Here is a 56,297-nt window from a genome sequence, read left to right on the forward strand (position 1 = left end):
GAAAAACTTGGGTTAGGAGGCCAGAAAAGGACACGACTGAATTACACACAACTGGAGTAAGAATAGGTGCACATATTAGGACAGTAAACACAAACACAAATTGTTCACCACTTATCTGACTGTCTTTTGTTAGTCCTTAGGCCTCTCTCAGTCCTTGTAGGAACAAGAATAATCCTGAAAAAATAGATAAATCCCAAGGCTGAAGGAAAAATACAAAAAAAAAATAATCCAATTGTCTCTTGAAATTTAGCAGCCATGAAATCCACCATTATTTCAACGAAGAGACCTTTTCCTGGAAAAAGGGATTCCAAAAACCTCAGGACATTCTCCTGAAAAAGACTCGTAGGGGAGAACAGCATGCACAACTTCCAACCCTTGCCTACTTTATTCTCTAGGCCTTCATTCCTCTCAGGTGTACTCCTTCAAAATAAAAGTCCCTTCACTCACCAATAATAGGGTTTCAACCTAAAAGTCCCCAAAATTAACAACATAAATAAAGCATGTTGATATAAGGCATACACACTCAAAACCAGCTCAAAACAAACAATTAACTTAAATTAAGGCCTGAAACACAAATAAAATCATATATATATGCATTAACAAAACTGTGCCTCTTTTTAACAACCAAAAAGCAAGTATATGCATAATATTTTATTTTTGTGGGCCTTAATAATGTAGCAAGGCTACAAAGTAATAAAACACACTGTGATGCGATTATAGTGAAATTCTGATTGGTGTGATGGAGTAGGGTTTCGGTTAGCATCCTGAAATATATATATTTATTTCTGTAACACGTCCTGAGGTGTTTGAGTCAACTTATACCACAGCAATTTAACAACAACAGACTATATCTGTTTTAATCACATTTAATCAAACTCAAATCAATCAAAATATTCGAAACAGACCCTTTCATCACATATTCCAGAGATGGGGGACTCGAGTCATATGACTTGACTCGAGTCAGACTTAAGTCGCAAATTTGAGACTTCAGACTTGCTTGACAAATATTAAAAAAAGACTCGACTTGACTTTGACTTGACATTCATAATTTAAGACTTACTTGTGACTTGCACATGTGTGACTTACTCCCACCTCTGATATATTCATCACTTATTTATATATAGCAGCGATAAACAGATGTTCCTTCATGCAGCTTTACAGAGAAACTATACAGCGTAAACTCAACAAAGCATTGACACTGGAGACTCCTTACAGAAAGCTATGCTGTGTAGCTGTGTTACAAAACATAAGACTTCTCATTAGGTTAGTACGAGTTAGTACAATAACATGAACTATAATCTGATGTGTTGAGTTAATTAACTAGTAAAAAAAAATCTAAGTATTTAATTAATTTCCTTCTTTTGTTTTTAACAGAGATAAATCACTAGCAAGTGCAGTACAGTGATACCTCGAGATACGAGTGCTTTGAGATACGAGCTGTGATTTGACCAAATTTTTGCCTTGAGATACGAGCAAATTTTTGAGATACGAGCATCCGAGCTGCCGCCGCCGAAACAAAGATCCCCAACAACCACATGTGCTCTGTTTCCCCCGCCTCAGCTTCCCGCGTCTCAGCTTCCCGATTGTAATTGTAATTTTTGGATCCGTTATGAGCATTGGATCCGTTAAAGATTTTTTACTTGTGCGACTACACCGCATCCGATATGCCGACCGGACAGGTTTTTATTAAAACGACCGGCAGATGTTAGTGATGAAAGAGTGACAAAAAAGGCAAAAACAAGTGAAGAGAAAAGTGATGAAGAAAATTAAGCAAAATTAATGTAAAAAAAAAAAAAAAACAGAAATTGTAACAATTAAGTTCAGTTAAGAGAATTTCGGTTCTGTCAGGACCACTATGTCAAAAGAGAATTTATTATAGATGATATGCATACAGTTAGTGTTGGCGGTATGGTTCTGTTCTGGGCAAAAATCCATGAGAGCAGCGACTAGAAAATAGAATAGACCCCCGTATAACAGAACCACTAATCATGCATAGTATTAAATATGCTCGCTTACGCGTTTTTGGAAAGTAATAAATGAATGAATGGATAAATAAATAATTAAATAATTAGAGATAGAGGGAGAGAGAGAGAAAAATATGTGGAGATTTATGACGTAAACTGGTACAACGAACACGGGTTCCCGCATGGTGGAGTCGGGGTTGGAGGAGGGAGTTTAGATCACGGCAGCAGCGAAGCGCTAGAAAGCGGGTCTATGAATGGGAATTTAAATTGTCGAGTAATATGGATGTCGTAACCGGATTGGTGCACGTAGTGGACAGCTGATTAACAGCTGATGCACGCTTGACGACATGGCCTGCCAGAACTAACACGATGCTTGATTTAAGTTTGTTAATTTTAGTGAAGTTTAGTTGAGTTCCATTTAAGTGTAAAGTAGCATTAAGAGTGTACAGTAGCGAGTAAGTGAACGAAAGTGAAAGTGTAATTCCTCCTAACTCCTCCGCCTGTTTACTCCTCCCTCAACCTCCGCGCGCATCTTCCGTAATGTAAAATCAGTTTATTTTTTTAACATTCTCTTTTACTACTGTATGTTTTTATACAATATTTGTCATTTATAAATACATTTTTCATATTTAAAACACATAAACAACTGGAGTGGAATTTTGCGAGCTGGAACGGATTAATGGGATTTCAATTAATTTAAATGGGGAAATTGCTTTGAGATACGAGCAATTTGAGATACGAGCAAGGTCACGGAACGAATTCAACTTGTATCTCAAGGTATTACTGTATATTTATTTGAGCCCAGTTTTAATATATAAACACTATAAACTCCTTCGATGTCATCTCATTACTGACACTGGAGGCTCCTTCCGTTATATAAATATTACAGAAAACCTCATCATAGCAACAATAACCTATTTTAAATATGTTAACGTCTGTTAATCTTTATTAAGTGTTGTTTAGTCTAAAAAAAATGAATAAATAAAGGTTAAAACTGTATTGATATTAATATTGTATCATATCAGAGCTCTTAATAGTTCATCAGATTTTATTTTATAATTAATATTATTGTGAAATAGGCTTTATAAATTTAAACAAGGTTTAAAGTGTGGTATTGTTATAGTAATCAATAAATCTGGATTTAATTTAGGTTAAAGTTTAATCTTTATTGGTGTAACCTAAAGTGATGATAGTCTAAACGCTATAAAGAAAAATCTGTTTATTTATTTATATATTATACGGTGTTTAGTGCATTTGATATCAATTCGAGTGGTTTCTTTTCACTGCGATGATATTTGAGAACTTTCTCGTACTTTCTCTCCTCAGGGAAATAAATACTGGAGCTGAAGCTCACACTCAGCTAAACATTACATAAAAGAAAGAAGAGCTTAAGTTGGTATTTAAACTTTACTGAATACCGGAGGACTCTTTTAGGAAGCTAAAAGCTCACAGGAAAGCTAAGCTACATTAGCGTGCTATCTGAGAAGGAAGCTAAGCTACGTTAGCGTGCTAGCTGAGAGAGAATCTAAGCTACGTTAGCGTGCTAGCTGAGAGAGAATCTAAGCTACGTTAGCGTGCTAGCTGAGAGAGAAGCTAAGCTACGTTATCGTGCTGGCTGAGAGGCTAATTGCGGAGGGAAGTAGTGAGTCATGGCGAAGTGGGGACAAGGAGATCCGCGCTGGATTGTGGAGGAAAGAGCGGACGCTACGAATGTTAACAACTGGCACTGGTGGGGTTTAATATCGGTGTGTTAGCATGAATACATTTACTAAACACTATAAACACAGCATATCTGTGTGGTTTGTCACGGAACTGTGTGTGTGTGTGTGTGTGTAAACACAGTATGCTGTAAAGTTTTACTAACTAATAAGCACTATGCATGCTTTATTATTATTGTTGTTGTTGTTGTTATTCAAATAAAATTATTCTCTTAATCACATTAAATTAATTACTTAATGAATTAATTAAAACAAAATCAACTTTAGATTTATTTACACCCCCAAAAATGACACTTTATTACACTCGGATTAAGTCTGTGTTTATTAAAGCTCCACACATTAAACCTTTAATCCTTATTTCAAAATAATTACAAAATTAGATCTAAGATTTCAGGTGTGAAATCATGGCCCGTTTATACATATGGAAATTAAATATGCTAATTACTGGTTTATCAAAGGATTGTGGGAATAAATAGTACAATAAAAACACAAAATGAACTGAAATTTTATTAATTGTTATTTATTTAACAATTCTTAAATTGTTAAATTGGGAATCTTGTCACTCCCATAGTTTCATTTTCACACTTAATTTAAAATGAACTTAATCCTGTTGCTTCATGACCATATATTCAGGTTTACTGTATATACTGTATATGACCATAATGTTATTAACCTGAGGTGATTGTTTTTTATAATATATAAAAAACTATATTATAGAATTATATATAAATATATTTTAAACAGACAAAATCTAAAATCTTAATAAAAGATTAAAGTGAAAAACTAAGAAAATCCACATTAATGTAATTCGGTCTATTGATACTGTTTCTATGATTTAGTTAACATATGTAAAGCACACAAAATGAGACAGAGAGAAAGACATTATGGTGGACAAACAGAATTATTCTTCAGGATGTAAATCAGATGTTGAGGTTTGTTTAGTCACACTTACGCACGACATGAAATAAATCAGAGTATTTTATTTTATCTGTCACTGACTCTGACTTCTCATTGATCTCATATTAATATATTAATGCTCTATAATTATTCTCCTAATAAAAAAAAAACAGAAATCTATCTAAATCTCCTTTGCTGAACTCTTCCCCTTCTGTAAACTCAGTGTTCCTGTGTGAGCGAGAAGCCTCTGGAATTTTGTTCCTCTGTTCCCGAAGGCCATTAATAGAAACATGTCATGTGGAGACAGAAGCAGCAGATGGTCAGAGAGTCAAGTCCAGAGTATGAGAGAAGGAGAACTCAGTGTAGTCCAGGGGCTCTGTCCATTCACATAAAGATTTATTGTGAACAAGTTGTTTATTGGGGGGCACTGTGGCTTAGTGGTTAGCACGGTTGCCTCACACCTCCAGGGTTGGGGTTTCGATTCCCGCCTCCGCCTTGTGTGTGTGGAGTTTGCATGTTCTCCCCGTGCCTCGGGGGTTTCCTCCGGGTACTCCGGTTTCCTCCCCCGGTCCAAAGACATGCATGGTAGGTTGATTGGCATCTCTGGAAAATTGTCCGTAGTGTGTGTGCCCTGCGATTGGTTGGCACTCCGTCCAGGGTGTATCCTGCCTTGATGCTAGATGACGCCTGAGATAGGCACAGGCTCCCCGTGACCCGAGAAGTTTGGATAAGCGGTAGAAAATGAATGAAAAGTTGTTTATTGTTAATTATACTGTGAGAATTAGTCCCTGTGAATAATCTTTTACTAAAGAAATGAGAATATAATCAACGGAGTGCATTACTATAAACCTGCGGATCTGCAGAACTGTCAGAGCTGCTGCTGCAAATTAACGAACACCATCTGATCAGAGTCTTCAGAAAGAAAATCACGTATTATTAGCGTATTTGTTTTCTGCTCGGTTTTATTCCAATATTTCTGCAGTTGATTTCAGATTTCATGGTTAATCTTCCTTACAGGACTGAGCGTGATGTCAGTGCCTGGTCACAGGATGTCCTGAACGAGCTTCTTCTCAGAGTCCGTGTGGAAAACGAAGATGGCGTCTGCCAAATTACAGACGTGAGCGAAATCGAGGGTGAAGCTTCAATTAACAACCGCAAAGGGAAACTTATCTTCTTCTACGAATGGATCATTAAAGCTTCATGGACCGGTACATTCACGCCGCTTCACTCAGGTGAAGGATTTTGTTATTTGACAGCAATATGAACCTTCTAAATTTCATGTTTTTTTCTTTTTTAGGAACCTCAAAAAATGGGCTAAAATATAAAGGGAACGTTGAGGTGATGAACCTATCGGATGAGAATGACATAGATGACCTGGATGTGAGTTAATAATGTTTACTAAATTAATGAAGTCAAATGTATTTGACTTAAATCAACTCTGACTCTGAGTGGACATTTTGTGACAGGAATCAGAGTCTGAGTGAAAACTTTTGTTTTGGTGCAGAATCTAAATGAAAGTGTTGGAGTCGGAGTAAAAAACGTGATTTGACTCAGATTTATTAAAATAACCTGTTAAATGAGTCTGTTATTCAGAAGCACACACGGGAAGGCAGTTTAAATGGTTTATTCTCCTTTGTACAGATCTGCATTATAGCATGTAAAGACCAGCCCACTACACCTCTAACTGCCCTCATGAAGAAGGATGGAGAGAAGGAGGTCAAACTGGCTCTACAGGGCTATGTGTCACACCTGAAAAAAGGTGAAATACATGTTTAAAATGTAAACATTCACTTTTTAGACTTCAACTTCTTGTAAATGTAATGTTGTGTTTTTGTAGAGTTCTCTCAGGGTATGATCCTGCCTACAGCTGAAGGGGTCAGTAAACAGCAGCAAACTCACATCAAGCTGGAGAAGAACCCGGTACAGTCTTAGTTCATGATGATGATGATGATGATAGATTTTTAATTCTGTGAAAATAAATGTAAATTAAGTAGCATCTTTATCCACAGAGCGGCTCCCCGGCCATCTCTAAATCTCCCAGCTCTGGAGTCAAAATCCCAACAGTCTCGTTTCATCTAAAGGAGACATTCCTCACCTCGTCTGAGGAGCTCTACAAGGTTTTCCTCAACCAAGAGGTCAGATTTCTTAGGAAGACTGCACAGCCTGGCATTATGCTTTACAACATATTAGCATTAGCATATCCTTTACTATATATTATGAAATTTATGTTAATTAAAAAAGATTTGGGGGCACGGTGGCTTAGTGGTTAGCACGTTCGCCTCACACCTCCAGGGTTGGGGTTCGATTCCCGCCTCCACCTTGTGTGTGTGGAGTTTGCATGTTCTCCCCGTGCCTCGGGGGTTTCCTCCAGGTACTCCGGTTTCCTCCCCCGGTCCAAAGACATGCATGGTAGGTTGATTGGCATCTCTGGAAAATTGTCCGTAGTGTGTGATTGCGTGAGTGAATGAGAGTGTGTGTGTGCCCTGCGATGGGTTGGCACTCCGTCCAGGGTGTATCCTGCCTTGATGCCCGATGACGCCTGAGATAGGCACAGGCTCCCCGTGACCCGAGGTAGTTCGGATAAGCGGTAGAAGATGAGTGAGTGAGTGAGTGAGTAAAAAAGATTTAAGAGCATGAATATATTTATAATATATTTAAAAAAAATAGACTTTAATTTAATCAAGTTTTCGGCTTTGCATTGAAATATCTGGATAAACAATTGATCTGCAGTTAGATTGGAACCTCATGGCAGAAGAAAGAAGGTCCTTGGGTTTAGATTTTGGTACATGACTAAATCTGTGACGCAATCAGAACAAGATGTGGACTGTATCACTGATCGACTGCCACGTTGTACAGTGGGATGTGTTATGTCACTCCTTCACTCGGTAAATGATTTTTTTAATGTGTGTAGATGGTTCAAGCGTTCACACACCTCACTGCCCATGTGGATGGAGTAAGAGGAGGACGGTTCTGCCTGCTGGAGGGAAATGTGCATGGAGAGTTCGCGGAATTGGTGAGGATGGAAAAGACGTGATTGCTAACACCCTAATGACACACTTTTACCTCAGACCTTTTACCTCCAACTTTTACATTAAGCTTTTATCCGAGACATTTTCCCAGACTTTTACCTCACATGTTTATCTCAGACATTTACCTCACCTTTGCCTCACACTTTTAACTTATAATTTTACCTCACAATTTTACAGCAGAGTTTAACTTTTCATTTTACCTCACACAATTACCTTACACTTTTACCTCACAGGTCCCAGACCAAAGGATCGTCATGAGGTGGAGGTTTTCATCTTGGCCAGCAGGTGTGTGTCCTTGAGGAAAAGCCTCATTAGTGTGAAAATCAACTGAGTGGAAATGTTTCTACAATGATGACACAGATCTAAAAGGAAAAAGTTTTTCACAGTTTTTAACCAGCAGTGTCTTTGTGGTCATGTTTTTCAGGACACTTTTCGACAGTCACGCTGGACTTTACAGACCGAGACAGTGAGACAGAAATGTCTCTGGAGGCTAAAGGTGTCCCCAGCAGTGAGGAGGAGAGGATGAAGGAGGGATGGCAGAGATATTACTTTGACGCCATTAAACAGACATTCGGTTACGAAGCTCGGATCTGCTGAGTCACGTCTTTCTAATTTATTTAATATAATGATCCGCATGAAAACAGCTTTAACACAAGTGTTTGTGAAATAAATAAGGGGTTACACACTCTGTATGTGGTGCTGTTATTGTAAAGTAATCAGTGATGAAGTAAAACCTGAAATAAAATATCTTCCTGTAATAGCAAGTGTTTTATTCTCCTGACATCACGGAAACCCGCCAACAAAAAACAAAGTTACTGCTTTACCTTGTGCTGACACTGACATTCCTCCCATTACAATAAATAAAGTTTCAACTTTTTTACCTGTGAATAAATCTCCGACGTCTCTAGAACACAGTAAGGTCTTTGTGAAGAAAGAAAAAGTACAGAAAGAAGAAATAAAAAGGTGCATATGAACTGCTTTAATCGCACTGTTATGAGCTGTTTTAATTTTCATCAGATTATAATCCATATACATACAGTTGTGAAAAAATTAGGACACCCCATCAAAGCCTGTGTTTTTGAATAGTTAAACATATGGACATTTGATCTTCATTTTAATAATATTGGAAGATTAAAGTAACATAACTTCTTTTTCTTTCGACTTTTCCCTTCAGGGGTCGCCACAGCGAATCATCTCTCTCCACCTATCCCTATCTTCTGCATCCTCAACACTTGCACCCTCTAGCATCATATCCTCATTAATTACATCCATATACCTCGTCTTTGGCCTTCCTCTTTGCCTCCTGCCTGGCAGCTCCATGTCCAACATTCTCCTACCAATATACTCACTCTCCCTCCTCTGAACATGTCAAACCATCTTAATCTGGCCTCCCTAACTTTGTCCCCCAAACGTCCAACATGAGCTGTCCCTCTGATGTACTCGTTCCTAATCCTGTCCAATCTTGTCACTCCCAAAGAGAACCTCAACATCTTCAGCTTGGCTACCTCTAGCTCAGACTCCTGTTTCTTCTACAGTGACACTGTCTCTAAACCATACAGCATGGCCGGTCTCACCACTGTCCTGTACACCTTCCCCTTGATTCTCACTGATATTTTCCTATCACACAGAACTCCTGACACCTTTCTCCACCCATTCCAACCTGCCTGCACTCGCTTCCTTACCTCTTCACCACTCTCTCCATTACTCTGGACTGTTGACCCCAAATACTTAAACTCCTGTACCTTCTTCACCTCTTCTCCCTGTAACCTTACTGTTCCACTTCCCTCCCTTTCATTCACACACATGTACTCAGTCTTACTACGACCGACTTTCATTCCTCTTCTCTCCAGCGCAAACCTCCACCTCTGCAGGTTTTCCTCCATCTGCTCCCTGCTCTCACTACAGATCACAATGTCATCTGCAAACATCATCATCCAAGGAGACTCCTGTCTGACCTCCAAACACACAGTGCAACTCCATCTGACCATCCCTATACTTCTCCATCAACATTCTCAGAGCAAAAATTGCATCTGTTGTGCTCTTTCTGGGCATGAAGCCATACTGCTGCTCACAAATTTCCACTACCTTCCTTAACCTAGCTTCCACTACTCTTTCCCACAGCTTCATTGTATGGCTCATCAACTTTATCCCCCTATAGTTGCTGCAACTCTGCACGTCACCCTTATTCTTAAATAGTGTTAATTTCGTCAACTATTTTTAATTTAGTCTTAGTCTTAGTCTTATGCCAAATGTCCTTGTTAGTTTTAGTCATATTTAGTCATTCACATATCTTTTTTGTTAGTCTTAGTTTTAGTCGACTAAAAGTCTCATAATTTTAGTCTAGTTTTAGTCAAAAGAAAACTCAAGGTATCTTAGTCAAGTTTTAGTCGACTAAAAGTCTTTTAATTTTAGTCTAGTTTTAGTCAAAAAATTGTAGCTTGACCACATCTGGAATCTATTGTAAGAATAAATACAACAAGGCCTCATTAAATGCAATAATATCAGGAACACAAGTGTTATAGTGGAAATAAATAACTTAATGAAAAGCCTTAGTGGTTAGCACGTTCGCCTCACACCTCCAGGGTCGGGGTTCGATTCCCGCCTCCACCTTGTGTGTGTGGAGTTTGCATGTTCTCCCCGTGCCTCGGGGGTTTCCTCCGGGTACTCCGGTTTCCTCCCCCGGTCCAAAGACATGCATGGTAGGTTGATTGGCATCTCTGGAAAATTGTCCCTAGTGTGTGATTGCGTGAGTGAATGAGAGTGTGTGTGTGTGCCCTGCGATGGGTTGGCACTCCGTCCAGGGTGTATCCTGCCTTGATGCCCAATGACGCCTGAGATAGGCACAGGCTCCCCGTGACCCGAGGTAGTTCGGATAAGCGGTAGAAGATGAATGAATGAATGAATGAAAAGCCTAAGATCAAAACTGTAGGTGTGTGTATATATATATATATTACCGACTTAATGCAAGTTATACATGGTATTGCACACACCATTATTGATATTTGGAGCAATATTACATGTAATTGTTAAACTTGATTCCCTTACATATATACATTTGTTTTTAAGCCTAATTATTCATTTTGATTATGATGTGATTGTGACAGGGGTGTGGGAAGAGGTTTCAGGTTGGGGGTGCTGAGTTTTTTCTGTCATCACTTTTGAATAAGAAACAATATCAAGGCTATAAAACTTGTCAAAACTCTGCGAATCACAAAAGTGTCTGTGAGAAGTTTAGAACACTCGTTTAAACAGTGCATACACTCGAACTTGACTGCACATCACATTTTTTACTTTATTGATACTGCTTTTAATCGTAATGCAAAGACCGGTCATCGGGACATAAGTTGTCATGTACAATAAAAGAGCCTGCGCAGCGACAGGAAATATAATTGAACACAAAAAGCTGCCTAGAACTAGGGTGGACTTGCACTCAGAATTTTTTCATTTATTTTCTACCGCTTATCCGAACTACCTCGGGTCATGGGGAGCCTGTGCCTATCTCAGGCGTCATTGGGCATCAAGGCAGGATACACCCTGGACGGAGTTCCAACCCATCACAGGGCACACACACACTCTCATTCACTCACGCAATCACACACTACGGACAATTTTCCAGAGATGCCAATCAACCTACCATGCATGTCTTTGGACCGGGGGAGGAAACCGGAGTACTCGGAGGAAACCCCCGAGGCACGGGGAGAACATGCAAACTCCACACACGCAAGGTGGAGGCGGGAATCGAACCCCGAACCTGGAGGTGTGAGGTGAACGTGCTAATCACTAAGCCACCGTGCCCCCTCAGAATTTTTTTATTTATTTCAATTTTTTTTTTTTTTGAGCGGCGTGTGGGCGAATTCTTTCTACACACACACTATTTTATTTCTTGCTAACAGACCGCTGCGAACTATAACACACCGTTGCCATGAAAAACAGAGCGTTGCCATGGACACACAGGATTCTAACCGTAGAGATGAAGCGCACTATTTTCTTTAGTGGAATCAATATAATTGTTTTTAAATCAATAAACTCCCTTTTAAATCGTCATTTTGAGTCAAATTATTGATTTATATGGTAGGTAGCAATGTAATAAGCGGGATCCGTTTCACGGACCTGTAACTTGAGCAACAGCGCGAAGCTGCGAACTCGTTGTGAATATTTTAAAGGCGTAACAGCTGATGAAAAAGCAGAGACAATTGTAGACGAAAATGAAGAGAGATTTTATCTTAGTTTTTATTTTATACAAAACATTTTCGTCTCGTCTTTTTTCGTCAACAATAATGCATGTTAATTTAGTCTTAGTCAGCGTTTTTGGACAGTGGTGCAGTCTTGTCATCGTCTCGTCTTAGTCATGAAAAAAAAGCTTGTTGACGAACATATTTCGTCTCGTCTCGTCTGACGAAATTAACACTATTCTTAAAGATCGGCACTAACACACGTCTTCTCCATTCCTCAGTCATCCTCTCACTCTCTAAAACCCTGTTCAACAAACTAGTCAAAAATTCCACTGCTGCCTCTCCTAGACACTTCCAGACCTCTACAGGGATGTCGTCAGGACCAACTGCCTTTCCACTTTTCATCCTCGTCAAAGCCTTCCTGACTTCATCCTTTGTAATCTTATCTACTTTCTGTTCCACAGATTTCACCCCTTCTACTCTTTTTTCCCTCTCATTTTCCTCATTCATCAGCTCCTCAAAGTATTCCATCTCCTCTGTACACTCTCCTCACTTCTACCTCTATCTCTTCCCTTCCATCTCTATCCTTAATAATTCTAACTTGCTGCACATCCTTTCCATCTCGATCCCTCTGCCTAGCTAACCTGTACAAGTCCTTCTCTGCTTCTCTAGTGTCTAACCTAGTGTACAACTCGTCATATGCCTTCTGCTTGGCCTTAGACACCTCCCTCTTGTATTCCTGTCTATTCTCTTCAGTCCTGTCCATGTCCCACTTCTTCTTGGCTAATCTCTTCCTCTGGATACTATCCTGAACTTCCTCATTAAACCACCAAGTCTCCTTATCTCCTTTCCTCCTTCCAGATGACACACCCAGCACCTTACTCCCTGTCTCCCTGATCACTTCTGCTGTAGTTTCCCAGTCATCTGGCAGCACTACCTGACCACCCAGAGCCTGCCTCAACTTCTGTCTAAATTCCTCACAACATTCCTCCTTTTTCAGCTTCCACCACTTGGTTTTCTTCTCTATCTTTGACCTCTTCGTCTTACAGACCATCAAAGTCATCCCACACACCACCATCCTATGCTGTCTGGCTACACTCTCTCCCAATACCACTTTACAGTCACTAATCTTTCAGATTGCCTCTTCTACATAGGATGTAGTCTACCTGTGTTCTCCTACCTCCACTCTTGTAAGTCACTCTGTGTTCCTCCCTCTTCTGAAAATAAGTGTTAACCACAGCCATGTCCATCCTCTTAGCAAAGTCCACTACCATCTGTCATTCAAGGTTCCTTTCCTTAACTCCAAACTTGCCCATCACCTCCTCATCACCTGTGTTTCCCTCACCAACATGTCCATTAAAATCCGCTCCTATCACCACTCTCTCACCCGTGGGAATACTCTCCATCACCTCATCTAATTCACTCCAGAATCTCTCTTTCTCCTCTAACTCACAACCTACCTGCGGTGCATAACCACTAACAACATTCAACATCACCCCTTCAATCTCTAACTTCAGACTCATCACCCTGTCTGACACTCTCTTCACCTCCAGAACATTCCTCGCAATCTCCTCCTTCAGGACCACATCTACCCCATTTCTCTTACTAGGGACACCATAATAAAACAGCTTGAATCCTGCTCCTATAGTACTAGCCTTGCTATCCTTCCACTTGGTCTCCTGTACACACAGTATATCCACCTTCCTTCTATCCATCATATCAGCCAGCTCTCTACCTTTCCCTGTCATAGTAGAAACATTCAGAGTTCCTATTCTCAGTCCTACACTCTTACCTTTCCTCTTCTCTCTCTGTCTGTGCACTCTCCTCAGTCCTCTACTTCTTCGACCAACAGTAGCCGAATTTCCACCGGCGCCCTGTCGGTCAACGGTGCCGATGGCGGTCATTGTTAACCCGGGCCTCGACCGATCCGGTATGAAATTCGTACTGACGATTCGCATGGTTAAATTTGCCAATGTTTTATGCTGGATGCCGTTCCTGATGCAACCCTCTCTATTTATCCGGGCTTGGGACCGGCACAGAAGTCGCTGGACTGTGACCCCCATGGCTAGATTATTAAAGTAACATAACTAAACAAATAAAACCAAATGTCTTGTTTAAATGATCTAAGAAATTACATTTTATAGATCATTTAAACAAGACATTTGGTTTTATTTGTTTAGTTATGTTAAACATAACACACACACACACATATATATATATATATATATATATATATATATATATATAACCAGCAGTGTATATGTGTGTGATATGTGCATACGTGCGTGTGTGTGTGTGATATGTGCAATAAATACCATTTCTCTATGACACACACATATATGTAAGTATGTGTGTGTGTGTGTGTGTGTGTGTGTGTGTGTGTGTGTGTGTGTGTGTGTGTGTGTGTGTGTGTGAGATATGTGCAATAAATACCATTTCTCTATGACTCCTATCATCTCATGTTTTCCTGTTCAAATACAGGGGAGACAGGTCACAATATCTCACATACTGGTTTGAGCGTGTGTACTTGGTGCATGTCTGTTGCTGTCTGTTTGTCATCAGTAAATCAGTATATTAGTACAGTGTATTTTCCGTATGTCTATAACATATTTAGCCTTGTTGAGCTAACAGAGCTGCATTTACAAAGCAGCAGGTGAAGCAGCAGTACCTCTGCCTCACTGAGGGGGCGATCGAGAGCGATCGAGAGCGATCGAGAGTTTTATACGTTTTATACTGACAAAATCTGTATCAAAGCTTAAAACTTTCTCAAAAAAAAATTCCAATAAAAACAGGAGGTAATAAATAAGCATTAATGACGATCAGTGAGCAAGCAATGCATAAAGCTTATAATAGTCTTATTATAATTACATATATTTATATATAAATATGACTAAAATAATTAGCCGGTCATTAAACTACATAAACTTTGGCATTAGATCCTTATATTTAATATAAAGCTCATATCAGTTTAATCATATCAAGTGAGCCGGTTTATTTATAAATAACAATTAAAAAAAACCCTACAAATAAATACGTGTTATTACATCATCTATTAAACAGAACAGTTTCTAACACAAACTCATCCGCAGGATTTGTTTACAGCAGCTGTCATGTACATCAGCCGTATGTGTGTGTGAGCATCCGATTGGACAACAACGCCTTCGTGATCGCTTCCTATTGGCTGCCTTTTTGTCGTTGCACTTTCCGATTGGTCGAGCAGGAAAGCCAGGAAACGATTTTTCCGAGCCTTTTTTTCTACCCGTATTCGTACAGATCCCGCCTTTTACGTTTGGATTTGTTCGTTCTGTTGATAGAACGTTGTCTAATTGGTCAAACATCCGGCTATGTTTCTGACTAGCCAATAGTACGTCGGTGTTTCACTGAATACGGGTGGAGGGAAAGCTGACGGTTCGATACTCGAGCTGTACACAAATGAGCAGTTTTGAACGTTAAGCTGATTCGAGCTAAATTCCGCTACGTTTGTAAAGTGCGTGAGGGAAAATAATAATAATAACAACAACAATAATAATAACAATAACGGCGCGTTTAATGCAAGGCTTTTGGAGATAAATACAGAGATTTCTTTGCGATAGCTTTATGCTAATGTTTAGTTAGCATGCTAATGTTGCTAACTAGCTGTAGTAACGCTTGCTAGCTGCTCAGAATGGATTTACACCTGGATTACAGTCTTATTAGCTATCTAGCTATGTGTGTGTTAGTTAGTTAGTATTCTAGTTATTTACTTCTCTGGTTATTTACACTAAAACTTATTGTCCATAAAAAAAGCAGGATGTATTTTATACAAAACAGCTGCTTTCTCCTGCTGCTGTGTTCAGTCTTCAGCCTTAAAGTGACAGCTGGTGAGTCAGAGCACGTTTGTATCCTGCTGTCAGGTAAAGTGTGTGGATTATGTCAGACATTATATGAGTAATAATATCAACGTGGAATTGTGTTTTGCAGACGTGGAACCGGAAGTGGGTGATGTCCAGGAGACCAGTCCATCTCAGGTACATCATCATGTGTGAAAACAAAACTCATACACGTTACGTGTGTGTGTCGTTGTATTTCTGACACGTGGGACGTTTTATAGTGATCATTCTTTGGTTTATGCCGTGGCCCCTGTGTGAAGCTGAAATAACAGATACTTTTGTGTGATTGTGAGGTCAGACGTTCTCGCCGCTTTTGTCAGGTTCGTCTCGAGTTCTCCTGTGCAGAAGGTTGCGCTGTTATAAGTGAATAACGCTTCCCACGACTACAGGAAGGAGACCATTGCTCTGTAAAGACAGCCGGTGCCTAAAGACGCACTTGTTTTGTTACTGATCACGGGATCTGTCACAGAGCTGGATCATCTACAGGGTTCAGCGGTTGTCATGTTGCGTGTCAGACAGAAACACGGTGCTCCATGGCCTTGGTGTTTTAGCTCTGTTTGAAAGCATAAGGACACTCGTGGGTTTGCAGCTGCAGCAGGAAATAAGTGTTTTGTGTGTGTTGGTGTGTTCTGTCTTTTTTATCCACACACACACAGACACAAGTTTATGCCTCATTTCTCCTCTGTTCAGTATTCACCTGATGAGAAGAGTGACAATGATGAGATTGTCGTGACTGGACACTTGGTTTCTCCCGAGGAAGCGGCTGAGATGGAGGCTGAGCTTCGGCGTGAGGAGAGAGAACGAGGAGAGGAGGGCGAACATGAGGAGATCCAGAAGGAGGACCTTCCAAACCAACCTGCTCCTGTGGTCACAAAGCCCAGGGAGGGTGAGCTAGGAACAAATATTACAACTTTATTTTATTTTATTTTATTTTATTTTATTTATTTATTTGTTTGTTTGTATGTTTGTTTGTTTGTTTGTTTATTTATTTAAGTAGTGACAGTGTGTTTGTGTTGCCTTAAAGTGGGTGGCACAATTTTTTGCACTCAAGCCAAAGTCATTATTCCCTGGAGAAACACTTGTGAAAGTGAGACTTGTTCATGTTTGTGAGAAAGAGAGAGAGAGAGAGAGATTGGTTATTCTGCAGGCTTTTGCAGTAACGTGTATGACTCTGATTGGTGTGTGTGTGTGGATACAGTTCCTGTGGTGATAGGTGGCACAGCCTCCGGGGAGCCGTGCCTGTTTCCCTTCCTGTTCATGGGTAAGGAGTACTCGGACTGTACCACTGAGGGCAGAGGGGACGGCCGTCTGTGGTGCGCCACCACCTACGACTACGACCATGACAAGAAATGGGGCTTCTGTGAAAGTGAGGTTTGACTTCTTTTATAACAGATTGTCGGCAGAGCTTGTTTTTTATTCTCCTTATCTTGTTTGTGTGAGTGTATATGAGTGTGTGTCAGTGTGTGTGTCAGTGTGTGTGTGTTTGTATGTATGTGGTGGTCTGGGGGCGTGCACGCGTGTGTGTATGTCTGTGTGTATGTGTGTGGGGGTGCGTGTGTGAGAGAGTAACCTCTGTTTCCGTGTGTGTGCGTGTGTGTGTTTGTGTATGTGAGAGAGAGAATAACCTCTGCTTCCACGTGTACGTGTGTGTATGTGTGTGTGTGTTTGTGTGTGTTTGAATGTGTGTGTGTGTTTGTGTGTGTGTGTGAGAGAGTAACTTCTGCTTCCACGTGTGTGTGTGTGTGTGTGAGAGAGTAACCTCTGCTTCCACACATGTGTGTGTGTGTGTGTGTGTATGAGAGAGAGAGTAACCTCTGCTTCCACGTGTACATGTGTGTATGTGTGTGTGTGTGTGTTTGTGTGCGAGAGAGTAGCTTCTGCTTCCGTGTGTGTGTATGTGTGTGTGTGTGTGTGAGTAACCTCTGCTTCCACATGTGTGGGTGTGGGTGTGTGTGTGTGTGAGAGAGAGCAACCTCTGCTTCCACGTGGGTGTGTGTGTGTGTGAGAGAGAGAGAGAGAGTAACCTCTGCTTCCACGTGTCTTCCCCATCAGCGGAGGAGCAGGCGGAGCAGCGCAGGCTGGCGGAGGAGGCGGAGGAACAGTACCAACACACACTCAGACTCCTGAACACCACCAGCAGAAGGAGTCAGAAGAGAGAGTGAGTGAACCAGCTGTTGCTATAGAAATGATTAGAAACACTAGTGTGTGCAGTCAGAGCTGCTGCTAGAGTAAATTAATCATCCTGCATCTTGCTTATGTCCCACTTCCTTTATTAAATGTCTTTAATCTAAAGGTGTGTGCTTTGTGTTGTGAGGTTGTATGAGAAGCTGGTGAAGGTGGCAGCGATGGGTCACACCAAGGCCATGGAGAAGGTGGGCTACGCCCTGCTGTTTGGGGATTATCTGCCTCAGAACATTCAGGAAGCCAGGGAGATCTTCGAGAAGCTGGCGCTCGAAGGCTCGCCCAAATCTCAGACGGTAACCAGCTCTGCTCACGTCCCCAAACACACACACACACAAACACACACAAACAGACACACACACATACAAACACACACACAAACACATACACACACACACTCTCTCACCTGTTTCTACTTAATAATGTAATAACATGCTGAACACACACACACACACACACACTCTCACCTGTTTCTCCTTAATAATGTAATAACATACTGAACACACACACACACACTCACCTGTCTCTCCTTAATAATGTAATAACATATTGAACACACACACACTCACCTGTTTCTCCTTAATAATGTAATAACATACTGAACACACACACTCTCACCTGCTTCTCCTTAATAATGTAATAACATACTGAACACACACACACCCACACGCACACACACACACATACAGTTGTGTTCAAAATTATTCAACCCCCAATGCTGTAAATGGTTTTAGGGAATTTAGTGTACATTTGTAATTGTATTCAGAATGAAATCCTACAAGGACTTCTTAAAGAACCATATGCAACTAAAATGACATCAATTAGTTTTGTAATACAGTAGTAAATGTTTCTTTTGTGAATTCTTCATTGACATAATTATTCAACCCCTTAAAGACTACCACTCTGAAGAACAGAGGTTCAATGAAGTGTTTTCAGTCAGGTATTGAAAACACCTGTGGATATCAGGGAGCAGCAATAAAGCCTAATAAGCACCAATTAGGCAGCTTTAAAATGACTGTGATACTCAGCTCCTTCTAGACATTTACTGGTGTGGTTACAAACATGGTGAGGTCAAGAGAATGGTCCAGGAAGACAAGAGAACAGGTGATTACTCTTCACAGGAAGGGCAATGGCTATAAGAAGATTGCAAAGATGTTAAACATACCAAGAGACACCATAGGAAGCATCATTCGCAAATTCAAGGCAAAGGGCACTGTTGAAACGCTACCTGGTCGTGGCAGAAAGAAGATGCTGACTTCGACTGCTGTGCGCTACCTGAAGCGTAGAGTGGAGAAAAGTCCCCGTGTGACTGCTGAGGAACTGAGAAAAGATTTGTCAGATGTGGGTACTGAAGTTTCTGCTCAGACAATACGGCGCACCCTGCGTAATGAAGGCCTCCATGCCAGAACTCCCAGGCGCACCCCCTTGCTGTCCCCAAAGAATAAGAAGAGTCGACTGCAGTATGCCAAAAGTCATGTGGACAAACCACAGAAGTTTTGGGATAGTGTTCTGTGGACTGATGAAACAAAATTAGAACTGTTTGGGCCCATGGATCAACGCTATGTTTGGAGGAGGAAGAACAAGAAAAGAACACCTTGCCTACTGTGAAGCATGGCGGGGGGTCAATCATGCTTTGGGGCTGTTTTGCTTCTGCAGGTACTGGGAAGCTTCAGCGTGTGCAAGGTACCATGAATTCTCTTCAGTACCAGAAGATATTGGATGACAATGTGATGCAGTCCGTCACAAACCTGAGGCTTGGAAGACGTTGGACCTTTCAACAGGACAATGATCCCAAGCATACCTCCAAGTCCACTAGAGCATGGTTGCAGATTAAAGGCTGGAACATTTTGAAGTGGCCATCGCAGTCACCAGACTTAAATCCGATTGAGAACCTCTGGTGGGACTTAAAGAAAGCAGTTGCAGTGCGCAAGCCTAAGAATGTGACTGAACTGGAGGCTTTTGCCCATGATGAATGGGCGAAAATACCCGTAGATCGCTGCAAGACACTTGTGTCAAGCTATGCTTCACGTTTAAAAGCTGTTATAACTGTAAAAGGATGTTGTACTAAGTACTAAGATTGAATGTCACTTGGGGGTTGAATAAAACTGATAATGATGTGAGCTCAGAAAAGACATTTGTGGTTATTTCATTATAAATGTTATGTTATATTTGTCTGACCTACATGTGCCTCTTTGATTTAATTGTAAGCAGGATGACTGAATGATCATAATCAATGTCAAACCGACCAAAACAATCAATTTCAGTGGGGGTTGAATAATTTTGAACACAACTGTACACACACACAAACACATACAAACACACACACACACTCTCTCACCTGTTTCTCCTTAATAATTTAATAACATACTGAACACACACACACATACAAACACACACACATACACGTGGAAACAGAGGTCTCTCACACACGTGCACCCCCCCCCCCACACACACCCCTGTTTCTCTTTAATAATGTAATAACATACTGAATACACACACTCACCTGTTTCTCCTTAATAATGTAATAACATACTGAACACACACACACACTCTCTCACCTGTTTCTCCTTAATAATGTAATAACATACTGAACACACACACATACAAACACACACATACACGTGGAAACAGAGGTCTCTCACACACGTGCACCCCCCCCCCCCCGTTTCTCCTTAATAATGTAATAACATACTGAACACACACAGACACACACACACCTGTTTCTTTTTAATAATGTAATCACATACTGAACACACCCACACCCACTCACACCTGTTTCTTTTTAATAATGTAATAACATACTGAACACACACACACCTGTTTCTGTTTAATAATGTAATAACATACTGAACACACACACCCACGCGCACACACACCTGTTTCTTTTTAATAATGTAATGACATACTGAACACACACACACACACACACACACCTGTTTCTTTTTAATAATGTAATAACATACTGAACACACACACAAACACACACACACCCATGCACACACACCTGTTTCTTTTTAATAATGTAATAACATACTGAACACACACACACTCACCTGTTTCTCCTTAATTATGTAATAACATACTGAACACACACACACCCATGCACACACACACACACCTGTTTCTTTTTAATAATGTAATAACATACTGAACACGCGCACACACACACCCACGCGCACACACGTTTTTTTGATTTTTTTTATTTTTTTTATTTTAATTTTTTTATTATTGGTCAGTTACTCAGATGTACATAAACATAGCGATACAGTCTCAAGTATACAATAAAAAACAATTAAAAGTGGACGATCAGGTGAAAAAGATAGCACATTCAGGCCAATAACAAAATGTACACTGTAACACAGAGGATCAAGAGAGGTTGTTAATGTGGCACCAGGGAGGTCATTAGACTTTTGGTGTATGTCATAAGTGAGCTTCTCAAGTGGAAGTAATATGGACATTTGAGACAACCACATTTTAACAGAAGGTACCTGAGGAGAAGACCACAATAACAATATACATTTCTTTGCCAGGTAAACCAAATTTAAAAACAGTTGTCTTGTGTGGAAGTCAAACACAGTCTCAATTCCACTATACAGCAGATACAATTCCAACGAGAAACAAAATTTCAACTTAAGGAGCCTTTGTAAAAAATGATGTTCTTTAGTCCAAAAAGAAAATATTTTGTCACAATACCAGAAGCAGTGAAGGAATGTTCCTTTGTGTTTCTTGCAATTAAAACAGAGATCAGAGGAGTCTTTGTAAATCTTTCTTAGATGAGAAGGTGTAAGGTAAACGCTGTTAAAAAATCTGTAGTTGAGTTCGTGAATCCCCAAAGATGTACATTTAGGGAACAAATTGTTACATATGGTGGACCAGTCCATATCGGTAATTCCGTGACCCAGGTCTTTTTCCCACACTTTTTTCAAGCTCTCTAAGGAGGAAGTACACGAATCAACCAAGGCATTATATATTTTAGATATTAACCCCTTAGAGAGATTGTTTTTTATTATAACTTGTTCTATGTCAGTAAGATCACGTCTCAGCTTACCATTATCAGACAGAGGTTTTATGAAATGACGCAGCTGAAGGTATTTGAAGAAATGGGACTGTGGTATACTATATTGGTGCGATATTTCTTGTAAGGATTTTAATGCCTCGCCTGAAAAGAGACAAGATAATTGCGAGATCCCTAAGTTAGACCAGACTGAAAGGCCGATATTTTGCAGAGATATAGGGAAGTCAGGATTAAGATACAGTTTAATGTCTCTCCATATCTGAAGGGTGTTCGAAATGGTGAAACTTGTTGAGGCACATTTAAGCTTTTTGGTATTTGCAATAAAAGGCAGAAATTTTATTGGGAGAGGAGCACAAGCCCTTGCTTCCAGATTAAGCCATCTAGAGTCAGTCCTTTCATTGTACCAACTAACCATATGCTTCACCTGTGCTGACCAGTAGTATAGACGAAAGTTCGGTAAGGCGACTCCTCCCTTATCCTTTGGTTTCATTAATTTGTTAAAACTAATTCGAGGCATTTTGTGGTTCCAGATGAATTTAGAAAAGTGCTTATTGATGTCTTTAAAGAAAACATTAGGTAAATGACAAGGTAGGGATTGAAACAAATATAGAAACTTGGGTAGAATATTCATTCTGATCACGTTAATCCTGCCCAGAAAAGAAATAGGGAGTGTCCGCCAGGTGTTAAGGTCTTTTTAATGGAATCCAGAAGAGGGGCATAATTTGTTCTAAATAAATCTGTAAATAGTGGTGTGATGAATATGCTGAAATATTTAAAACCGACAGTAGTTATTTTGAAGGGTGAGAGAGATGAAAGATCATTTGGAGCAGAAATTTTAAGAGAAAGCCATGGAATTTGACTAATTAATTTTATATCCAGATAAGCTACTATATTCTGAAATACACTTTAATATTGCTGGAACGGACTTCTCTGGTTCAGAAATATACAGCAGTACGTCATCTGCATATAAAGAAATCCGATGTTCCTCATCTCCCACCGTTATACCAGAAAGTTGTTGGCACTGCCTTATAGATTCAGCCAGTGGTTCGATTACGAGGGCTAAAAGCGGGTGAAAGAGGAACCCCTGCCTCGTACCTCTTTCTATGAGAAAGGGTTTTGAGATCAAACCATTCGTAGTGACTGTAGCTCGTGGATTAGTATAAAGCAATTTTATCAAATCGATGAATTTAGGACCTAAATTAAATTTCTTGAGAGTGGCAAAAAGAAATTCCCATTCGACTCTATCGAAGGCTTTTTCCGCATCCAGGGAGATAATAAGGGCTGGGAGTTTACGTGCTTGTATTGAATCTATGATGTTCAAGAGTCGGCGAATATTATCTGTGCCAAAACGTGATTTTATGAATCCTGTCTGGTTCGGCTTAATGATATGTGGCAATACTGTTTCGAGCCTGCGAGCAAGGACCTTAGCAAGTATTTTATAATCGGTATTCAGGAGACTTATTGGCCTGTAAGAGGCGCATTCTTGAAGGTCTTTTCCTTTTTTTGGAATTAAACAAATTGATGCCGTTTTCCACGACTCGGGGGCCACTCCATGGTCTAGTAAATCTTGGAGAGCGGGCGTTAAGATAGGAGAGAGTTCAGGCCAAAACTTTTTGTAAAACTCACAGGGGAATCCGTCAGGACCTGGAGATTTGTTGGCGGGCATAGATTGGATTGCACTGAAGATTTCTGGTGACGGGTGAATCCAAAAATACTCTTATCATCTTCGGAAATAGTCATAAGAGGGATTCCGTCTAAAAATTTGGTAATATCAAATTGTTTAGCCATGACTTGCGATTTATACAACGTTTTGTACAAATCTCTGAATAAATCGTTAATCGAAGTAGCATTGTATGTGGTTCAGCCATCCGGGGACTTCATTGACTTAATTGTTCTTTCACTTTGTGTTTTTTTATTTGGTGGGCCAGTAATCTTTTAGGTTTATTTGCATATTCATAATATTTTTGTTTAGAAAGGAATATGAGCTTTTTAATATGATTTGTGTGATCCAGATTAAGTTCAGCTCTGACTCGACATAGTTGGGCACAATTTGTCTGAGTAGGGACTGTACTGTGTAGACACTCCAAACTTTTTACTTCTCTTTCAAGGTTCTGTCTTTTTTTGGACCAAGCCTGTCTGCGTGCTGAATTATAAGATATAATATGCCCTCTAATTGTAGCCTTCGCAGCGTCCCAAATAGTTGCAGATGATACAGGTGAATTCTCATTGTCTGTTCAATAGTTTTTTAATCCATCCCGAACCAATTCACAAAATGCCAAATCGTTCAACGTGGAGGAATTTAATCTCCAGACCTTTGTAGTCCTGTGTTCACATAGCATCATATCCAGCTGGACTGGAGCATGATCGGACAGAATGATTGGACCAATTTGGCAAGCAGACACTGCGTGAAGATATTGGGTATGAATCAGAATGTAGTCTAATCTTAAATGGGATCCGTGAGGGTTAGAGTAAAAAGTGTATTCTTTACTCCCCCTGTTAAATTCTCGCCAGACATCGATAATGCCAGACTCATTTCAAAGTTCTCTAAGGACCAGGGATGATCTAAGATTACTGGCTGAGTCTAAGGTAGACTTATCCATTTTTTGGACCATAACACAGTTAAAATCACCGGCGCAGACTCCCAAGCCCTTACAGTACTGATTAAACAAAAGTATGGTTTTAGACATGAATTCAGGTGAGTCTTCATTCGGAGCGTAAACATTCAGTATGACAATAGGTTGACCATACGCTGTACATGTAATTAAAACATATCTTCCATCCGGGTCGTTAATCTGTTGATCTAAAATAAAGGGGAAGTGTTTACTAATTAAAATAATTGTGCCCCTCTTCCTGGTATTTGCTTTACAGGATGAAAAAAATATCTGTCCTACCCAATCTTGTTTTAGTTTTAAATGTTCTGAATCAGATAAATGTGTCTCTTGAAGCATGGCAATTGTAGTTTTCTGCTTTTTAAGATAGGTTAGTATCTTTCTCCTCTTAATCACATGTCCTAACCCTTTAACATTCCATGTGACAAACCTGGCTGTATTGTCCGTAGTCATAGAATAACCAAAAGTAATAAAAACTGAACACTTAAGACTGTATTAAATCTGAAACATGTGTAGAACCGACCAAGGAAGTTTTTGCATTTATATACACAAAACAAAACATACAGAACCCAGAACCCCCTCCCCCCGCCCTCCAGCCTCGTCCCCAAACGACGAGGCACAGCTATAGAAATGAAACTGTACCCGACTGGTACCGAGCATAGGATAATGATACCCCATACTCAGTATTGATGCAGAGTGGTGCCCATAGGGGGCGTGCGGGCGCTAAAGACTGGTTCCCATCTCCAAAGTACAACGTCCCAGGCGTGAGTGTTTAACTAATAGTGCGTGACCTCACCAAAAGCGATTTTCTGGTGGTTATTATAAAATAAAGATGTCAGTAAGATAAAGAAAATAACTTATAAGATAACTTCAAAATAAGTGATCTCTGGGTTAATAAAAGTCAATACAATAAGATACTCGAGTGTGCTGAGAAAGAAGTTTCAGCTTAATAAACTTATGCCTATGTTGCAGTATCCGTACATTACTTATCCTCTGAAGCCTTCAGAAACTCCGTGATGTCCGCTGGGGAGGAAAAAAGATGCATCTGTGTTCTGTGAAGGCAGCGAAGTTTAGCAGGATAAGCGAAGCCTCTGAACATATCACGGGCGGACAACTTTCTCCTAACATTGTCGAACTCCTGACATTACCTCAGCAGATACATCCTGAAAGAAACGCAGCTGCGACCCTTCATGGCTGATGTTGCGTTTTTTCCGCGCTGCTTACAGTATTATCTCCTTATCCGCGTAACGTAAGAAGTGAACCAGAACACTTCGTGGAGCGCGATCTCAAAATGTGGATCGGCTGTGAGGTCTAGCCACTTCAGCAACATCCTGGTAAGAAACTGCGCGATAGGTTCAGAGCCCTCAGCCTTCTCAGGGAGGCCGACGACTCTCAAGTTTTTGCGCCTGCCTTGGTTCTCCAGGTCGTCTACTTTAGCTCGGAGTAATGATAATTGTTTGTCTTGAGATGTGATTTTTCTCTCATGTGTTAGCATACTCTCCTCAGCGGTGGAGATTCTTGCTTCAGCCTCGGTCAAAAGCGACTCGTTTGACGCCATCCTGACGGATAAGTTAGAAAGGGCTTCCTGTATTGAGGTAACTGTGGTAGAGATATTGTCCAAACGGTTGTCAATTGTACTTAGTCTACCGTCAATATTGCCCAGACTGGTTCCCAGTGAGCGAATTTCGGCCAACATGGCATCCATTGGGTCTGACGAGGCCTCCTCCGGCTCAGCTGGTTTTTTCTTAACGCTTCTGGAGGGCCGGAAGGACGTGAAAAGTGGAAAATTTCTTCGTTCTTCGACATTAATGTTCGATGTTGGTACAACACACTTCGAGCATAAAATGGATTAACCAAAGATAAATAAAAAAAGAAAAGGGAACCAGCACAGAGCTACCGAATTAAGCGGCCATCTTCAGCGAGGTCCCACTAAGCCCCCCCCCCCCCGTTTCTTTTTAATAATGTAATCACATACTGAACACACACACCCATGCACACATCTGTTTCTCCTTAATAATGTAATAACATACTGAACATACACACACACACACACACATACACACACACCTGTTTAACGTCTGCAATTAGATTTTTCATCTTGAAGAAAACTGAAGAGTCCTTCACTGGTGTCATTGATATTAATAATAAAAAGTATAATAATACGACATATAATATATACAGTGATATTATAATAATAATAATAATAATAATAATAATAATAATAATAATAATAATAATAGTACAAAACACAATCTGTATATTGATATAAATTAAACTTTATTACATAATTCTATATGCACAAAATACTTACATTTAAACTTTAATATGAATATGTTCAATAATATGAAATAATATTTAATAGTTATTCTTTATATTATTCAGTAAATCAGCAGTAAATTAAAGTATTGTATAAAAAATATTTTATATTTATATTGCTATTCAATTTAGGGATGGGCGATATGGCCGAAAACTGTATCACGATAATTATCGATAAATTAACGATAAATCGATCATTATTGAACTTTTTATGGCCCATTTAAAATAAGGACCAGGATAAAAATATATTACATTTAAACATTTTTATTTTAAACTTAACCTGCCTCTGGTTATAATCCCTTCAGTTATTAAGACAGAAATGTCAACAACCAGGTAAACTCAAATAATTATAATGTAAACATAAGTCTAAAGTCACAATGAACACTTAACAATTATTTCTTAACATTTAAGGTGCAAAATGAAAGAAAATGTAAGAAATGCTTAATAAAGTGTAATAAAATAGTGCAAAGTGTTAAATATAAACATAGAGAAACCTGAGAATTTAGTGCAAGTTTAGTGTTAGGAAGTTTACTAGCTGTTCACCTTCTGGTGAATAAAGTGTTTTAAAATTTGTGCAGTGTTTTTAAACATAAATAAAACTGAGGTAGACTGAGATACATCTGTAATATAAAAAACAAACCCGATACCATACAGTACAGTAACATTGTTTGAAATATAAAACCTGCAGAAATATGAAAAAGTAACTCAAGTTATTCTTACTCTAATCATACTTGAAGTTGAACTATTCAAGTATATTTTTGTAGACTTATAATTAGGGCTGTAGCTATTGAATATTTTAGTAATTGAGTATTCTACCAAAAATTTCATCGAATAATCGAGTAATCTGATAAAATGTATTTTTGCTTAATTAAAGAGCAATATTAAATATACAAGAGAAAATAAGACGGGTCTCTTAAAATGAATAATTAATTGGTTTCCTTTTTTAGAAAAATGAACTTTTATTTTTTTAAATGCATAGTATGCAATGCATTCAACAATATTTTCTATCAAAAATAAACATTTAGATATTACCCATTGTTTCTCTGTCTGTACTTGTGCTGTGAACAATGACAAAGTTGACTGAGAAGAATTAAGTACATTTAAGTGCCAAACATTCTGGGTTTTAAATGAACCCTTTTCTGAGATGCAAAAACAAAAAATAAATTATAAAACATATCAAAACTAAGGCGCTTTAAGCATATATATATGTATAAATCAGAATATAAAAGTCTCTCTCTCTCAACGTGTATGCTTTAAAAGTCTTTAAAAGAGCATGTGAATGCAACTAAAAAAGGTAACAACATGCTCAGAACTGAGGCTTGCCCTGTGCTTTGAGGCAATGTATCCTGCTGCTGAAAACAGATGCTCTGATAGTGTTGGACATTTTCTGTCATTTTCTCCTGTTTGTTTCTTCTCTTTGCTCACTGACATTGTTATCGCGCCCTTACATTTTGCAGCCCGCACGCACCCACACCCTCAAATTAAAAGACCGCTAACTCCTCGCGTCTCCTTCCGCTTTGAAGTAAGCGCGTTGTCTCACACACACACACACACACACACACACAAAATAACTGCACAAGAACGTGACATGAGCTTTAAAATGAATTAAAAGACGCTTCGAGGCAGAGGAATTTGCGGAAGCTGAAGGTTTCTGTTTGGGTTTCGGTCGTCTTTCTCAGGTGAACATCTTCAGATTCTCTGTGTGAGGACTGAACCTCTGATCACTGTGTTTCTTCTGTCCATCAGGCTCTGGGGTTCCTCTACGCAGCTGGATTAGGAGTGAACTCCAGTCAAGCTAAAGTATGCCATCTTCAGTGACTTCCATGTGATTGTATTATTGTTGTTAATGTAAATTGTGTTGTTATTGCATTATGCTGTTAGTGTGTGATTGTTACCAACCGAGTGTGTGATTAAACACAGGCGTTGGTGTATTATACATTTGGAGCTCTAGGAGGAAACCTGCTGGCACACATGATCCTGGTGAGATTACAGAGTCTACATTTATTTATCCTTAGTCAATGTTGCATGTTAAATGTGTGTGTGTGTGTGTGTGTGTAGGGTTACAGGTACTGGGGAGGTGTGGGGGTTCCTCAGAGCTGTGAATCTGCCCTCACTCACTACAGACTGGTAGCCAATCATGGTAAAGCTCCTGTGCTCGATAAATTCCTCATACTGAATGAGATCAGCTCACTATGTGTGTGTGATGATGATGATGATGATGATGATGATGATGATGTTTGCCAGTGGCCAGTGATGTGTCACTGACTGGGGGCAGTGCCGTGCAGAGGATCAGGCTGCTGGATGAGTTGGAGAACCCTGGTTCTCCCAGTGGTATGCTGGAGGAGGATCTGATCCAATACTACCAGTTTCTGGCTGAAAAGGGGGACGTCCAGGCGCAGGTACCAACTGACACTCGTGGTGGTGGTGTGTGTGTGTAGGGGTGGGGGGACGTGTGTGTGTGTTACATGTCGAATGAATATACAGTAATGTATGTTTCTCTCCTGCAGGTGGGTTTGGGGCAGTTACACTTACACGGAGGTCGAGGAGTGGAGCAGAATCATCAGGTATCACTTCAATACTTTATTAGTTTCTCCTCATCAGTGTTAGATAATAACATGAAACCAAACACAATCAAACCCCTTGTTGTTGTTGTTTTTTTACAGAGAGCTTATGAGTACTTTAATCAGGCTGCTAATGCAGGAAACACACATGCTATGGCTTTCCTTGGAAAGGTAAACAAACTTTCAACAAACTTGGCTGTCTCCCTGTGTCTTTGTGTGTGCCTGTCCCGCTGTGCGTCGATGTGCGCCTCTGTGCATTGCTGTGCGTCTCTGACTCTCTCTGTTTGTCTCTGAGCGTCTCTGAGCGTCTCTGTCTGCGTCTCTGTGCGCCTCTCTGCGTCTCTCTGCGCCTCTCTTTGTCACTCTGTGCGTCTCTGCGTTTCTCTCTGCCTCTCTTTGTCTCTGAGAGTCTCTCTCCGCCTCTCTGTGTCTGCATCTCTGTGTGTCTTTCTGTGTCTGCGTCTCAGTGCACCTCCCTGTGCGTCTCCCTGCGCCTCCCTGTGCGTCTCCCTGCGCCTCCCTGTGCGTCTCCCTGCGCCTCCCTGTGCGTCTCCCTGTGCCTCTCTGTGCGTCTCTCTGCGCCTCTCTGTTTGTCTCTGAGAGTCTCTCTCCGCCTCTCTGTGTCTGCGTCTCTGTGTGTCTCTCTGCGTCTGCGTCTCTCTGCGCCTCCCTGTGCGCCTCTCTGCGCTTCTCTGTGTGTCTCTCTGCGCCTCTCTGTTTGTCTCTGAGCGTCTCTCTGTGTCTGCTTCTTTGTGTGTCTCTCTGCATCTGCGTCTCTCTGCGTCTCTCTGTGCGCCTCTCTATGTGTCTCTCTGCGCCTCTGTATGTGTGACAGAGTGAGAGATGCTGATAATGCTTCATTTTAGAAGTGTGTGTGTGTGTGTGTTGCAGATGTATTCAGAGGGCAGTGAGTTTTTACCTCAGAACAATGAGACAGCGCTGCATTATTTTAAGAAGGCCTCAGAGCAGGTGGGTTCTAACAGGAACTGATTTATTTACTGCTCCTGTAAACAGCAGTTCAGATTCATTACACTTTATATGGTGTTGATGATTTCAGGGGAACCCAGTGGGTCAGAGTGGACTTGGTATGGCCTACCTGTACGGTAGAGGTGTTCCTGTGGTGAGTCAGTGCTGCTTTTTAATGACATCATTTAGCTTTAACGTTGTTGTTGTTATTATTATTATTATTATTATTATTATTATTATTGACAGTAGTGTTAGAACACATGACTATATTGGGGAAGCATTTCTTCTCTCTCTTATTATTATTATTAGTAGAATTATTTGAGTTAATTACATGTGTCTTTTAAAATTTAGAAAAATAAATCATTTAAAGCCACATAATTGGAATTACTTGAAGTAAAAATGTGAGATATTTTTGTACTGAATGTTTAGTCAGTGTTATTGTTGATGGACTCAGCTGTAATTAAAATACTGTAAATAGCTGCAATATTACAGAAATGTCACAGCTCTCTATTCAGTAGAAATATGTGTAGAATTATTTACTCTAACTGTTTAAATACGTTTTGCTACATGTTTGTTGCAGAACTATGAGCTGGCACTCAAGTACTTCCAGAAAGCTGCGGAGCAAGGCTGGGTAGATGGACAACTACAACTGGGAACTATGTACTACAGTGAGTGTGTGTGTGGGTGTCGGTGTGTATGTTTCAGTGTGGGTGAGTATATGTGTGTGGGTGAGCGTGTCAGGGTCGGGGGGTGTGTGTCGGGGTGGGTGTGTCGGGGTGGGTGTGTATGTCGGTGTCTCTCTGTGAGGGTGTGTATGTGGGTGAGTGTATATCGTCGCTGTCGGGCTGAAACCTCATATGTCCAAATTTTGTCAATTTCATATTTTTTCACATATCGATGCTATTGGTCAGTCCCCACGTGGGTCTGTTATTTTTACAAGTTATTAACCAATCTAAAGTCTTGAAAATAGCTTGAGCGCAAATCTCCTAACTCCATTGTACACTTCAGCTGTCCACCTCTTCCTCACTCTGCGGGAGAGCTTCGCGGCATATTTCTCCTCAAGAAGAGTCGCAACGAATTCTGAGGTAAATGTCTTCAAAACACTGGGCTCAAAGAAAAAAAAATCTTGACCCCCGCTAGTTCTGGTGCTCGTCTGAGGACAGGAATTTAGCGCAAGACAATCCACTGCAACACGGACTAAACCCTGTGCATTGCAGATAAGGTACGGCATTTTTTTAATTTCCTGAAAAATAATGGTTTTGGAGATACGAGGATTCCGCCTGACAGCGACGATATGTTTGTTGGTGGGCGCGTTGGGGTCAGTGTGTGTGTCAGTGTCTGGGTCAGGGTGTGTGTTAGTGTGTGTGTGTCAGTGTGTCTATGTCAGTGTGTCGATGCTTCGATGTCGGTGTCGGTGTGTGTGTCTGTGTCGGTTTCAAACTCTTCAGTATTATCTATGACACATGGTGGAAGCTCCGCCTCTCCTCATCTCACACTTATAGACTTAATCTCTGATCTTGACACAACTGATGAAGTGGATGTGAAAGTGTGGAATTCTGTGTGTGTGTGTGTGTGTGTGTGTGTGTGTGTGTGTGTGTGTGTGTGTGTGTGTGTGTGTTTTCCTCTAAGATGGTATCGGAGTGAAGCGTGACTATAAACAGGCTCTGAAGTTCTTTAACCTGGCGTCTCAGGCAGGTCACATCCTGGCCTTCTATAACCTGGCTCAGATGCACGCTACAGGAACCGGAGTGATGCGTTCCTGTCACACGGCCGTGGAGGTGACGTCCATACGCTTCGTTTATAATTCATACACCGGTGTGTTGTCTCATATTCTCATACCTGTGTGTGTGTGTGTAGCTGTTTAAGAACGTGTGTGAGCGCGGCCGTTGGTCAGAGAGGCTGATGAGTGCTTATGGAAGCTTTAAGGAGGGAGACATCGACTCTGCTCTGGTTCAGTATCTGCTCCTGGCTGAACAGGGCTACGAGGTGGCACAGAGTAACGTGGCCTTCATCCTCGACCAGAGTGAGTCATATAGCTGACACCAGGAGGCGCCAGAACCTTCTGATTTCAGTTTTTTTCCTTACCGCGTATATACACACACACATCCTGTATGTATATAACAATTTACTAATAAATTTTAACATTTCCTAAATAAAATGAATTTCTTATTACATTATTTATGTATACATTAGTTGTAGATTATTGATTATTTTTGAGAATCTGACACTTACACAAATATACGTATTTACGGATTATTATGGTTTTAAACAGCACTTCACTTGTATTGTGTGTGTGTGCGTTTTACAGAGCAGTCCCAGATCTTCAGTGAAAATGAAACCTACCCTCGAGCTCTCCTTCACTGGACCAGAGCAGCAGCACAAGGTTAGATACTTCACCTCAATCCACACTGCATCATCAACATCATCATATACAGAATGCAGAAGAATTACAGGTCCCATATAATTTACATGTTTTAGTATTTAACTTTATTTTAGCTGAATGGAGACAATCCGTGTGATGGTTGTTCCTAGAAGAACCCAGAGTTTGTTAGAGAACTCAAATTCAAATTCTGTTTTCTAGGATTAAAGAAATATCAGTCAGGATTTAGAACATGGAGCAATATTTAAATCTGTGAAAGATGTAACTGATATTAACTGTGAAGGAGATGGAGATGTCCACAGCTCAGATAGGAGAAACTGTTCTTAGGCCTGGTTAGAAGAAAGATATCATGCTGAGAACATCATCCCTGGTTCAGGATGAGACTGACCAGCCGATGTACTATAATTGGAGAACATGCTGGATTTAGGTGTAAAGGCGTTAAAGGTGTGTGTTTGTGTGTGTGCAGGTTACACAGTGGCCAGGATCAAGCTGGGTGATTATCATTTCTATGGTTACGGCACCGACGTGGACTACGAGACAGCGGTGATCCACTACAGACTGGCGTCGGAGCAGCAGCACAGCGCACAGGCCATGTTCAACCTGGGATACATGCATGAGAAAGGCCTTGGCATTAAACAGGTACACAAACATCACACCTCACACTCCACAAACCTCCTAACGTGTATGTGTGTGTGTGTGTGTGAAAACACACTGATCTTTATTAGCAGAGAAGATACTTTCTTATTGCAGTAAATACGTCACACCTACTTTTTTTATAATTTGCTTGGTTCCCGTTTTCTTCCTTCTTTATTTGTGTGTCTCTTCCTAGTTTTCTACCTTCTTTTCTTTGTTAAGTCCTTGTGTTTCCTTCGTTCCTGGTTTTAATGTTAGAACCGTGGTTCTTGTTGTGTTCACTGCTGTCTCCTGCTACAGGACATCCATCTGGCTAAACGTTTCTATGACATGGCTGCAGAGGCGAGTCCTGATGCCCAGGTGCCCGTGTTCCTCGCCTTGTGTAAACTGGGACTCCTTTACACTCTGCAGTACCTCCAAGAGCTGAACGTAAGACACACACACATACATACACACACACACAGACACACACACACGCATACGCATACACACACACACACACGCATACAAACACACACACATGCATACATACATACACACACACGCATACACACACATGCACACACACGCATACATACACGCACGCACACACACACACATTCACACACATACATACACACACGCATACACACACATTCACACACATACATACACACACACTAGTGTTAATTTCGTCACCTATTTTTAATTTAGTCTTAGTCTTAGTCTTGTGCCAAATGTCCTTGTTAGTTTTAGTCATATTTAGTCATTCACATATCTTTTTTGTTAGTCAAGTTTTAGTCGACTAAAAGTCCCGTCATTTTAGTCTAGTTTTAGTCAAAAGAAAACTCAAGGTATCTTAGTCAAGTTTTAGTCGACTAAAAGTCTTTTAATTTTAGTCTAGTTTTAGTCAAAAAATTGTAGCTTGACCACATCTGGAATCTATTGTAAGAATAAATACAACCAGGCCTCATTAAATGCAATAATATCAGGAACACAAGTGTTATAGTGGAAATAAATAACTTAATGAAAAGCCTAAGATCAAAACTGTAGGTGTGTGTGTGTGTATATATGTATACATATATATATATATATATATATGTATACATATATATATATATATTTATTTATATATTCATTCATTCATTCATTCATTCATCTTCTACCGCTTATCCGAACTACCTCGGGTCACGGGGAGCCTGTGCCTATCTCAGGCGTCATCGGGCATCAAGGCAGGATACACCCTGGACGGAGTGCCAACCCATCGCAGGGCACACACACACACTCATTCACTCACGCAATCACACACTAGGGACAATTTTCCAGAGATGCCAATCAACCTACCATGCATGTCTTTGGACCGGGGGAGGAAACCGGAGTACCCGGAGGAAACCCCCGAGGCACGGGGAGAACATGCAAACTCCACACACACAAGGTGGAGGCGGGAATCGAACCCCGACCCTGGAGGTGTGAGGCGAATGTGCTAACCACTAAGCCACCGTGCCCCCCATATATATATATTTATATATAAATTACCAACTTAATGCAAGTTATACATGGTATTGCACACACCATTATTGATGATATTTGGAGCAATATTACATGTAATTGTTAAACTTAATTCCCTTACATATACATTTGCTTTTAAGCCTAATTATTCATTTTGATTATAATGTGATTGTGACAGGGGCGTGGGAAGAGGTTTCAGGTTGGGGGTGCTGTTTTTTCTGTCACCACTTTTGAATAAGAAAGACCGGTCATCGGGACATAAGCTGTCATGTACAATAAAAGAGCCTGCGCATCAACAGGAAATATAATTTAAACAAAAAGCCTAGACCAGGGGTGGACTCAGTATTATTTATTTATTTATTTATTATTGAGCGGCGTGTGGACAAATTCTTTCTACGCACACACTATTTTAGTTCTCAAATTATTGATTTATTTGGTAGGTAGCAATATAATAAGCGGGATCCGTTTCACGGACCTGTAACTTGAGCAACACCGCAAAGCCGCGAACTTGTTCTGAATATTTTAAAGGCGTAACAGCTGATGAAAAAGCAGAGACAATTGTAGACTCGTCTTTTATCGTCAACAATAATGCATGTTAATTTAGTCTTAGTCAGCGTTTTTGGACAGTGGTGCAGTCTTGTCATCGTCTCGTCTTAGTCATGAAAAAAAAGGTTGTTGACGAACATATTTCGTCTCGTCTCGTCTGACGAAATTAACACTAACACACACACGCATACACACACTCATACACACGCATACGCACATACACACTCATACACACGCATATATACACACACACACATGCATACATACACGCATACATACACACACACACACTCATACATACACACACGCATACACACACAAACACACGCATACATACATACACACACATGCATACATACACGCATACATACACACACACACACTCATACATACACACACGCATACACACACACACAAACACACGCATACATACATACACACACGCATACATACATACACACACGCATACATACACACACATGCATACATACACACACACGCATACATACACACACATGCATACATACACGCACACACACACGCATACATACACACACGCATACATACACACACACATATACATACGCACACACTCACATACATATACACACACCTACACACACACACACACACACACACACAGAATAACTGAGAGAGGGTTTATCAGTTATAATGTATATCAGTAAACTGAATATAGAGATTATTTTCAGGAGGTTGTAGAAACATCTCTACACCTCTGTCTTTATTAGGGGACACATTATATATCTGAAGCTATTTAATGATATTAAGTATCAATGTCTGTGTGGTTGTTGTCATGGTAATGATATAATTAGCCTGCTGTTTTATTAACAGGTTAGATAGCTAGTTAAGTTACATGACAGGAATATTTCAAGACCATATTTAGTCGTCGTTGTTGTTTAAACGTCGTCTCTGCTCTTCCTCCAGCTGAAGGAACTTCTCTCTCAGATGGATCTGGACCAGTTGCTGGGTCCAGAGTGGGATCTTTACCTCATGACCGTGATCGCTCTGCTCTTGGGTACAGTCATTGCGTACAGACAGAGACAGCACCAACCCGTACCGAGAGCTCCGCCCGCCGCACCGAGACCCGCCCCCCAGCCAGAGCAGGGTGGCCCCGCCCCTGAAGCCGACCGCGATTAAAGTTCTACAGAGAACGCAATGAATAAACACTCGTGTGAAACCTGAGACTGGGAGGAGGGCAGGGCCTGAGCCGCTCGCTCCAACCACACCAGTATTAGATAAAGGGACAGACCACTCCCATGATGTTCATCGGGGGTGACACGCGTGCACACACACACACACACCATGCGCTTATAAGTTGGACTTGGCTTTAATGCGCACGGCTCAGGGTTTAATAAACTGAGGTGAACTCAGCTGGGTGTGTGCAGAATAGTGCGCACTCTTCAGGGGTAAAATATGGTACTTTTGGGCCCCAAGGACCTGCTGTGTTCTCCTCTTTAACATGGTTCTGATAAAAGTACCCTGTCCCACTTTTTCTAAGGTTAAATAAGAAGTGTAACACACTGGAAATCATTAAAAACAACAATAAATCACAACATTAGCATGCTTTGCTGTCGTGTGTGTCCTAGCCCGAGTGGAGGTCATTTATAACGGTAATTTATTACAAAGATATTTCTTCAGCTCAAAATGTACGTAAAGTAGAATCATTAAAGTCCCGCTGAAGTCCACAGCATCCTGTTTCACCTCAGTATAATGAGAGTTTTTGTGATGTCACTATGTGCTATGGACCAATCACAAATGATATGCAAATGATTAGAGTGAGAACTCGTGCTGTAGAAGGTGAATGTTCAGGAGGACGTGAGGATCGTCACAGATACCAGATTCTTCTCTTATGGGCTTTATTTCACCAATGTTTTATTATTTCTGTCCTTTGCCTAGTTTTGTTGTTAAAAAGGCAGTGTGTCTTATACCACACACACACAGACACACTGCAGTGCACCTTCACTCAGTCATTACTCCTTTTTATTGTTCTTCATTTCCACTTTATTCTGTCACTCTATTTTTCTTTCTTAATGTTCTCTTATTTATTTATTTGTGTCTTTGTGTGTGTCTCTGTGTGTGTGTGTGTGTGTACAGTAACCTTTAAACTATAATGAGATCACATTCTGTCTGTTAGTTTTATTCTCATTGTTTTTCATAACAGCTTAAAGATCTGTGTCTTTATATTTACCTTGAATAGGTAAATATAAAGACACACGCACACACACATGCATACACACACTGCAGAAAGTCAGATTTACACTGTGGGATACTAAAGGCTGGTAAATGAGTGTGTATTTATTAAAGTGAGCAGAAACGTCATGATTTTATTTGTGGACTTAATTAGCTCTTCCTTTCCTCTCATTTCTCGTGTGTGTCGTCTCACATGTTCTCTGTGTGGGTTCCGTCTGGTGTGACGTTCCCTTTGTAGTCCCACAGCTTCCCAGGATGGACTCTGTGTCCAGCACCACACTGATCACGATAAATCTCTCACTGAACCTCAATCAACTGCCTTAACTTTATTCACTTCTACATAATGATTGTTTATTTAGTTTAAAAGTATTTCAGACATCTTTAATGTTGTTGACTGATGTAGCTGAGACATTAATGCGGATCCGAATAATCACAATTTTGTGACTCTGTGTGTGTGTGTCTGTGTGTGTGTGTGTGTCTGTCTGTCTGTGTGTGTGTGTGTGTGTCTGTCTGTGTGTGTGTGTCTGTCTGTGTGTGTGTGTCTGTCTGTGTGTGTGTCTCTGTGTGTGTGTGTCTGTGTGTGTGTCTGTCTCTGTGTGTGTGTGTCTGTGTGTCTTTCTGTGTGTCTGTCTGTGTGTGTGTGTCTGTCTGTGTGTGTGTGTCTGTCTGTGTGTGTCTGTGTGTGTGACTGTCTGTGTGTGTCCGTCTGTGTGTGTCTGTGTCCCTCTTTGTGTGTGTGTTTGTCTGTCTGTCTGTCTGTGTCCCTCTGTGTGTGTCCCTCTGTGTGTGTCCCTCTGTGTGTGTCAGTCTGTGTGTGTCTGTCTGTGTGTCTGTCTGTGTGTCCCTCTGTATGTGTGTGTCCCTGTGTGTCTGTGTGTCTGACTGTCTGTCTGTCTGTGTGTGTCCCTCTATGTGTGTGTCCCTCTATGTGTGTGTCTGTCTGTGTGTGTGTCCCTCTGTGTGTGTGTCCGTGTTTCTGACTGTCTGTGTGTGAGTGTCTGTCTGTCTGTGTGTCTGTCTGTGTGTATGTCCGTGTGTCTGACTGTCTGTGTGTGTGTGTCTGACTGACTGTCTGTCTGTCGGTGTGTGTCTGTGTGTGTGTCTGTCTGTCTGTCTGTCTGTGTGTGTGTGTGTGTGTGACTGTCTATGTGTCTGTCTGTCTGTCTGTGTGTGTGTATCAGTGTTCAATACTCACATAACCGCATCCCTACATTTATGTCAGTTGACCCCCTCTGTGCTGTGTGACTGCCCCAACGGCTCTGTGTGTGTGAGAGATTTGTCATTCAGCTGTTTTGTGTGTATTGTGAACTGAGCTAAAAGGGGCCCTGATATAATGACCCACTCTGACCATGTGCTTTAGTCATTGTCCAAACCACACACACACACAAACACACCATCATGGAGGTGCTTTGGATCGCCGTGGCAGCGTGTCTGCTCGTCTCCCTTCCTGGCAGAGGTACAGTAAGTGCTAGAAGCAGCCAGAGCAGGGAAAGTGTGCAAGATGCACCATCAGGCCAGACCTCCTGAGGAAGTTTGTGTGTGTGTGTGTGTGTGTGTGTGTGTTTACTACTAATAGTATCGGGGTCAAAGGTCACAGGTTCTGATTGATGGTTATGGTGAAAGGTGACAGGCTTTTTATTGATTTTCATGAAGGTGATGAATGGAGGAGGGAATATGACGAAGGACTTCACTATTACAGTGAGGAAGATCTGATGAAGGTCTGTTTCATAAATAAATCACTTTTATATTCCCTAAATGAATAAACATCGTGTGTTGTGCAGTTACAGTAACTAATCAGTGGTTTGAAGAAGCTCCTGTAACAACACAAGCTATACACCTTCCTGTGCACCAGCTGTTGCTATGGAAACAGATCAGAACCAGCACATTCATATAAACCTGTGTTACAGTCATCAGAATTCATCGACACTTTGTGTTACAGAAACATCCTGAGAAGAGCAGACCTGTGAGTTTTAAACATCCTCCGTTCTTCTGTCCTGACATGATGCCTTCAGCCTCCACACCTGCGTCAGGTAACACAGTGACGTCCAGCTCTTCAGCTCAACCCAGAGTTCTTGCTCCAGAATAAATAACAGAGCAGCAGAGTGAGATCACCTGACCTTCAGGAACCTGAGTGTTAATAAAGTGTTAATAAGCAGCAGGTCGGAGCTTGTTTACTGAACACTGAAGCTGCAGCTGTTTATTCTCAGTGTTTCTCTGCTTGCCGATGGAGGAAGATGAACAGACGTACGAGAAGAAGGACATTGTGTCTCTAATGTTAGTTCTTGTACATGTAAGAAGATCTGAGCTCATAGTGCAACTTTACATCGACAAGTTAAAAATAAATGCGGAAGGACACAAATATACTGAGATTTTGGATTTGATGATAATATCCCAGGGCATAAAGATTAGTCTGTGATCTCTAAAGACACAAAACTGTTCTAGATTAAACAATGTAAGGAATGCTTAAGAGCAGAGCCACACACACATACACACATACAAACACACACATATACACATACACACACATATATACACATACACACACATACACATACTCACACACATACACACACATATACACATATACACACAAACACACATACATATACACACATACACACACAGGTACACACATACATATATACGCACACACATACATACACGCACAGTGACATGTCTCGCCCAATCAGCGGTTTCCATTTGCAAATGTTTTCGTGCTTTATTTATTTGTTTGTTTGTTTGTGTTTAGCACTTGTAAACATTATTTTGCAATCTTGTTGATAATTGTGTGTGTTGTAGTTGAAGTGGTGAAAGCAGCAGATATTAAGGTGATCGCAGCTCTTGGAGATTCTCTGACGGTGAGTGAAAAAACAGAAAGTGAGACGTGGGCGTGGCCTGTCCCCCTATTAACAATAAACACTATTAGAGTAACAATTCTGACCAAACAGAATACAGAGCTGTGTGTGTGTGTGTGAGTGACAGACGGCTATTGGGGCGAACTCCACCACGGTGTTGGGAATCCCCATCGAATACCGTCACGTCTCATGGAGGTCAGAGTTTAAACTAATTACACCCAGTTTATATTGTGGTGCGAAAGTTTGTGATTTGAGATTTTAGGCAGATCTTAAAAAAAAATTAAATAAAAAAAAAATAACTGAATTGTGAGTTGATTTAAGATCTTTCTGTAACAAAGTAGAAAACGAATACTAACTAATACTAAATGAACACACGGTTTTTATAAAGAAAATATTTTAAAAGTTTGAATAATTAATTGTGAAACAATCCTGAGATATAGACACAAAATCACAGGAAAGAAAAGAAGAAGAAAAATCATAACAAACTTCAAAAAGAAAGTAATATTTTCAGGTTCAGATCAACAGTTTATCTGCAAAACCTTAACGACAGTAAAGCTGAGGGTGTACAAACTTCTGCACTCTATACACACTGGACACTGTATATATATATATATATATATATAAATAAAATTAATCAATATAATTCTACATATAAACAGAAACAGTTGCACTGTGGATCTCTAACGTCTTTTATCTTTAATTATATTAATAACTTTTACAGCATCGGAGGATATGGAACCTTCCAGAATGTTATCACACTCGCAAGTACGTTCTACTGAACCTTTATTCAGCATTTATTACACATACACACACAAATACTCTCAGTACCTGTACCGTGTGTGTGTGTGTGTGTGTCAGACATCCTCAGACTCTTTAACCCAGATCTAGTGGGTCCAGCTCAGAGCAGAACCGTCCATGGAACCCGAGCTCCTCTGACTGATACGGGTTTCAATCTGGCCGTGACGGGACACAACACCTTGTAGGTTTCTGTTCTAGAGTATTACACACCACCTACACTGGTTTCACACGTGTAAAGGTAAATAACACGTGTGTGTGTGTGTGTGTGTGTGTGTGTGTGTGTATGTGTGTGTGTGTGTGTGTGTGTAAGTAATCTTCCTGGACAAACTCGCCATTTGATCGACACCATGAAGATGTTTGAGGTGAGAAACCTCGGCCTGTAGAGACCTGTGTGTATGTCTTTGTAAATGTGTGTGTGTGTGTGTGTGTGTGTGTACACAGATATTTGTGTGCATATATAATTTTGTGTGTATGCTTGTATAAATGTCTTTGTGTATTTTGTATATTTGTATGTGTGTGTATACAGTGACTTGCAAAAGTAAATTAAGTATATAAAACAAGGCACTGTATATTTGTGTGTGTGTGCAAATGTGTGTGTTTGTTTGGGTGTATATTTGTATGTCTGTGTGTGTGTATTTGTGTGTGTGTGTATTTGTATTTGTGTGTGTCTCTGTGTGCATGTGTCTGTTTGTGTGAATATTTGTGTGTGTGTAACTTTGTGTGTCTCTGTGTGTGTGTGTGTGTGTGTGTGTGTATGTGTAAGTAATCTTCCTGGAGAAACTCGGCATTTGATCGACACCATGAAGATGTTTGAGGTGAGAAACCTCAGCCTGTAGAGACCTGTGTGTATGTCTTTGTAAAAAGTACGTGTGTGTGTGTGCACAGATATTTGTGTGCATATATAATTTTGTGTGTATGCTTGTATAAATGTCTTTGTGGATTTTGTATATTTGTATGTGTGTGTATACAGTGCCTTGCAAAAGTAAATTAAGTATAAAAAACAAGGCACTGTATATTTGTGTGTGTGTGTGTGTGTGTATTTGTGTGTGTGTGTATTTGTATTTGTGTGTGTCTGTGCGCGTGTATCTGTTTGTGTTTGTGTGAATATTTGTGTGTGTGTGTGTCTTTGTGTGTCTGTTTGTGTGTCTGTTTGTGTGTGTGTCTGTGTGTGTGTATTTGTACCTGTGTGTTCCTGATGATCGTCTCTTTGACGATCGTGTCTTCACTGCTGAATGAACTTTACGGTTGTATTTCTAACTGCAGGACATTAACTTTGATGAAGACTGGAAACTGCTGACGATTCTCATCGGCATGAACGATATCTGTGACTACTGCAAGGACAAGGTGGAGTGTTCAGCTGCTCCATGTGTGAATGGTGTTGAGTGTAAATGCTGTATCAGCTCATCTGTCTCTGTAACCTCACTCTGTGTCTCTTCATTCTTCTCTTCATCTGTTTATCCACAGTCTCTGTTTTCAGTGGAGAACTTCATCCACTACATGTCCACATCCATGGAGATGCTGATGAACGAGGTAGAAAAGAATTATTTTAACAGATTTTGTAGTGATGAAACACTACAAAGTCCTGAGTGTCTACATAATTTCCAGCCTCTTTCTTTTTTTGTGTTCAGGTTCCTCGAATGATCGTGAATGTGGTTCAGATTTTACCCATGGAGGCTCTGAGGGAGGTGCAGAAGCCCACACCAGGGTGTCTACTGCAGAGGTTCTTTCCAATTCATCTAAATATTAGACAAATTAGATTTCAAATAATTTGATTCTTCAGTTGCAATTTAATCCATTAACACTAACTACAGCCTCCTGCAAAAACAATTACATAATTGTGTGGGTTTTTTATGAATTCTAGCTAATTTAAATGTCTAGGTTTTACTGAAGTGTCATTCATTGTCTCCTGAAGCTTCTGTTCTCGGTTCCTGTTCTTCATGTGCACATTTGTTCTTTATACAAAAACCCGGTCCAATCGCTTCAGGTCCTTCTGCTCATGTCTGGTGAAGCCAACCTCAGACTCTGAAGATCTCAAAGAGCTGATTGAAGTCAACCTTCAGTACCAGGTGTGAAGACCATGTATCTTGGAGTAAAAGCTCCACAGATCAGTGGAGATCAGTCTCCGTGGTGGAGGTGTACATAATTATGTGATACTGAAGAGTCTGAGTTTCTCTGAGTGTGTAAAACGTGTGTAAATGTGTTGTGTACTTGTCTAGTGCATTATGGAGTCCCACAGGGTTCAGTTATAGGTTATTCTATATTCTTTGCCATTTAGCCACACCCACAAAACACCATAAAAGGTAAAGAGAAAAATGGATGGCTGTGAAGCATCACATACCACAAACTTGTCCTTCGTCTATAGGGTGCCGTTACTTTTGTTCTGTTTGAACAATTAGTCTTTCAATTAAATTTCTGGATGTGTGATGACCCTGTGACTCTCTGTCACCACTGACAACGCTGACACTTGACCTTCACTAAAAATCGCCTTGTTGCCTAGAAAACCATCGCAGCTGAAAAAAGCTCATTAAACTTTTCCCTGCTCTCCATATTTAGTATAGTGCATAAGGTTGTTTTGTGGGGGTTTGGGGGTGGGGTACCTGGAACAATATTGGCTGTTGATGTTTCAGAAGGAAAAACATAATCAAATGGAATCTAATCCCAACATCCGAGACTTTTCATGAGGATTTAAAGCATGAATGGAATCTCAGCTCAAGCTGGCTTTACTATATTAATGATTATATATAATTTATGTGACACATTTATTTTTTCTGTTTTCCCAGAAAGCCCTGGAGCAGCTTCTCCATACAGATCGGTTCTTTAAACGTGACTTCGCTGTGGTACTTCAGCCGTTTCTGAAGCACGCAGACCCACCACGACTTCCTGTAAGAGTTCATCATGATCTCGTTGTTACAGCAAACAGCTTTGTGTTTTCAGCCTGAGAAGAGAAAACACTGTTACCAAGTAACGCGGAAAGATGGAAGTCAAGCTGAAAGTAGTTCATGTCTGATGCTAGGAGTTTATCTAAAGTGACGTGACGTGACATATGGCTAAGTACGGTGACCCATACTCAGAATTCGTTCTTTGCATTTAACCCAGCCAAAGTGCACACACACAGCAGTGAACACACACACACCATGGACACACACCTGGAGCAGTGGGCAGCCATTTATGCTGCGGTGCCCGGGGAGCAGTTGGGGGGTTTGGTGCCTTGCTCAAGGGCACCTCAGTCGTGGTATTGCTGGCCCGAGATTCGAACCCACAACCTTAGGGTTAGGAGTCAAACTCTCTAACCATTAGGCCACGACTTATCTAGCTGAGATTTAGATTCAATTGTAATAAGAAGAACTTCTGAAAAGTTATGAAGTAAAATTCCTGAAAAGTCACTTGTGTGATGTAACATTGTCTCTCTTCTTCTGATGAGAACGGGAAGGTTGACATGAGCTTCTTCACACCGGACTGTTTCCACTTCACCATAAAGGGACATGAAGAGTTGGCCAAAGGTCTGTGGAACAACATGGTGAGTTTAACATGAGAAAGAGGTTTGAACCATGTTTTCTCTGAACAGAGAAGAACCAAAAAATCAGCACCAGAATCATGTTAACATACAGAGAAATATTATAGGATAAAGATTTCCAGTATTAAAAGATCAGAAATAAATCTGCATTAATACTGTTCAAGAAGTTAGATGCTGTTCACACAAAAGAGTCAACTCTTTGAAGCGGCTCATTCATGTCAATCAATTGAACTGAGTCAACTAATTTGATTAACTGAAAAGAGCTGAAATTCCCATCTGATAACTTGGTGGTGAAACACGGCAAGAGTTGCTTCTACTCTATAATATCAGCAACAGCTTCAGGTCTAGATTGTGTAAACTGAACAACATCTTATCCACAGAAAAACCTAATCCCATCCAAACAGGGCTGTAGGCACAACCTATAAGGAGTAATGAGATGTTCTGAAAGATTTCTTTCTCTTTATCACATCTCAGTTCCAGCCTGAAGGAGAGAAGTTTATGGTGGAGAGTTTTTCAAACCCGATTCAGCTCATGTGTCCTCCTGTGGTAAAACATCTTCTGTTTAATAACACTGCTCTTCATTCTTCATCCAACCTTCATCCATTTCATACCCATGCTCTTCTCTGTGTTCTCGTGCGCTAAACCCAGGACCATCCGTACATCTACACGAGGCCAAGTGCTGCGAGGAGTGACACCGGTGCACCAGCAGGAGCTTGGCTCATTGCGCTGCTCTTCCACTCCACACTCATGTTTTTCCTTGTCTTCTGGTAGACCTGGACTCTGACTCTCACCTGCACTCAGAGCAGCCTTACTTACCTCCACTTACTGTAACTGTACATGTGTCTGATAAAATGTTAGATTAGATTCTAAGACTGGTAGATCTGATTTGTTTGGTAAGTAGAAAAGCAATGTGGGAATCATTTTAAAATCAGATGGAGATTCGAGTATGGAGACGGACAGAGTGTTCTACAGTCTCAAGGCTGTGAGGAATATATACATCATCTGTGATGATCTGAGAGGATTTGAGGAGAGCAGAAGATCAGAAAGAGAACACTCGGGTATACAGGAAGGAGTCTAGAGAAGTGGGCAGAGCCAAAAACTTTCATCACGTTCGTCTGTTTTTCTTTTTCTTTGGCTAACGATGTCCACTGTTACCCACAATGCCGTTTGACACCCTTCTTATAGTGATGCAGTGGGATGTAGCTCTGTACCTAGAGAGAGATGCGCCATCGCTTTAGTGCTTTCGTGCTAATTTCACCTTCAGCACCATCTCGTACGTCACTTTAACTACTCGAGCTTATGACTCAGAGCTGTAACTCAGCGTCACAGAGTTGCATTGCATTCTGGGACTTTGAGCAAAGCTCCAACAGTTAAACCTCAGTGTTAGCAATAATATTAATATTGTTAATAATATTAACAATATCTGTGCCATTACAGAAGAACCAACAGATCGGCACCAGAATCATGTAACCTTCACTGAAATATTTTAGTATAAAGATTTCCAGGGGTTGGAGTTTAACTAAGACAATCGAAGCATCTTTCAGACTAAGTGTGGGTGCTGAGCTGAAGAGAGACGTGTGAGAGATGCAAGTGAGAGAAGAGAAAACGACTGACACTAGAATTCACTGTATGAGGAAAAAGCATCATGAGAACATCTCTGAGCTGGTGACCTGATCCACCTGAGCATCTGAAGACAGCAGCAGCACCAGGTGTTTGACCCACACTAAGGCTCCAATAGTGATTTATCTACTGAAGGTAATTGTGTGAGCCGAGCGGCGAGCTCACGTGGACACGGACGGCCCGAGGTGAGCTGAAACCTGGTTACTGTTCAGTGCTCAGAGGAGTGAAGTGTTCAGACTGAAGTAATGTGATTAGTGAAATGTCACAGCCTGAGATGTGATTTTTATTTGTTTTCTCTTTCAATAAATCAGTTTGAACGCAGCTCTGCTATTCTTCCTCAACTCAATGCTATCTAAAGCTAACACCACAAAAACAGATCACATGACCTAGTGTAACCATGGTAACATGTCTATTTCACTGTTGAATCCAACAAATAATCCCACGCAGGTGTCGTGTGTAATAATCCGCGTCTTTGTGTCACACAGTCATGTGACGCAGAGTAAACACCGAGTTCACGCTGATGCCGTCACGCTTTATTGTCTACTGATTAACATCTCAGCAGCTTCCAGAGGCGGAAATTTGATTGTGGAAAAAACAACAAACATCTTGTGTGTGTGTGCGTCTGTGTGTGCATCTGTGTGTGTGTGCGTCTGTGTGTGCATCTGTGTGTGTGCATCTGTGTGTGTGTGTCTGTGTGTGTGTCTGTGTGTGTTTGTGTCTGTATGTGCGTGTGTGTCTGTGTGTTTGTGTCTTTGTGTGTGTTTTCTGTCTTTATGTGTGTCTGTGTGTGCATGTGTGTGTGCATGTGTGTCTGTGTGTGTGTTCCTGTGTGTTTTCTGTCTGTGTGTGTCTGTGTGAGTGTGTGTGTGTGTGTGCGTGTGTTTGTCTGTGTGTGCGTGTGTCTGTGTGTGCATGTATGTGTCTGTGTGCCTGTGTGTACGTGTGCATGTGTGTGTGTATGTGTGCATGTGTTTGTGTGTGTATGTGTGTTTGTGTGTGTGTTTGTGTGTGCATGTGCGCGTTTGTATGTGTGTGTATGTGAGAGAGAAGTTTCACTGAAACTGTAATCTTGTATTTTTATTGTTGGTGTTATACTGTATCACTGATCCTGACTCCAGGTGTGTTATTGTTACCTGCTGCTTTTTTTTCTACCTGAAGCCGTGTGTGTGACTGCGTTAGTGTCGTCCTGAGAGAGAACGGAGTGAACACGAGCACTGGAGCTGCCTAACAACCCGTCATGGGAAATCAGAATGATGAGGAATAAAACTCTAGAGGGCGGTGAGCAGGTCAACTGAGAGCTTTCCATCACCTGACAAAGTGCAGCGTGGAGGAAATCTACCTGTGCTGTGATTGCAGGTTTATCACGAGCGAGTGTTAAGCCTTAACATCAGTCTGAAGAGTTGTGTATGTGAAATATATTTTTACATCATAATTACAGCACTGGAGCTTTTCCTGTAACATCTAACCATCTTCTTACTCCACATTCACAAATCCAGACACTTCTGTGCTGTTATGGGTGTGACACGGTTTGGACCTAAAAAAGTGGGCGTGGCTCATTGGAGCCTCAGCTTACATCACCTGACGTGAGAGATCAGATGTAACACGAGCTGTTACTATGGCAACCAGTAGAGGATGCCCAGTAACCAGTGCTAGTGTCTATAACATCTGTAGGTGTGAATGTAGCATTTGATAAATAAAAAAGTGGTATCAACTGAGGAGGTGAAGGAGTGAAGGGGGCGTGGCCAAGACAGACAGAACATGTGTTAATTACCAGGTAAAAATAAAGCTATTAAATGCATATGATGATATAAACTTTGGTTACCGGTTTGTGTATAATGAAGTCAAGCCGATAAACAAAACATTAAAACATTCAGAAGTATTCAGTCATCTATAAGATCCATCAGATTGGAACAGAAACAGAGCTGTTATCAGTGGAGATGGTTATGTGTGTGTGTATGTGTGTGTGTGTATGTATGAGTGTGTGTGTGTATTAATGTTCCTGTCTGTGTTTGTGTGTATGTGTGTTAATGTTCCTGTCTGTGTGTGTGTGTAGGTGTGTGTGTGTATTAATGTTCCTGTCTGTGTGTGTGTGTGTATGTGTATTAATGTTCCTGCCTGTGTGTGTGTATGTGTGTATTAATGTTCCTGTCCTTGTGTGTGTTAATGTTCCTGTGTGTGTGTGTGTGTGCGTGCGTGCGTGTGTTAATGTTCCTGTCTGTGTGTGTGTTTGTGTGTGTACAGTATGTGTGTGTGTGTTAATGTCCCTGTTTGTGTGTGTTAATGTTCCTGTGTGTGTGTGTGTGTGTGTATTAATGTTCCTGTCTGTGTGTGTGTGTTAATGTTCCTCTGTGTGTGTGTGTGTGTGTGTGTGTGTGTGTGTGTGTGTGTGTGTGTATTAATGTTCCTGTCTGTGTGTGCACGTGTGTGTGTATTAATGTTCCTGTCTGTTTGTGTGTGCATGTGTGTGTATTAATGTTCCTGTCTGTGTGTGTGTATTTGTGTGTATTAATGTTCCTGTCTGTGTGTGTGTTAATGTTCCTGTGTGTTTGTGTGCATGTGTGTGTTAATGTTCCTGTCTGTGTGTGTGTGCATGTGTGTGTATTAATGTTCCTGTCTGTGTGTGTGTGTGTGTGTGTGTGTGTGTGTGTGTGTGTGTGTGTATTAATGTTCCTGTCTGTGTGTGCGTGTATGTGTGTGTGTGTGTATTAATGTTCCTGTCTGTGTGTGTGTATGTGTGTGTATTAATGTTCCTGTCTGTGTTTGTGTCTGTGTGTGTATTAATGTTCCTGTCCTTGTGTGTGTTAATGTTCCTGTGTGTATGTGTGTGTATTAATGTTCCTGTCTGTGTGTGTGTGCATGTGTGTATTAATGTTCCTGTCTGTGTGTGTGTGTGTATTAATGTTCCTGTCTATGTGTGCGTGTATGTGTGTGTGTATTAATGTTCCTGTCTGTGTGTGTGTATATGTGTGTATTAATGTTCCTGTCTGTGTGTGTGTCTATATGTGTGTATTAATGTTCCTGTCCTTGTGTGTGTTAATGTTCCTGTCTGTGTGTGTGTTTGTGTGTGTATGTGTGTGTTAATGTTCCTGTTTGTGTGTGTTAATGTTCCTGTGTATGTGTATGTGTGTGTATTAATGTTCCTGTCTGTGTGTGTTAATGTTCCTCTGTGTGTGTGTGTGTGCGTGTGTGTATTAATGTTCCTGTCTGTGTGTGTGTTAATGTTCCTGTGTGTGTGTATGTGTGTGTGTGTATTAATGTTCCTGTCTGTGTGTGTGTTAATGTTCCTGTGTGTGTGTGTTAATGTTCCTGTCTGTGTGTGTGTGTGTGTGTGTTTGTGTGTATTAATGTTCCTGTGTGTGTGTGTATGTGTGTGTGTATGTGTGTGTGTGTGTGTGTGTGTGTGTGTGAGTGTCTTAATGTTCCTAAGTGGGTTTGTTTTTCTTCTTCTAATCCTGAACTCTGTTTGATTTTGATTATATAACAGATGAAGGTCATCTCATCTCCAAACACACAGGAAATTAAATATCGTGTGTGTGTGTTTGTGTGTGTGTGTGTGTGTGTATGTGTGTGTTATTGACAATGTCGTATCTGGATGGTTTTAGCATCGTATCATGTTCTGTATGGAAAAGTATAGGGTGTATAGACTTGTATAGGGTGAGTGATGTTTCAGTGGATCTACTAAAAATAAAACACACACATTTTCCCATTTATTATTTATTTATTTATCCAGATTAAACCTGTTATTAAAACTTATTAACACAGTTAGAGACAAATTTTAGTCTAATAGCAGAAAAAAGTCAGACTTCAGTAAACAAACGAGGGGTAAATAAAAACAGTTATTTTTTTTGCTAGATTTCTTTGTTCTTGAAGGATTTTTGTTCACTGTGTGTGTGTGTTTGCGTGTGTGTGTGCGAGATCACGTTCAGCTCTCTGGAGATCAATCCATCTCTCACATCTGCCAACTTTTGACGTCTTGGAGTGGCGTCTTAATGAAATGAAACTATGAAGCTCTCTGAGTGGAATATAAAATACTGTGTGTGTGTGTGCGTCTGTGTGTGTGTGTGAGTGTGTGTGTTGTGAGATTATCCCCAAAAGGTAATAGGATGAGAATAGGAGAAAATAGAGTTGTAGGATTCATGGAACCTCCTCGACCTCGACTTAAAACTAAGATACAGCCTAAATACACTCTAGGAGAAATTCCTATTTAAAACCAAAGTGAACAAAAATGGTTAAGAAAGGAAAAGAGGAACAGAAGCAGCTTCTGTCTGCCAATAAACTTCTGAAAATAGGAAATCTGGTTACAGAAATGAAACAATTGAATATGAATTAAATACAATTATAATTCTAATTGCAATAAATGTTACTGCAAGACTGCAGAGGATCAGACGCTGTACCTAGACAGCTGGAAGAAGACTCCAACTGAGTAAGAAGATTTATGTGATAATAAGTTTTATTTATCAGATGTTCAAGAGAACTCTGATCGTTTTTATTTTGATTTATATCTTTTTACTATAATGAAATGCACAATGTTTTGAAACTATGTGTATGTGTGTGTATGTGTGTATATGTGTGTGTGTGTATGTGTGTGTATGTGTGTGTATGTGTGTGTATATGTATGTGTATATATATATATGTGTGTATATATGTGTGTGTATGTGTGTGTCAGGTACCGTATAAATAAATACTGCTATATAATTATATTTATATTAAACAGCACGACTAAAGGTGAAATACTTTGATCTGTAATTATTAACATATATTCATAAACAACTTTATAACATAAATTTTAAATAATAATAATACGATTTGTAAACATACTACAGTTGGACTGAATTCTGCTGTAGAGATGAAATGAACTTCGCCTGTAAATAATAATGAAACTAATAGAGGTATTTGGCGAGCGGGGCGGGTGACGTCACTTCCGGCTCTTTTGACCGGTATAAAGCGCGCTCCTCTGCAGTGTCTTGAGGTGTGTGTGTGTGAGTGAGAGAGAGAGAGAGAGAGAGAGAGAGAGAGCGCGTGTGTTAGTGCATGTGTGTGCGCGTGCTCGGTGTGTGAGTGGTGCTGATGCTGATGTTTAGCTCCAGCATGCAGCCGTAATTCATCATAGACAGACAGACAGAGAACGACTTACAGCTCGGTTCTGGGTTCTTTTTGTGTTCCGGAGGTTCTGTGCTGAATAAATCTCACATCAGGAGTCATGAGAGCTGCGAGATGCGCTTTACTTCTGCTCCTGCTGCTCCAGTGCGGTGAGTCTCACACACAAACTCGAACACATACACACACACACACACGTATACATACACACACACATATACATACATACACAAACACACACACATATACATATATACATGCACACATACACACACATATATACAGTACATACATACACACACATATACATACACACTTTTACATACACACACGCACACAGACACACACACATCATGACCCCGTGTCTTTTCTTCCTCTTGTAACACAACAGTCTGTGCTCAGGTACATTACGGTTATTTAAAAAAATAATGATGTATTTTTATCCATTTATTGTTACACTTTATGTTCCTGTTGTACATCTGTTATAAACTCACATTCATGTTAATAAGTGTTTATTTTCCCTCTTGTTTTGAAAGCACATCTCTAAACTTGTATTACACACATAATAATTAATAACGACCTTTGTAATTTGAGGAAGAAATTTTTAATCTTTTTAATCTTTTAATGTTTTCATTCTTTCTTTCAGCAAGTAAACAAAAATACCTAAGGCATAAAACTCTAAAATAAAGAGAAATGTATAAAAGCAGTCAGGAAAAGTAAAATACACACAATTTATAAAGCAGCTTTCATCCTCGTGCTCGTCTATGTTAGGTTCATCTTTGATGTTTTTGCGCTGAAGAGAACGTCTCTGTTTGTGAACGGACACTAAATGAATCAATCGATGTTGGGATGATTCGTTCGTGATGTGACTCACTGAATCATCCTCATTCCTCCTGCAGTTTCGTCTCTGCCTGTGACACACTCTCACCTGGAGCACGAGGATGTGAAGGTAAAAATCTCCACCACACGCTGCAGCATTCAGGCGATGGTGCCTGAAGGTTCTCTGGAGAACCCTGTACCACAGCGACTCTCCGTCTGAGTGACTTCAGAAGGATTTTTTTTGAGAGTGTGGTAAAGGATTCAGGTTTTCATATTTATTGATGTGGTTAAATCTGCTCTCAGTAGAGTTCTCGAAGTTCTCCCAAGTTACCACACAGAACCCGCCTGAACAGGAAACACAGACACAGAACCCTTAATGGATGTGGAATTCTTCTTCCTTTCAGCAGTGTATAATGTTGTGTATCTGTTTTTTCAGACATTCAAGGTTTCATGTTTTGAAATGTTCCTTTTTTAATGATGCAGCAAATGACCTTCAGATACAAGCATGAAAAGTGTTCGTGCAGAGCTGCTATTCAATCAGTTTCAGGTGTGAGTGTGTGTGTGTAGGTAGGTGTGTGTGAGTGTGTGTGAGTAGGTGTGTGTGTGTGTGAGTGTGTGTGTGTGTGTGTGTGCTACACATGTTTGCCACGGGTTGTGACTCAACATGGTGTCAGTTGGTCTCAGGAGTTAGTAACAGTTAGGAGCGATGATGAAGGCAGCCTGATGGTGCTGAATAATAAATCCTCCAGGAGCAGATGGTGATGGTTTTTTTGTTGAATAACAGAGATATGAGGTGTAGATTCTCAGCTCTTCATCCTGCTGTATTTTACTTTTACAGCATTTGGCAGACGCGCTTATCCAGAGCGACTTACCTTATCTAATTTTTTTTATACAGCTGAGCAATTGAGGGTTAAGGGCCTTGCTCAGGGGCCCAACAGTGGCAGCTTGGTGGACCTGGGATCGAACTCACAACCTTCCGATTGGTCGCCCAACACCTTAACCACTAGGCTACCACATCTCTCTCACCTCTCTCTCTCTCTCTCTCTCTCTCTCTCTCTCTCTCTCTCTGAGCTCACGCTTCTGATCAGTGCAGAGTCAGTAGAGTGATTAGTGAGAGTAACGAGAGGACTGGGGTGTGTTTAGGAGACACAGGAGTGCGGAGGACGGTGTGACTGAAACAAACACAGAGACGAGACGTGGAGTTTTAATTGAATGGAGGTGACCTCAGGCATATTGTCATATTCAGATAGCAGACAGGTGAGAAGGTATCTGTGTAAACTGAGATGCTGCTAATCATCTTCAGCAGAAAGGAAATAAAAACTCTGCGTGTCCGTGTTGATGACTTCCTCATGTCTCACTCCACAGTGGTGTTAATATGAAGCTCATATGAAAGTAAACAGGACTTTAAGAATGTGTAGAGTTTCATCACTATTTCTGTTTTTCTCTACAATACTAGAGGTGATTTTCCATAGAAAAGATTCGGTTCATTTTTCTCCACACAGATGTTTGTATCTTCAGAGTAAATGTTGATATCAAACCCATTTCTGCTCTCTGAGATGCTCCAAGTGTTTGTTCATCTAAAAAGCAGCTCAGATTTCTCTTCAACACTAAAATTCAGTGTAAGATTATCAACAGAGGAACAAACACACGTCTAAAACACACTGAAATAACGAGTCCTGACTCACTTTAGATCAGACTCACACACACAACATCAGACGACTGTTTATACTACGAGAAAATGTCTCGTACGTCCGTCTCTATTCTGATGGTGGAACTGGACACTAAAATGCAGGAAAGGTTTCAAAGCAGTTATTTTTTTTTTTACATGTGTAGGATTCAGTGAAGGAAAACATGAATCAGTACATTAAAGGGATTTAAAAAACAATTGTTTACCAAGGCTGAGAACAACAAGAGGAACATGTCTTGAATACTTCAGGTGTTTTGAGATGTGTTTGGATTGTTACTAGGGCTGGGCGATAAAACGATAACGATATGTATCGCGATAGACGCGTTTGATATCAATAAAAATGTGTTTGATAAAACCTTCAATAATTTTTATTCTTCGTCGGAAGAAAACGGAAGTTGCGAAGCAAGTTTGGTTGCATTAACAAAGGCACTCGCTCTCTGGTAACCTAGCAACAGGCAATCATGTAACAGTATCATGTTTGGTTGCGCCATATCGTCATCTCGTGCTGGTCTGCTGGATTCCTCTTCAGTAACCGGCGACTGATAAGCAGAAAATGAGCCACAGTGAGCGAGGAAATTGTAAATAAAAGAGGAAAAGTCAGCGTGCCAGTATGGCAGTTTTTTGGATATTATAAGTCTGACTGTAGTCACACCAATGTCGTCTGCAAATTATGCAAGACAGTTTCTCTATGTTTATATTTAATAGAGATGACCCGGATACTCGGCTGAAATGAGTATCCGGTACGGATAAAGCACTTCTGCCGAGTACGAGTATTATACGAGTAATACGAGTCAATATCTGTGCTCGGATTGAATGAAAATCAATATTGGGTAGCTGATTGTGTCAGCGTTCTGTGATAGGCTAGTCACAGCGCCCCTCCCCTACACACATACAGATGTATTGTGTTGCTGTGTCTCGCTCTGCTCACTCACAGTCACACACACAACATCTCTCTGTCTCTCCCTCAGTCACTCGGGGTCTTTTCTGTTAACGTTTAGGGTTTCTTCAGCTTTTTACTTCGGGTTGTAACGTTAATTATACGTACTTACTAACCAGTAGAGTTCTGGTAAACGTGGGTTCGTTCAGACGTGGTGTTTGCTTGGTAGAATGCGACTCGCATTGCGTCTCTGCCTGTTGGAGATTTTTTTTCTTTTTTAAACCTTCAGCTGTCTCTAACCAGTAACCAGACACTGAGTGTCTGACACGTTTTTGCTGTATTACATAAAAACATAAAGTTAGTAAGCTAGTGTTATAAATATTACAAATTAATTATTAAGCTACACATACACACACACACTCTCACACACACACACCTGGTGTGGAAATAAAAAAATAAAAAAGAACCAAAAAAATAAAAAAATCACACTGATCATTCATTCATTCATTCATTTCCTACCGCTTATCTGAACTACCTCGAGTCACGGGGAGCCTGTGCCTATCTCAGGCGTCATCGGGCATCAAGGCAGGATACACCCTGGATGGAGTGCCAACCCATCGCAGGGCACACACACACACACACACTACGGACAATTTTCCAGAGATGCCAATCAACCTACCATGCATGTCTTTGGACCGGGGGAGGAAACCCCCGAGGCACGGGGAGAACATGCAAACTCCACACACACAAGGTGGAGGCGGGAATTGAACCCCGACCCTGGAGGTGTGAGGCGAACGTGCTAACCACTAAGCCACCGTGCCCCCCCACACTGATCATAAAAAAATTAAAAGTTAAAAAAGAAAGTTATGTTGTTCATTACATTTTACTTCATAATTGCACTGCATTGTTTTGTTTTCATTGTTGAAAAACTATCGTGATCAAAACCATTGATCTGAAGCTCAATCCTGATGCTGTCCTGTAAATATTTTTCTAATCAGCAATAAATATAACAATTTCTGATCAACCCATATCAATTGCATGCTTAAAATAACATACCGGTTAAAGCCCCGCCCATTTCAAGACAAGGCCCCACCCACTCCAAGTACAGATACAGATACAGATAATTCATATGGTTAACAGATACAGATACAGATAATGCTGTACTCACTCATCCCTAATATTTAACACTTTGCACTATTTTATTACACTTTATTAAGTATTTCTTACATTTTCTTTCATTTTGCACCTTAAATGCAAAATGTGTGTGTGTTCTCATCTCACAGGTGATTAAGTGTATTGTGGAGGTTCTGGCTGACGTTCTGACCAAACCTCACTCCCTCCCCGTGTCTCAGCCATGTCTGGAAACCCTCAGGACCGGTGAGATGGATTTTTTTTCTACGCATTTCTTAGTAACGTGGCTTGTTGCTTGTTTCTTGTCTACCATTAAACATTATTATAAACAAAGACAAAAGTAT

General features: G+C 40.6%; 4 protein-coding genes across 6 annotated transcripts in view; all 4 read left to right on the forward strand.

Annotated features, from left to right (window-relative positions):
• Nucleotides 1-3,361: 3,361 nt before the first annotated feature.
• ahsa1a (AHA1, activator of heat shock protein ATPase homolog 1a) lies at nucleotides 3,362-8,366 on the forward strand. The gene is made up of 9 exons (XM_060864938.1): nucleotides 3,362-3,693; nucleotides 5,597-5,787; nucleotides 5,877-5,959; nucleotides 6,221-6,338; nucleotides 6,417-6,499; nucleotides 6,589-6,714; nucleotides 7,491-7,592; nucleotides 7,842-7,893; nucleotides 8,033-8,366. The coding sequence occupies exons 1-9, from the start codon at nucleotides 3,614-3,616 to the stop codon at nucleotides 8,203-8,205; spliced, it is 1,008 nt and encodes a 335-aa protein (XP_060720921.1). The 5' UTR covers nucleotides 3,362-3,613; the 3' UTR covers nucleotides 8,206-8,366.
• Nucleotides 8,367-15,161: 6,795 nt separating this feature from the next.
• Nucleotides 15,162-36,918, forward strand: sel1l (SEL1L adaptor subunit of SYVN1 ubiquitin ligase). Its single transcript, XM_060866059.1, has 21 exons — nucleotides 15,162-15,640; nucleotides 15,741-15,787; nucleotides 16,340-16,535; nucleotides 16,848-17,015; nucleotides 17,702-17,807; nucleotides 17,964-18,126; nucleotides 28,517-28,570; nucleotides 28,691-28,750; nucleotides 28,829-28,910; nucleotides 29,015-29,169; nucleotides 29,278-29,334; nucleotides 29,434-29,502; nucleotides 30,223-30,300; nucleotides 30,389-30,451; nucleotides 30,878-30,965; nucleotides 31,927-32,075; nucleotides 32,155-32,320; nucleotides 32,606-32,680; nucleotides 33,144-33,316; nucleotides 33,611-33,739; nucleotides 36,290-36,918. The coding sequence occupies exons 1-21, from the start codon at nucleotides 15,571-15,573 to the stop codon at nucleotides 36,500-36,502; spliced, it is 2,361 nt and encodes a 786-aa protein (XP_060722042.1). The 5' UTR covers nucleotides 15,162-15,570; the 3' UTR covers nucleotides 36,503-36,918.
• Nucleotides 36,919-38,392: 1,474 nt separating this feature from the next.
• Nucleotides 38,393-46,008, forward strand: si:dkey-177p2.18 (phospholipase B1, membrane-associated). Of its 2 annotated transcripts, none has more exons than XM_060864940.1 (15): nucleotides 38,393-39,273; nucleotides 39,495-39,585; nucleotides 40,355-40,413; nucleotides 40,538-40,605; nucleotides 41,132-41,175; nucleotides 41,269-41,389; nucleotides 41,519-41,570; nucleotides 42,472-42,552; nucleotides 42,673-42,738; nucleotides 42,837-42,928; nucleotides 43,193-43,274; nucleotides 43,989-44,090; nucleotides 44,639-44,725; nucleotides 45,197-45,268; nucleotides 45,371-46,008. In XM_060864940.1, exons 1-15 carry the CDS (start codon nucleotides 39,163-39,165, stop codon nucleotides 45,491-45,493), a joined length of 1,251 nt encoding a protein of 416 aa, XP_060720923.1. In that variant the 5' UTR covers nucleotides 38,393-39,162; the 3' UTR covers nucleotides 45,494-46,008. The 2 variants fall into 2 exon arrangements, with proteins under 2 accessions (XP_060720923.1, XP_060720922.1); XM_060864939.1 differs by having other exon boundaries at nucleotides 44,630-44,725; nucleotides 45,371-46,003.
• A 5,304-nt stretch (nucleotides 46,009-51,312) lies between these two features.
• The window catches only part of chga (chromogranin A), a 10,559-nt gene continuing 5,574 nt past the window's right edge, over nucleotides 51,313-56,297 (forward strand). The window contains exons 1-3 of one of the 2 annotated variants that reach the window (XM_060866065.1): nucleotides 51,313-51,591; nucleotides 52,339-52,388; nucleotides 56,106-56,199. In XM_060866065.1, coding sequence (XP_060722048.1) covers nucleotides 51,543-51,591; nucleotides 52,339-52,388; nucleotides 56,106-56,199 — 193 coding nt within the window. In that variant the 5' untranslated portion in view covers nucleotides 51,313-51,542. The remainder of the gene's footprint in view (nucleotides 51,592-52,338; nucleotides 52,389-56,105; nucleotides 56,200-56,297) is intronic. The other variant, XM_060866064.1, reaches the window with a different exon arrangement.

The sequence above is a fragment of the Tachysurus vachellii genome, chromosome 3 (genome assembly GCF_030014155.1).
Source record: "Tachysurus vachellii isolate PV-2020 chromosome 3, HZAU_Pvac_v1, whole genome shotgun sequence".
NCBI lineage: Eukaryota > Metazoa > Chordata > Actinopteri > Siluriformes > Bagridae > Tachysurus > Tachysurus vachellii.

Excerpts from the sequence above, each read along its gene's own strand:
- ahsa1a (XM_060864938.1), top strand. The coding sequence starts at position 3,614 with ATGGCGAAGTGGGGACAAGGAGATCCGCGCTGGATTGTGGAGGAAAGA. Across the intron at positions 3,694-5,596 it reads AATGTTAACAACTGGCACTG|GACTGAGCGTGATGTCAGTG; the intron begins GTGGGGTTTAAT and ends TCTTCCTTACAG. Across the intron at positions 7,894-8,032 it reads GTTTTCATCTTGGCCAGCAG|GACACTTTTCGACAGTCACG; the intron begins GTGTGTGTCCTT and ends CATGTTTTTCAG.
- si:dkey-177p2.18 (XM_060864939.1), top strand. The coding sequence starts at position 39,163 with ATGGTTATGGTGAAAGGTGACAGGCTTTTTATTGATTTTCATGAAGGT. Across the intron at positions 41,571-42,471 it reads ACACCATGAAGATGTTTGAG|GACATTAACTTTGATGAAGA; the intron begins GTGAGAAACCTC and ends TTCTAACTGCAG. Across the intron at positions 43,275-43,988 it reads AAGTCAACCTTCAGTACCAG|AAAGCCCTGGAGCAGCTTCT; the intron begins GTGTGAAGACCA and ends CTGTTTTCCCAG.
- sel1l (XM_060866059.1), top strand. The coding sequence starts at position 15,571 with ATGTATTTTATACAAAACAGCTGCTTTCTCCTGCTGCTGTGTTCAGTC. Across the intron at positions 18,127-28,516 it reads GCTCGCCCAAATCTCAGACG|GCTCTGGGGTTCCTCTACGC; the intron begins GTAACCAGCTCT and ends TCTGTCCATCAG. Across the intron at positions 33,317-33,610 it reads AAGGCCTTGGCATTAAACAG|GACATCCATCTGGCTAAACG; the intron begins GTACACAAACAT and ends CTCCTGCTACAG.